The sequence below is a fragment of the Papio anubis genome, chromosome 14 (assembly GCF_008728515.1).
Source record: "Papio anubis isolate 15944 chromosome 14, Panubis1.0, whole genome shotgun sequence".
NCBI lineage: Eukaryota > Metazoa > Chordata > Mammalia > Primates > Cercopithecidae > Papio > Papio anubis.
In genome coordinates this window covers 82,538,599-82,610,687 of record NC_044989.1, presented here as the reverse complement: position 1 = coordinate 82,610,687, position 72,089 = coordinate 82,538,599, and the positions used below count along the sequence as shown (strand labels likewise).

The window sequence follows — 72,089 nt, the reverse complement described above, 5'->3', positions numbered from 1 at the left end:
CCCACGTTTAGAAGGGTAATTTGTGACTATAACTACATTAAAATCTCACATGTTTGCTTATCACAGAATGGCAACATTCAAGACACCAGCTTTCCTCCCCTCTCATTATTATTTTATTGAACAATGTATTTTTAATTTAGAATAATCATTTCACAAACAATATTTGCTTATTTTAACTAATAGTTACAATTGTTAAAGTAGCTTTGTTTTCTCCTTGTGTTACTCAGCAAGAAATGAAATTGTTAACAATTACCTTTAATTAAAAAATTCATGCCCTCATAAGCCACAGTTTTAGAATGAATAAATGATAAAAAAGGATGAGTAATATATTGTATCAAACAATCAGTAATTTAGAAAATATTTGGTGGGGCACGGTGGTTCACACTTGTAATCCCAGCACTTTGGGAGGCCGAGGTGGGCAAATCACCTGAGGTCGGAAGCTCAAGACCAGCCTGACTAACATGGAGAAACTCCATCTCTACTAAAGATACAAAATTAACCGGGCATGGTGGTGCATGCCTGTAATCCCAGCTACTTGGGAGGCTGAGGCAGGAGAATCACTTGCACCTGGGAGACGGAGGTGGCAGTGAGCTGAGATCTTGCCATTGTACTCCAGCCTGGGCAACAAGAGTGAAACTCTGTCTCAAAAAAAAAAAAAAAAAAAAAAAAAAATCTTTAAAACTCTTAGGATAAAATGATAAGTAAGGTATCTCTTTAGGAACACAACAGATCCAATTAGAAAGAAGTCTGACTTTTTATTTTTTATTTTATAACGCAAGTTAATGTGTTTTCTGCTCTGACACTTTGAGCCCACAGGAATTAGCTTAAAGGTATCTCTCAAGCTACTCATAAGACAATCTCAAGGTACATCAGAAAAATTTTCATTCTTCTCTCTTCTACTTTTCTCTATAAGTTTTTGTGATATTCTGTTTAGACTTTGTAGTCACTTTGTGCTATTTTACATGAATGCAACTCTGATAATGCTTTCTCATTGTCAGAATTATGCTAACTCATTTCTATATTGGTACAGGAGATACGTCCATTGTGTCTGGTGATTCATTTCTCTAAGAGAACAATGTTGCTTCAAGGAGATAATCATATGGGACTACTAAACATGTAATCTTTTGATGCAAAAAAAAAATTCTACCATCTGAAAATAAAAATGCAGATAATAGATTGTAAAAAATATTGCAAGGGATGTGGAAAATAACGAGTAAATAACTATAATTCTAGCAAATCTGAAAAACTAATTAGAAAAAAAGGACAGAAAAGCACACAATAGAAAACTGGAGGAAAAACATATAAATAGGCAATTACAGAAGTGGAGAGAAAATAGCTAGTAAAAGCTCTTCAACTTCTCTAGAAGGCAAGGAAATGAAAATAGAATTTAAAATGAGATACCATTTTTCATCATCTGATTGAGTAGGAAAGAGAAAGGAGGACAAGACTACTAGGAAGAAAGAAGCTTGAACTTTGGATAGGGAGAATGATGGGGATAGGATAAGGAAGGTCACAAGATGGAAGAGAGGAAACAGGGATAGAGGCACTATGAAATTCACACTAATAGATAAAATGGTTCTAAAAATAGAAACATCATGCACAATATAATCCTATTGGTATAAAGATATATATTTAGCTATATATCTATGCTCATACATAGGCATTAAGGAGTGGTTTTTAAAGAAATGATATCCATACTTATCCTTGAATGCCAGAATTTCCAGTGGACTTTGACTTTCTTCCTTAATTTTCTCTGTTGCCTTGAGCTTTTGCAGTGATTAACTTGTATCATTTATATAATCAAGAATAAATAGCTATTTTAATTTTATAAAAATAATGTTTCAAAAACATTTTTTTAACAGTTTTTAACAACTCTGTATGTGATTTGCTTGTGCCTAATGTGTTCAGTATCATATGTGCAAACAGGATTATGTAGATGTGGAAAGCATCTCTCAAAATCTGATGGCCACTCATGATTGTGTTTTTGTGTGTACATGCATGTGTGTGAAGCAGGAGAGGATGTATCCTTCAGAATAAAGAACAAGTCACTTCCATTTAACCTCTCTTCCCTTAAAGAACTACCTCAGGTGTAGTTTTTATGTTCTAATGTCCTTAACAATGTGCACAACTATGTAGCTTTTTGTAACTTATGAAAGTTTACATACAATTTTCTCTGGATATTAATTAAGATAAAAACTGGGGAATTTGGTAAAATTCCAAGTAGATTCGATTCATTCACATTCGAAAATTAATTCTCTCCTTGGCTTGAATGTAAGTTTCTGAGAAGGGTAAATAGATCTTATACAGCACCACAGAGAAAACCTTTTCAAACCACACAAAGAGCAGTCAAGGTAGCCAGTTCCTATTTCCAGAAAGATCCTGTGGGACCAAAGAAGAGATTCACTGGAAAGAAAGTGAGTGAGCTACACGCAAGACAATAGTTTTAGTCCCTCTAATTAAGTCTTTCAGAATTTTTTTTCCTACTGGTCTGAAATTATTTTCATCTAAGAATTATTTTTTTTATTCTCAGTGCTTAATACTGGGCCAGGTATTTAGTAGACATTAAATACACACATATCAAATGGAACTATTTAGCTGAATTCATCTTTTGTTTTTGTAGAGTTTGCATTTTTAAGTAAACGTGTGTGTGCTTGCAATTACTTCATGTAAATTCACCATTTTGTCATCCTTGAATTTAGATCAGGATAGGTATAAATACAACAAATGTGTGAGGAGGAAAATGCATATTGAAATTTGCATGAAACAAATAGAAGTCATGGCATTGTCCTCTTTTCTATCATCAAATAAAATATATTTGGAATGTGGGGGAACCCTAACTTAGAATCATTTTAATATGTTTGGGGAATTCAAACAAATGAAAATGTGTATATCAAATGTAAATTTTCATAACTTGCTCTTAAAGCCAGCTACTTAGTTCTGAATTATACCTTATAAAAGAGGTGTATCAATATACTTATTCTTTTAAAAATAAATGGGCTTATTTTAGGTCAATATAAATTTTGTGTTATTTAGTTAGTTTTGTGCAGAACAACCAAGTACAATTTCCAGTGTCAATCAATTCTCTTTTCTAAGGCTTTAATGAAGATGTTAAATAGCACCTGAATTCATAGAAACCCTGGCAGCACTGATTCTGTCTCACATTCTTTGACATTTTATCACACTGATTGGTTTATTCATTGCCCTCTAGTCTTTTTCTGTAGCCTGGCAAGCCTTTTTTCTCTCTTTTACGACATGATCCAAAGTAAGTCCTTTCAAATTAACTTGTGGAAATCAAATTTCAAGGAACATGTTTACTAAAGGTCACATTTATGAAATGTTCTATAATTCTCTTACTATTTGGATTTGTATTGAGGAAAACTGAGTTAGGATAATTACTATATTAAACAGATGAGACATGCTTGTTGCTCACAATTATTCATTTCACTGGGCTCTTTTTAAAACTGTATTTCAAGTATTAGAACATCAGGTACATAAAATGCTAATTTCCAGACAGGTCATATCATCAGAGTTTTATAAAAATCTGCCTCATATATACTTCCTTACCTGTCATATCCATAAAATATGTTTTTTAAAACGATTTTTAAATGTACCTAACATTATTTTTAACGAAAAAGAGATCAAAAAAAGTTTGTCATATTTAATGAACATGTCATTGCAGTTTGAGAGCATTGTTTACTGTTTGTTTTGGATTCACTTGCTCTAAAAACCTCACAGAGATGTAACTGTTAGCTGCCCAGAGAGTCTCACAGTGATGTTGTTACAGGAAAGGGGTCCTGATCCAGACCACAAGAGAGAATTTTTGGATCTCACACAGGAAATAATTCAGGGCAAGTCCACAGTGCAAAGCAAAAGCAAGTTTATTAGGAAAGTAAAGCAATAAAAGAATGGCTGTTCCATAGACAGAGAGACTCAAGGGCTGCTGGTTGCCCATTTTTATGGTTATTTCTTGATCATATGATAAACGAGGGATGAATTATCCATGCCTCCCATTTTTAGACCCTTAAAGTAACTTTCTGATGTTGCCATGACATTTGTTAACTGTCATGGAACTGGTGGAAGCGTAGTAGTGAGGATGACCAGAGATCACTTTCATTGCCATCTTTGTTTTCGTGGGTTTGGGCTGGCTTCCTTACTGCAAACTGTTTTATCAGCAAGGTCTCTATGACCTGTATCTTGTGACAACCTCCTATCTCATCCTGTGACTTAGAATGCCTTAATCATCTGGAAATGCAACCTAATAGTTCTCAGCCTCATTTTACCTAGCTCCTATTCAAGATGGAGTTGATCTTGTTTACATACCTCTGACACATCCCCCCTCTGCAATCTAAGGGTTGCAGAGAGATGAAGATTTATCTTCTGTAAGTTCTTCAGGCTGAACAGGGGTAATGCTATTCCTGCCTAACTATGAGCGTCTCTTGTGTTCAGGGTAGAGAAGAGCTCAGTTTGAAAGCATTAGTATGGAGAGAGCCATTCATGACTCGTGACTTCTGACAAGAGGTGACATCTGGAAGATTAGTAAGTGTTCAGTTTAAGAAAACATTTAATAAGCTTGTCCTGCATTCCTCCATAAAGAATACAACAGCAATATATTTCACAACGGTAAAACAAAATAAGTAAAATTGTCCCAAGTAAACTAAGTAAGAAGACTTTCCATGAACTGGGCAACTATTGGAACCAAGTTGATATGGGGTTGCTAGCCAATCCCAGTGTGCCCAGAATTAGAATACTGATGCAGATTTTTATATCATCCATCCCTCTTGTTTCTTCTGAGTGGCAGCCAGAGATCACTGGTTCATAGGAATAATCAGGGTTAGCCTAAATTGCAGAAACAAGCTAAAACAACTCTTGAGACTAGAATTTAATAAAAAGTGTACCATAGTTCTTGAAACATAATATTTCTCTCTCCAGTTTCCCATTTTTTGATTATTTTTATAAAGTGCAGCAAGAATAATTATTTCACATAAGTTCTTTTTAAGTTAGCTTTGATGAAACTCTGATCCATAGAAGGAATCTCAGATAAGGACTTTTTTAAAACCAAGACCAGCCATGGGTTTGTACCCTTAAGTGCCTATTAGTTGAGTAAATTCCTCTCCTTTTGGGGTTCCAAGGTAACTTAGGGCTCCAGGACCTGTTAGAAAGTGACATTCTTTACTTACCATAGGTCAGAAACCCCGTACAGGGACTGTACAGGCAAGGTATGAGGCCAGTTCCCAAGGGGCTTTATTGGCTTTACAAGTCAAATTTGATTCCTTAAAGATAGGCATGCCATTACAGTTAAAGCCTTGGTAAAATAAGCAGTTTCTCCAATTGTGTCCTGTTTCAAAAGAGATTCTTATTGCACTTATGCACATAACTATATTGCCATTAGTTAAGAATGCTCACAAATAGTTTCCAAATTCTGGAGAAATCAGATAGAGAGAAACAAAAGCTCCAATTTTTTTTTTTCACAGGAGTATAACTTACTTAATTGCTACAAGCTGTAAAGAGCTCAAAAGAAAAGTTTCCTTAACTCTAAAAAACAAAACACAAGATTAGCAGCGTTGCAGTTAGACTTCTATTAGTTTACTCTGTGCAATTAACTCGTTTGATATTCATCAACATTTCAACTCTCTATGAGAGTCTTGAAACTTTTCCCTCTATTCTGATGTTACAATCTCCAAAATTATCAGAAAATCTGCATTTAGGTACATCTGTTAAGAGTTCTACAGCTAATTAAAAACCAGCCTTCTAAAGAGGACCAAAACAAGACAAGTGTCTGTGGACAATGAAAAGTCTTAGGACAGCCACTGTTAAAGACACAATTGAAAAGAAAATTTGGTTTCTTCTGTGGCATATAACAATTTTATGTACAATTATAACTATTAATAATATACACTAAGTCATATCAGAATTATAGGAGTTTCCCATTATTTTGGAACATATACCAATAACACACTTATACAAATATAGCACAAAGAAAGCCAAACACTATTTCATATTTGATAATGTTTCCTGTTTGATTTTTTTAACCCCCTAAATTTTATATGCTCTTAGACCCTCCTAAGTTGGGCCTCTAACCTAAGGCCGGTCAGGTGTCCTTCCATTTTATTAAGAGGGGCTTCTAACCCACTCTGTCTTAGGAGAGACTCTGACTCCTGTAAGTTGGGCCTATAACCCAATCCCATTCCTTACTCAGTACCCCCCAACTTATCCAAAGTTGGCCGATCAGTGCTGCAGTCTATTTCCTTTGGTTTTGGAGAAGTGTCTCCTCAGTATCATCTCTTCTGTGGTTCACAGAAAGATGTTACTGGACCTCACCACTTACCCAAAGTTAGCCATTGGATAGGGAGTTTCCCATTGGATAGAGAGTTCTTCCGTGGTGGCCAGATAGATGCTACAGGAAAGGGGCCCCAATCCAGACCCCAAGAAAGAGTTCTTGGATCTCACACAAGAAAGAATTCAGGTTGAGTTCACAGTGCAAAGCAAAAGCAAGTTTATTAGGAAAGTAAAGAAATAAAGGAATGACTACTCCATAGACAGAGCAGCCCTGAGGGCTGCTGGTTGCCAATTTTTATGGTTATTTCTTGATGATATGCTAAACAAGGGGTGGATTATTCATGCTTCACCTTTTTAGACCATATAGGGTAACTTCCTGATGTTGCCATGGCATTTGTAAACTGTCATGGTGCTGGTGGGAGTGTAGCAGTGAGGATGACCAGAGGTCACTCTCATCACCATGTTGGTTTTGGTGGGTTTGGGCAGGCTTCTTTACTGCAACCAGCTTTATTAACAAGGTCTTTATGACCTGTATCTTGTGCCAACTTCCTATCTCATGCAGTGACTTAGAATGCCTTAAATGTCTGGGAGTGCAGCCCAGTAGGTCTCACCATCATTTTACCTAGCTCCTATTCAAGATGGAGTTGCTCTGGTTTACAAACCTCAGACAATAGAAGATATTATTTGCTGGATGATCTATTATATAGTTTCTAGGACTTGAAGACTAAGATCTACCTCATTATATGTGTTCTTAACACGTTGGAGTTTTTTTAAAGATATCTGAAGGCCAATGTTAAATAAATACATATTATATGGGAAAGAAAGATCATGGAGGGATTTCAGCACCCTCTGCTTAATTTATGATCCATCTCATTAATAAAGAATTTATTTGGGGCTAATACTCTGTTTAATGAACAGACCATCAGTTGGATAGGAGGTGGTTTGCTTTGAGGAGCAGGTTGTCCTGATGAGGAAAGTCAAGAGACTGGCAATTTTAAAGAAAGGTAGACGTGGTTAAGGAATTATTCGGGGAGACCAAGACAGTTAGATAACAGTTGGACTGCATCACAAAAGGGACACATGCCTTATGGTAGGGGGAAAAGTGGTTTCTGTGTCATATTTTCTAAGATGTATCAGATCTTGTTCTATGTTAAATAAAGCAAAGAGAGTTCAAGTAGATACCCAAGTAGAGAGAGTAATATGTGTGCAAAAAAACTTTAGTTTTACTATCAGAGTATCTGGGTGTTCACAAAAAGAGCTAAACTCTGTACAATATTTAAAGAGACTTATTCTGAAACAAATATGAGTGACCACAGCCTAAGGCACAATCTCAAAGGGTCTTGAGAACATATGCCCAAGATGATTTGGTTATTGCTTGATTTTATATGTTTTTGGGAGATGTAAGACATCAATCAATACATGTGAGGTATACATTGGTATTGTCAAGAAAGGTGGGACAACTAGAAGTAGGATGAGGTACTCACGGGTCATAGGTTGATTCAAAGATTTTCTGACTGGCAATTGGTTGAAAGAGTTATGTAAAAACCTGGAACCAATAGAAAGGAGTGTAGGATTAAGCTAAGGGTTTGTGGAGACCAAAGTTTTTATTATACAGATAAAGTCTCATAGTTGGTTGCTCTTAGAGACAATAGAATGGCAAATGTTTGCTATGCAAATTTTTAAAAGTTGCTAGACTCTCAGTTCATCTCTGTAGGATTGGGAAGGTCTGGAAGGGAAAATAACTAGTTATGTTAATAGAGATTCTTTATGGATGCAAATTTCCCTCAACAAAAGATTTCTTTGCAGGTCCATTTCAAAATATGGCAGAGAAACATATTTTAGGGTAAAGTGTTTTGACTTCCTTATTTATCTGTCATGTGATATTATGCCAGAGTCAGGTTGGAAAGTAAGTCAAATTATATAGGGTTAAATAAAACCTGCCTGATAAGATATTATGATTTGTAGGATGTGACTTCCCAGGTCCCTTAGATAGGAATTTGGGCAAGAGAGAAAAAAGGTCAGAATTTAGTTCTCATGGGTCTAATTACCAAATTTATCATTTATGTTTGTCATGATATTTAGCCATTCTAAACTTCATTTCAGAAGTTCAGAAAAATGAAGATAGTCAAATCTAACTCACAGGTGAGAAAATAAGTTAAATGGAACAGCACATATGGAAAATCCTTAACAAATGCTAGTTTTCTAATAAAAAATGCAAATGATAACTGTAATTGTAGTTGCCTGAATAATATAGCAGAAGAGAAGTCATCATTCTTTTTAAACAGTATTTGGAGCTAACTTCTTCTTGAATAACCCAAGATAGATACACAGATATTAAAAAAGAATATATAGATAGATTAAAAACACACACACACATATATATATTTATATATATATATATTTTTTTATATATACACACACACACACATTGTTTCCCTCTATTCAAATGTAAACTGGGTGGCAGCTTAAAGACTAGCTCTAAGACATACATGTAATTTCCTTTAGTTGCCCTTCCATATCTACTGGGAAACCCAAAGCCATTCCCTAGATTTCTGCAAATTCCCAGAGGCTTATAGTCTCTGTATTTATTTAGCTCTTCTTGCTCACCTCTCATTTTCACTTGAGTTTCATCTCTAGTGTCTGGGCCAAGATTTGTACCATAATCCCTCAAAAGCACACTAACAACAAGGTATGTGTGTGTAGTGTGCTTGAATGAAGTTGATGAGACTTTAATGAGATGTGAGTATAAGTACCCTTTAATTAACTTTGTTACCCCAAATATTTATTAATCTCGTGATCTATGTACAAGACTGGTAATACTAGTTTTAATCTTTGTCCTTTACATCTCAAAATTTGTTACCTATTTGAAAAATAAAATATTCATTTTTTTTCCATACCCTATTTTCTTGCTCTGAGTATTCTCAATATTCAAAAAGTCACCTACAAGTATAAAGATTTGTGTGTTTCGTAGAGCTAGTCAAAAGAACTGGTTTTACTCATTTCATAAAATCACTTGAAAGGCTCTTTAAGGATGTAAAATCAAGTTCAGAATTTTTAGATGACAATAGATTTGAATCATCTTACTACAAATATTTGTTTGTTTTTCTCTTGTCTGTTTGTTGTTATAAGTTAACTTATAATTTTATAATGTCTCAATCATAAATGACTTTTCTTCATAAAATTATTGAACTAGTATTGATATGGACAGGAGAGAGTGAAATACTGGGTAGAAGACAGTGGGTGCCTGGCGGGGGTTCCACCCTCAATGTTGGACCTGGGGCTCAAAATGAGAACTTCACATCTCTGTTTTTACACCTGAATGTTGCCATTTTCAAAACCACCCTGGCTCACCCCGCCCCCCGCCCTGAACCCATAAAAATCCCAAGCTCCACTGGCAGAAGAGCGGAGCAGAGGGGCAGAGGAGAGAAGAAAAGAAGCAGCTGAACATCGGAGAGAAGTAGCTTGACTTCAGTGGGATGGCTTGATGGTGAGACTTCAAAGAAGAGTTTGACAGGGGATGGCCGAACTCCAGGGGAAGATAATTTTCCCACTTCATCCCTTTTCCTGCTTAGAGCTGCTTCCACCACTCAGTAAAATCCTCCACATACACCACCCTTCGATTTATTCCTGTAATCTGATTCTTCCTGGATGCCAGACAAGAACTCGGATACCAAGAGGGCAGGGTGTAAGAGGCTGTCACCTAGACCTCTAGTGAGTTGGTTTAACACTTAGCCATCTGCGGACAGCAAATGCCAAATAAGCGCTGATTGTAACTTGTGCCCTCTTGGGATCTGGGGGTCCTAGATAACCTTTCTGGAACAGCAGAGCTAAAAGAATATTGCAACACGCTTGGACCCTGCTGCAGGGCCCGCAGAGCCTGCTCCCTCCAGGGAGGAGTAACAGGCCAGTTCCAGCAGTTGTTTGCCCTGCTTCCTGCACCCACTCACCTAAGTGCTCCTCATCCCGTGAGGGGTTCAGAGCTGCAGGCTAAGTAAAGGAGCCACCCTTTCACGATTCCCGCGAAGGAGTCAAGGGAAATATTCTCTCTCAGCATCATGGTTAATTTTATGTGTTAACTTGATTGTGTTAGGAGATAAACAGATAGCTGGTAAAACATTATTTCTGGGTGTATCTATGAGGGTCTTTCTGGAAGATTAGTATAAGAATCAATGGAATGATTAAAAATATCTCCTCTCACCAACGTGGGCAGACATCCAAACCATTGAGGGCTCAGATAAAAAAAAAAAAAAAGCAGAGGAAGGGTGAATTTGGACTTTCCTTTTGAGCTGTATATAAGTCCCCCACCCCTCCCCCAACCTGGTTTTCAGGCATTGGGCCTCAGACTGAGAATTATACCATTAACTCCACTAGTTTTCTGGTCTTCAGACTCTGTGAATTACATCACCACCTCCCCTGACTCTCCAGCTTGTAGATGACGTATTGTGGAACTTCTCAACCTCTGTAATAATGTGAATCAATTCCCATCATTAATTTTTTGTATATATCTCCAAATACATCCTATTGGTTCTGTTTTGCTGGAAAACTCTAACATAACCAGTACAAATTTATTGCCCTGCAGATTGCCTTTCTTATACTAAAAAAATTAAATTACCATTGTTCTAGTTGTGTCCTTTAATGCTTTTCCTTTGTACATATTTATATGGTTGATATATGCAATGATTTTACTTTTTAGCATACTAGTTTCATTTCTTGATCTATCATCTCTATATCTTTGTCTATATATTTGTTATAAAATGGGTACAAACATGTTGAGTTCATATTGCAACCATTAACGTGTTGGCTTATTTATATTATTTTGAGTAATAATACTATGAGGGCTTAAAATACACTTTGTTCATATTCACGTGAAGTCCTATTCGTCTTTGCACCTGAGTGTAATTATTAAAAATGGTTTAGTAACCTTGGCTCGAATTCTGCTTTTAGTGTAACTTCTGACAATTTATCTAACCTACCAAACTCTGAAATTATCTCCTTTGGACACTTGATATTTTAGTGCAGTCAGTGCTTAAACAACTTAGTTCCTCTTACATTCTTTCTTACCCATCTTTTTTCTTTTCTCTTTTTTTTGTTCATCTCTTCTTTTCCTTTTCCTATAAATTCTTCAACTTTTATTTTTTATTTTTTGAGATAGAGCTTGTTTCTCACCCTCCTATGTAGCTGGATTACAGATTTGTGCCACCATGCCTGGCTAATTTTTATGTCTTTTTAGTAGAGAGATGGTTTCACCATGTTGGCCAGGCTCTTCTCAAACTCCTCGGCTCAAGTCATCTGCCCCGCCTGGGAGCAGTGCTGATATTATAGGGATTAGTCACGGCACCTGGCAATTCTTCAACTTTTGAGAATTTTGAGTCTCTTATCTTTCACAAAGTCTGTCTTGATAATCAAAGCTATCTATCATTTGAAAACTGTTTCCTAGAACTTACCCAATTCTTAATTATAAACTGAATTTAGTGTCTTCATTGTCCTATAAGTGTGAATTTTCTTCTCTCAGTAAGATTATAGTAAGGTAGTAAAATATCTTGCTATGGACTTGTCATAAATATCTTTATATAATTCTCCCTTTGTCAAGGGCAATATGTTGCATATTGAAATCACTCAGTAAATATTTGTTATTGTTTTTATTTGTAGTTACATTGAAAATATGTGATGAATTTCATTAATAGTGTTCACTGATAAAGTTGTATGAAAATCACTGGCCCAAAGCACTCAGGTCATTTCCTATATCTGAGATAGCTTTGCAAACGTGTCATTTTGATAACCAGTCTGATCTGAGAAAATTAAACCGTGTCATTCAAAACATGTCCTCCCCAAATTTAAGAAACATCAGGTCAATCTCCTGGTTAAATAACAGCTGTATGTTATAGTAGATTTTGAAATATTATGTAATCATTTGAAATTATAAGCTTCTGGCCCACAACTTGACTGACAAATACCTGTTTCATTAATTTTAACTAGACTTTCTTGGACTATATATCTCCATAGACAAAAGAAAGATAAAAGTTGAAATAATCAATCCAACAGTTATCCTACACAAAAGTATGACAAAATTACTGTTGCAGAAATTGAACTCATCAAGCCTGAACTTTTGACTTTGAACAATTACATGGAAGAGTGTCACCATGCTGAACTGTCAGACCTGTACAGTATCATAGTCAACTCTATACACAAACAAGGTGGGCTGTATTCTGACCATTACTGGAATAAATTATCCTGATTACCTAATGTCTCTTCACGCCCACTAAATTATGTATTATTATTATATTTTTACACTGCCATCAAATTAAATTTGCTAAAACACAGCTTTGATCATGTTCATAACTTCTATAGTGTGCCTAAACAATGACTAATCCTCAGAATTAATTACCTACTAATTTGTTTTTGACATATTTATAAACTTGATTTCTTATCATAACTCACGCCGAACCATCCTGCTCTGAATACTCACAACTTTCTACGACCTTTGATTTTCTGCCTTTTATAAACCAGAGTGCCATTAGTTAGGTCTGAATGAGTAATTTCCTCTGTAAGCAGCAGGACCCTCAGAGATTATTTCCTCACACACCGCAAGTCTAACTGTGGCTCAGGCTTTCCCCTAACTGGTGTGCTAGCAACAGATTTCATGTTTTTCTAGGCTCACAAGGAGCTAGAATTTGCTTCTATGAGTTTGTTATAAAATTTGTCATTGTTTGTTACTTGAGAGGTAGAATAATTAAAGTAAAATATTCTTATATTCAATGGAGGGAGTGGAATTGTCTTGAGCATGAAAGGAGATGGAAAGCACCTCGTGAGTTCAGACAACCAATTGTTCATAAGCACAAGAACTTTATAAATTCCCAGAAGTGAAATTCCCTGACAGTTTGCTGGGAGTTGAGCTCCAGTCTCTTAGGTAGAAAGACAATCCAGTGAAACCATGATGAACTCTGCCTCTGTATCTGTAGGAAGACGTGTTCTGTGGGAACCTGGGGTGTAATTATTGTTCTAAAATTACAATTTTCCCAAATTGTACCTCTGCTATAAGCAGCTGTTCTCTCACATTATTCTACAAAAGGCATATATTTCTATACTTTTATTAATCTTTTACCTTTTCTTGAAATCTCATGTCTGCCCCTTCCTACAATCAAACCTTCAAGGCTCAACTGCAGACTAAACTTTATACAAAGTTTTTCCTTATAATATTTTTAATCTTATGATAGTCCTTATTTGTTATTGTTTCCACATAATTCTATTTAATTGCATCTGTCTTTGTTCATTTCAAATAGGTTGGAGGTTTTTCCTCAGTTAGATCTTCAACTGATTTAGAGAATGACCTTGTCTATTACAGGACTCAAGCAGCAAGTCAAGCCTCCACAATGCTTTAGATGGAGGGCAAGCCCTACAATTAGAGTGTCCCAGTTGAACCTTATAGCTATCAATTGTCAGCTGGCTATGTGAAACTGGGCAAGGTATTATTCTCTGTTCTTCATCTGCACAGTGAATATAATGAAACCTCCCCCACAGGATTTTAAAAAGATTACATAAGTTATTCCAGATAAACATTTAAATAGTGCTTGGCATGTAAGATAGGAAGTCTAAATGTCAGCTCTCCTTATTAAATATTGATTTTTGTCAATATTACTTTACCTTTAAATGAGGTAATCACTGTCATTGAACACAGAGAAAAAATATATATGTATATGTATATATATGTGTGTGTATATATGTGTGTGTGTGTGTGTGTATATATATATATGCTCTGCAAGTATCTACATAAATAAAAGAGCAACCAACCCTGAGAATCAAGAATTCTGGGAAGGAGGTTATATAAACCTTGCATTTGTGCCTTTACTTTTATAGCAATTACCAGTACAAAGTAGTTAGTGTAAAAGCACAAATCAGGCAGAATGGGTTCAAATATCAGCTCTGATAGTGGTGTTTACCCAAGGAAATAATTTGTGGAGAATTTCTTTTTTTTCTTTCTTTTTTTTTTTTTTTTTTTTGAGACAGAGTTTCACTCTTGTTGCCCAGGCTGGAGTGCAATGGCGCAATCTCAGCTCACCGTAACCTCCGCCTCCCGGGTTCAAGCAATTCTCCTGCTTCGGCCTCCCGAGTAGCTGGGATTACAGGCATGTGCCACCACCCTGGCTAATTTTGTATTTTTTAGTAGAGACGGGGTTTCTCCATGTTGGTCAGGCTAGTCTTGAACTCCCGACCTCAGGTGATCCACCTGCCTCGGCCTCCCAAAGTGCTGGGATTACAGGCGTGAGCCACTGTGCCCGGCAGAGAATTTCAAATGTATACAGAAGTAGAAGGAACAGTATACTCTCATCTACCAATTTAAGCTTCATGTTTAATTTTTGCAATGATTCTGTAGCAAATGACACCCTCCAAGGAGAAGGGAAGAAACGTGTTAGCTAACAATGCATTAAAATTCAGAGAACTATATAGATTCAGAGTAAATATTATTTTACTTATGGAGAAAAATCTTTTAAAATAGAATCCTCAAAATATCATATATCTCCATTCGGCAGAGTGCTTCGCCATCATTTGTTTCTTGGAGAAAAAATAAAAAGATAAAGAAACGAATCAAGTTCCAAGGTTTACTAAAGCAAACCAGAGTAAACAAGCACATAAAGGTATATGTAACCTTTTCTGATTTCAAGTTTTATTCTCTCCAATCTCCTATGTATCTTGCTTCTTCAGCTACTATCTTAAATGCGAATATATGAATGAATTTTGGTCTTGAAACTCCTGATACTTTGGATAAATCAAGGCAGAAAATAGAGCTCAGAAAATGTAAAATATTTCTGGCAGTAAGCAAATAAAAAACTACAGATTTTTTTCTTCATATCCTGTGATATCAAATAATTTTAACTATTTTTTTTAATATCCTGTGGTATCAAATTTTTTTTTCTTCATATCCTGTGGTATCGAATCATTTTAATTAGCCAGAATTCCCAATTCCTTGATCATTCTCACTCAGGAAATATCTACAGACATTCTAGCCATGAAACCTTGCTGTTCAATACAGTCACTACCATAAGGGCCAACTGAGTACTTGAAATGTGGCTGATGTGACTGGGGAACTCTTTTTAATATTGCTTAATTTTAATTAATTTAATTTTAAAATATAATAGACTGAATTTTTGGAAAAAAATTTAACCATCTTTGGAATGACTTGGGTATGGAATCTACACTTGTAATTGTAAATTTCATGATATTTGATTAGTATTTCCAGTTAAAATTTGGTATCTTGATTGAGATGTGTTCTAAGAGAATTACTTCATTAAAATTGCTATATTGATTACATGTTATACTGAGGGTATTTTGGATACATTGTGTTCAACAAAATGTTACTTCTAACAATCTCACCCGTTTCTCTTTGCCTTTTTTAACGTGGTTACTAGAAAATGTAAAAGTATGTGTGTTTTTTAATATTTCCTAGTACTTATTATGTAATTATTAAATATTTCTAGTTGACAATGCTGCCCTGAATAGTTTTCAATATAATTGCAAATAAAGTCTGCCAGTTTCTCACCCTCTTCCTTCTTGTTTTTTCCTCCTTGTTTTTTCTTTTTTCCCTACAGTTCAGATCATCTTTGGCTTTACAGAGCAAACATATTTTCCAATAAATGCTATGTCACCATACCCAGTGACTCGCAGAAATAACCAGACAATTTACATAAACCAATCAACAGCAGACACATTTAACATACTTTTAGTTAGTAAAAAATCTGTATGTTTTATGAGTGGACTTTTATTACTGTCCAGATTCAGTCTGAAGCAAATTGGTGTTATTAGTAGTTAAGTTCTGTTTGTTTCCTTCTACATTAATTTCCTCCCTTATGGAAATCCTACCTTCCTCCCTTTTGTGGTATCTAGTGTCCTAAGGATCGCTTCTTGGAAAGATCTGCTTAAAATATTATGTTTAAGCAATGGCTTAAAGATAATGGCTTAAAGATCACATACTTTGACTTAACCTACCCCTTATCTGCATTTGCCAATCTTACACACTGTTCTCTATGGTGCTAACAGAGTAATTTGGCTAAACTGCAAATTCATCCACATCACTCTTCCTGCCTGAAAGTACAGAGGAAAAAAACTCAAACATAGCATAGGAAATAGGCCAGTTCATGAGCCAGGCCTTACTTTCTTTTCACTCCTGGGGCCTCTGCTTTGCACTTTATGCCCTAATAACATTGAACAGAACAAACATTTCATGCCTCAGTGCTTTATCTCAAGCCATTTTCTTTGCCTACAACACCCTTTGACTTTTCAAATATGTGCAACTGTTGTAACATAATGATGCAGAATAAACTCTACCTTAGTCAGAAATAATTTATTTGCAAACAAACAAACAAAACAAACAAAAGCTCAATCAAGGTGATCTCAGATAAGGGTGACTTATTTCCAGGATGTAATAGTGTATTACAACCCTGAGGGAAAAAAAGTATAAATGAAATTCATCAGAGCTTATTTTTCACTCAGTTCTTCTTTTTCCCGTGCCTGCAGAATGACATTTTTTTTTTCCTGCTGCTTATTTTGGTTTCAAAAGGCCTACAATGGTGTCAACAACTCCTGAGTCTAAAATAACTTTGAGACCCAGTACCTATTCACTTGCTAGGGCTCTCACGGTTCCAATTCCAAGGATTCCCAAGGGATAATCTGCTTGGGTTAACTCCCTTTTTCTGTTGGCGAGAAGGTAAAAAACAACAACCAAAAAATCTCTACATACGGGATTTTGATTAAAGGAAAAATTGGCAACATGCCTAGTATATTGTGTTATCTTTGGAAAAGAGAGCAATGATTTAAACTACTTACTATGGAAATTATTCTCCACTTATCTTTAATATATGCACTACAAATTTGGAAAATATACAAAATTGATAGCCAGTGGTTCATACTTGTATTATTTAAAAAATATTATATTGAATAAATAGCATTATATTAATAAATTTACTATATCTAGAAATGGACAAGTAACCATTAAATATGTATTCAATCTGCAAAACAATATAGACGGGCAGTCAGAGCACATTTCAAGGCCTATGAAATTAGATTCAGAGAGGTTAAATACGTTGTTCAAGTCCTCACATTTAGTATGTAGCACAGCCAAAAGTCAAACATCAATCTGACCATAATTTCTATGCTTTCTTTGAATAGTGGAGTCATTCCCCAATCAAAGAGGCATGTGATCTTGGATCTATGTTGGTAGTAATGTTCTATAGTGATGCATCCCCGAAGATTTAGAAAAAATAAAATAAATTCATAATAATAGTAATAGAAAAACAGCAAACACTTAACAGTGCTCACCATTAACAGACACTCTTTTAAGCATTTTTACATACATTAACTCATTTAATCCTCACAATAAGGCAATAGGGCAGCTTCCATTACTTCCCCTGAGAAGGAAACTAAAACAACTCAGAGTGGATCACAGCTAAGAAATGGAACATAATGTTAAATATCCAAGGAACCCATGAGCCAGATACTCTTAACTGTAAAATGTGAATATATTAGGAAATACGAAATTGTATTAATCAGCAGAAAAGTTATGAGTGATGTCCATAACCTAAACGTGAAGACAGAGAATCAGATGAGTTAGAGAGATTAATCAGAATTGCCTCTTCTAAATGTATTATTTTTCCCAAAAGAATGTTCTACTGACACGAAAATCCACTTGTCTGAATATAAGGAAAATGTTAAAGATTTGTCACTACATTTTAGCCTCATGCCATTAATCATTCAAATCATATAATTAACCCCCTTGCTTTGATTCTGTGTTCACCTAGCAAGTTTTAATTATCCTGTATTTTCCTACATGAATTTCTCAGCCATAAGAGACTGTGATATTTAGAGAGATTAAATGTATCCTCTCTAAAATTCTGTTTGTAATTTCAGATTAACAAATTCTCATTAATGTTACACAACAGTAATTCAGTTGGTAATGCACTTCTCTATGTGTACTGTCAAACAGAACTTTAATATTCCAATGAAAGAGGCTGACCACGATGATTTATGAGAGGTACTTCACCAAGAGCCCAGCTTAACTCTGTGAGAAATTTCAGTGGATGCCGTAGCAATGTGCAATAACATGTTTAGTTTCTTTTCCCTACTGCTAGAACCAATTGCTAAGCTTTGTCTATCATTGCTTAAAAATCGCGCCTGAAAGAATCCCTTGTTCCTTCCAGTCTCCCATTGCCATTTTAGTGGCTGAGATCCTCAATAAACAATACCGTGGACACCACAAGAGGGTCTTCTCTGCTTCACCGGAAAGCAGAGAAGACTTCCTTGCTCTGGCACAGCACTTTGAAATTAAACTTTTAAAATCTTGATTGACCCCTTATTCTTTAACAACTCTCCATACTCAGTGTGATAAAATGTCAAATCATACAAATTGATATCTAACCATTATTCTTGAAAAACTCATAGTTTCCAGATAGCAGCTTGTATTTCAGAATCTATATATATTTTTGTAAAATGTAATGTCTTGATTATTTTCTCAGTTAAGTATACTCAGAAAATGAGAGAAAACATAAAGGATTTAAATGTTTTCTGTGATTCTACCAGTCAGGCAAAGACTTGTCTTTTTGAAAGATATTTAACTTTTTATCTTATTAATGATTTGTACACCTCCCTTAGTAGTTCTATCTTCAGACCCTTCCTCCATTTTATCTTGGGCTTTGAATATTAATTCATTTCTAAAATCATCTTTTCTATTAATTGTATTAGAGTTTTCCCATATATGTGACGTTATTTTATCAGTGTGACATTCTCTTTTTTAATGTTTAAGCTGTTCTTACTGCAATAACGACATACACAATTTAAGAGTATGAGGTCTGGTGACAAAATTCCTGAGTTTAAAACCTGGCATCTTTGTTTACTAACTGAATGTCCTTTGTCGATATACTCCAGTTTTCTCAACTACAAAATGAGAATATTAATATTGATTTGTGGAAAACTTAAATAAGTTAATATACGTTAAATTCTTAGAAGAATGCCTGGTACAATGCAAAGATTTAGTCAATTCCATCATTACCATGATAATAGTAATTATAAGTATAGTAACTAATGAGAATGGTATTGATATTGTTGGTAATTATGATAGTTATAACATCGACGGTTACAATGATACTCTAAATTCCAATATCTTTTTTTCCTGTAATTAAACTTTTTCTAAAAAGTCTGAACTCAATAGATGTTTCTTCAATGTGATGTTTCAACTACTTGGGTGCAGGGACTATCATTCTCATGTCACTGAAAATGCCTCAAATACTATTTTTCCATATAGCAGGTAACTGACAATATAAAAGGGAATATGTATTGAAGTCTTACACCCCAGTTGTTACTTTAAATGTTTTTTTACATATTAGGCTATTTCATCCTCAAAAGAATCCAACAAATTAAGTATAATTATTATCACAGTTTTAGAGATTAAAAAAAAATTAAGACACAGAATTGTTAAGTAACTTGGCCAAACTTCCTAGCTAGTTGGTGACATTGCTCTAGAGTCTAAGCCATTAACCACAGTGATGCTATTTTTTGGTAGTAGATATTTAAGAATTGTTTAAGAAATGTTTAGGTGATAGTCTGGCTTTTGTAGTATAGCATTGTACTCTGTTGTAATGGATGATTGTTAGTATATAGCAATATACACACAAAAAGTACATATTGTTTAATATTTTAACACTTCCAACATGTTTAATAAATTATCTTTCTGTTCTCCAAGTTGTAGCTTTTAAAAACAGTAAAACAAGATTCAATACTACAAAATCTTTTTTTGCTTCCATCAAACAAATACAATTCTAAAACTTTTAAAGAGAAAATACAAAAAAAGATCATAGCTAATAGAGCAATCTCCTGATTACTTAAAAGCTTCAGAGATCCAAATATATAGAAATCAATCTAGCTTTCCATTTTGTTTTGTTTTGCTTTCTGTCTAAAGGAACGTAATTTAACCTGCCAACGACGTAGCTTGTCTATAATCTTAACTTTTCTGATTCCACCTGACAGATATTGAAGAGATGAGTGCCGCAAATGTTTCATTGCAAAGAAAGAAACTAATTGTTCTATCAATTTACAGTGACATTTTCACAACAAATACTATTTCGAAGATTTTTCTGCCTGAGCTGTCCAAAGTGCCCTGCTTCTGTTCTCAACGTATCTAAATCCTACTCATGCTTTCATAGCTCCTCAATCTTCCATGAAGCGTTTCATGATGCCTAGTAACTTTAGAGTACTTTTCTGTGAACTCTGCTGTAACATTTCTCCACTGAACTCTTTATGTTTTACTAGGAATTTAGATAAAGTTTTGAAGTTCATTATTAATGTGGCATTTAATCGCTTTAACAAATAATTAGCAATTTATGGTTGAGCAATTTTTTTTTCCAAATTTGAATCATTTGCGTTCTCAACTAGATTCTGTTTCTTTAGCAAAAGTCTGGTTCATGTAAAGCTGTTTCAGAGAATAACAGACTGACTGTGAATTATATGTATATATGAGATACACAAGGATAGTAACATTCTCTGGATTAATTCCCAAACAGGTTCATTACACAATACCAATTTAGTGTAAGTCTGCTTCTGAAGCTAGGAGTTTCCATCCTAAGCATGGGCTGAGCTATCCTCTAACTCTAGTCAATGCCACATAGCCCATTCATTTTCTACATCTTGAACCACCTTGCTTTTTACCTTCCATTGTGGTCAGTTTTTATCACCATCACGGGAGATGCCATATGGAGGAAGGTTTCCATACCTAAAAACCTAATGAGATGTCCACGTACAGATCTTTTCAGACAAAGTATTTAGCCAGGAGATGGTGTGGTGGGCAGCAGGGAAAATAATTCAGGTTAGTTATAGCACTTTTCCCCTTTGGCCTATTCTAGCATCATTTCTTCTTCCCTAGTGATAGAAAGAAAAAATAATGAACGCTTGCTATTCTCATGCCTTGGCTTGGGCACTACTGTTTGTTTCCCATCTGGATATTGCAGAGTTCATGTAAAATTATGAGTACTTCCCACTCAACCTTTTCCGTCATTCTGTATCTTCACAATGCTTTTTTCCCTAGTTCTCAGGTATGGTTGGTTCTCAGTTAACACTGCATTAATTGATTAATAGTAAAGCTCAAAATGATAAGCAAAATATGGGTAAAATTGAATGATTGACAGTTTATTAAAATGAGTAACAGATATCATTTTTATCAACAGTGTTCTTAAGACTTTCAAAGAAAGAAGAGCAGATGAGACTATGCCAGGGCCTGTCCTGAAGCTCCAGTGATTTCTAAAATATTCACCCGGGGCAAACCTGGTCTGCGGCTTATGTGGATTAAATAAAATATTCACATAGACATCTTTGAAAAAAATCAATTTCTGTGTTCTCTTGAAGTGAATAGGAGGCAAATTATTGAGTTCATTTTAGATATAATTCCCTTCTCCTATATGTGTACACAGTTGCAGTGCAATCTGAATATATTACAGTTAACTTGACAACTGCCTTCTCCAGCATAAGCTTTCCTGTACAGTCCCAAAGGACTGAACATGACCCACTCTGAGTGTTCCTTTCCTTCCCATCCCTTCATGACATCACCGTGCCTGGAAATGAGGTGTGTATTGCCTAGCAGCCCTGCCAAATAGTTTCAATTGAGGCTGTACTGCATTGTGCTGAGAATGCACAGCTAAAGAAATGGAGTTAATAGACATAGAATAATATTTCAATTACTTGGATAATGAGACAGGAAGAATTAGAATAGGATAATAACACATTTAGAATCCAGGACTGAGAAGTTAATTCATTTGTTTGTGTTTCTTGCAAGCTGAGAAAGACTTGAGCATTTTTGACGTGTCCAAGAAGGAATGGCAGTAGCAAATCACTGTCCAGGGTATGGCAACCATTAGCTTCTTTTCTGCCTAAAACCTGAGTTAGCTAGAGGAACACAGGCAAGGAAAAGCATAATTTTCTTATTTTCCCTAATCTATACCAATTGCATACTCCACTTAAACAGTTTTAACCAAATTCTTCTTTTTATTAAGCATGGAGGAGAGAAGAAGGAGGTACTGGTATGTAGAACCTATTGCTCCTCAGCTCATGTATTTGGTCCCACAAATAGATGCTACTTTGACATCTACCATTGTGAACAATGACATTGCTAATGTATAAAATGCCTTTGTGAAATTAGGAAAAATATGCCCATTACTCAGAGAAGCACGTCCACTCCAGGGAAGACATATTAATTAGCAGAATGTAAGACGGATTTTAGCCCCCATTTAGCTCTTTAGTCAGAGCACGGTCTCCAGAACACCAGCTGTACAACCATATGGAAGACTAGCTAGGAAAGTATGATGGTTTCAATAATTTCTCAAAGGTGAAAATGAAGAAAGTGAGGTGAGTGCCAGCCAAGAAAATAGATTCTGCACTAATATCATCAAATACAACACTCAACTCTTTTAACAACATTTTACACCACTTCTCTGTACAAAAGGTGGATTCTATTTTTCATCTAGTTAAATTCCCAATGTTACTCCCTATTGGTGTTTCCACTCTGAAGCTCACATAATTATAGTGAACATGAATTCTTTCTTATTGGAAGAATTTAACTCTTTTGTTATGTGAAACAAAGCTTAGTAAGAGAAAAAATAAGGCAGCATATCCTAGCAGATATATCAAGCGTAAACTCCCCAAAAGAGTACCGGGGGGAGAAAAGCACTATTAATCAAGCAAAGCTAATAGTGTTAGATTTTCTGCAGAAAACGAGAATACCATCTTAACAAACTCTTAGTAGTGTCTCAAAAGTGAAAAAAAAATTAGTGGAAGATTTTAATAGGCAGAACTGACAATAGTTTTTAGGGCTCAGATAACATTTATTTAAAAACTGTTAAAATATGATTAAGAATTTCAAAATGGTGACAGCAGAACATTAAGTCACACATGGCTGTACAGGTTACATGCACTGTGAAGCTAGTCTATTAACAGAGTTTTAGGGCCTGAGCTGAGAACTGTTAATGTAGTTTGTGAAAGTAGAAAACTGGCTGGGATTAAGCACAATTTATATCTTCATATTTCTGGATTAGTGGACAGAGTAAACTGAGCATCTTGAAGTGAGCTTTGATGAACAATCTATTAATGTTGAAAAGGAAGGTGTTTTAGTTGGTTCCCAGCCTTAACTTCCTGGATCAAAATTGCTACATTAAGTACATTAAGTACCTATGTTATTTTTGCTTGCTTCCAGTATTATTTAGCATAGAAACAGGAAAGTATTCATGGCCACAGAATTATTAATACTGTTACTGAAACATATTTTGATTTGGAAAGGGGAGAGTTCCCTGACCCTGTTGTGGGACTTGCAGCAGGAATGTGGCTTGTTTTTACTCAACAACCACACACTCAAACCCCTTACAGGAGGGGGAACATGCAGATGGGCAGGTGCAGGAGCTGGGGTGAGGGCTTTTGGGCTCTGGCCCCATGGTAGCATCTAGGACAACTCAGTGTTAAACCAGCTCACTGGAAAGTCATGGTGACAGCTTTTACACCCTGCACTCTTGGTACCTGGGTTCTTGTCTGGGGTCCAGGAAGAATTGGGTCACATGGACTTGAAGGATGGTGAGTGCAGGGATTTTACTGAGTGATGAAGATGGCTCTCAGTGGGATGGATGGGGAGCTGGAAAGGGGATGGAGTGGGAAGATGATTGTCCCTGGAGTTTGGCCATCCCATGGCCGATCTCCTCTCTGACTGTCCCCAGCTGAATGCCTCTCGATGTTCATATGCTCCTTCTCTGCTGTGCCACTCTGCCACTCTTCTGCTCTGCTGCTCTTCTGTTCCTTTGTTCATGGAGCTTGGGGTTTAAATAGGCACAGGATAGGGGCGTGGTGGGCCAAAGTGATCTTGGAAAAGGTAACATTTGGGTACAAATCAGGAATTCCTGTTCCCATTTAGGCCTGCAGTTTTCCAGGCTTGAGAGTGGGGCCTTTGCCCAGAGACTTCCCTCTTCTTCCCAGTATTTCCTTGCCTCCTGTCCATGTCAATTTTAGCTCTTATATATGTCAGTCTTTCTTCCTTCACCCAAAACTATGCATCACAATGAGTTTCAGTCCTAAAACGGTTTAACCCAGGACAGACAAGTTTGGTCCCAGTATCTTTTATCTCAGTAAGAAACAATCATGTTCACTTTAGTTCTCAAGTCTCCTCTTCACATTTTTGGTCTACTTTAAGCTGATAATGATAGATGATTATTGCCTGGGGTCATAATCAATACAAATGTTACCACTGTTTTCTGTGTTATGGTTGTAAGTAGAGTTTCTAATGATTACTGTTCTAATATCTGAAAGTGTCAGATTTCTTATTGATTGGTTGGTTGAGCATTTGTTGGGAGGGTACATAAATTAAGCCTTAGAAATTACACATTTGAGGAATGCAACACAAATACTATAAAAAGGATAATAGTCATAATTTATAGGCTACTTCTAAGCCAGAAGCCAAGAGTATCTCCATTAAATAAAGACACAAAAATATCTAAAGTCAGTAGCTTTGAAAAGGACTCCCAAATAAACCTGCCTCCTGATGTTCACATCTCTGAGTAATCTTCTCCCCTTGAGTAATTTCCTTCTATTTATCATCCCTGAGGGGATGACACTTCAGGACAAGATTACAAGAGATTGTAAGTTTCCTTTTGCCAGAAAACTCTCTCTTTTGCTGGCTTTGAGGAAGCAGTCTGCCATATTTTAAGCTAATGCATGTGTATTGTTTTATATTATGAAGTTTGTGGTAACTTGTAAAAAAGGAAGAATAACTTATACAATAACCTATTGCAAATCCAAAGAGCTCACAGATGAGATATGTTGGTATTAGTCTAATTATTGAATCTTTTAAAACATTTTTCATAATAGAAAACGATCCAAGAGAAGTAGATCTGTAGGGATATACATACAGCATTCTTTGCCTAGTGTATTCTACTTCAAGAAGACTCTATTATGTCAAAATTGTATCTATTTGGGACCACAATCTGCACAATTTTTAAAAAACTTCTCATGCAAAAAATTCTATGGCCTTAATTACCCTATCCAGTTTTCATAATATTCTCTGCATCATAATGTGTATGTTATTCCCACTTTTCAAGTCAATTATGCCACATTAAAAAAAGAGGCTTGGGGCAGACGAAAGTAATTCAAAAACTGCTCCCTGGTTGCTAAAATTTTTAGAAAAATAATCAAATTCATATTGAGGCTTTTTTTTTTTTAAATTAAATTTCTTAATATATTCTGAGAAGAGAAATTGTTGAGCCTGAAACTGACCTTTATTGATAATATCAGAGCATTTCTTGAATGTTGGCATCAGTTTATCAAGATATTAGGTCCTTACACAATTTATGAGGAGTAGTCAATAGGATTGTGGGCTACAAAACTAATACTAGTTATTAGAATCATTTAAACATAGGTTTTTGATAAAAGTACCCATATGGGTTTGCTGAATAGCAATGAAATACTTTGGCACTCTTTCCAAGATTGGTCTGACAGCAGGAAATAAAATTTTTGGTATAGAGATCATCAGGGAGACTTAAATAAGGGAGCTTTTTTGTGCCTAAGCAATGTATCTTCCTTGTAAGATCTATAAAATCTGATGGGCTCTTAATACATGCCATCTGGATTTAAATGGTTTAAATATTTTTCAAGTTTATTTCTGTGAATGTTTAGGTAAAATAGATGACTTCCAAGACAGATTTTCAAATGTTATTCCTGTGGTGACAAAAAGCACTCTTTAGGAAGGTTGTGATAGAGGTTGTGATAGTTTTCTGGATGCCTGGCTTGTTGTATTTATTTCTATCTAAAACCTCAGTTGATAAATGAATCTGTTTTCCAAGATCAACTGATTTAATACAGAAGTGAGTATCAAAAACAAAACTGAATTACACACAACAGAAGGTGAATACAAACCCAAAAGTTTGATTGTATCAAATTCTAGCTAAGTATTGGGAAACATAATAAGAACTGAGAAAGAACAACAAATACAAATATTAAGGATAGAGACTACATTGACAGCATTGTTAAGAATTAAAAGTGCCTGATAATAATCCAGTACCTTAAACTATTGAAGAGGAAAGAAAACAGATGGTATGATAGAGAGATACAGAACATACAGAACATACAATGTATGGCCTGGTTAGCTGGCTCTTGTTTCAAGTATATTTGAAGGATGATGTCTACTTCATGCTGTCATCTGGAGGTCCTGGATAAAAGCCATCTTGTCATTTTGCATGATTTGGCTCTTTGTCCCCATGCAAATCTCATCTCATATTCTAATCCCCATGTATCAGGGGAGGGACACGGTATGAGGAGATCAGATTATGGGGACAGTTTCCTCCCTGCTGTTCTGTGATAGTGAGTAAGTTCTCACAAGAACTGATGAATTTAAAAGTGTTTGGCAGTTCTCCCTTCATCCTCCCTCTCTCCTGCCACTATGTAAGACATGCCTTGCTTCCCCTTCACCTTCTGCCATGAGTATAAGTTCCCTGAGGCCTCCCCAGCCATGTGAAACTGTGAGTCATTAAACCTCTTTATAAATTACCCAGTCTCAGGTAGTATCATTATAGAAGTCTGAAAATGGACCAAACATCACTCTAGAAGAGCTCTAAGAATCTCAGCTTTCAGCCAGGCATGGTGGCTCACGCCAGTAATTCTAACACTTTGGGAGGCCAAGGCGAGGGTATCACTTGAGGTCAGGAGTTCCAGACCAGTCTGGCCAACATGGTAAAACTCTGTCTCTACTAAAAATATATATATAAAAAATTAGCCAGGTGTGGTGGCATGCACCTGTAATCTCAGCTACTTAGGAGGCTGAGGCAGGAGAATCACTTGAACCCAGGAGGCAGAGGTTGCAGTGAGCCAAGATCATGCCATTGCACTCTAGCCTGAGAGACAGAGTGAGACTCTGTCTCAATAAAAAAAAGAATCTCAGCTCTAAACCTTCAATTTCCATAATAGTTGTTAACAGTGCCTTATTATGTCTTTTTCTATGAGATTTCATAGCCATCAACAGAATCTGTTGTCTTTTGGAAAAATCTGGGTCTCCAGGTTTTAGATCATGCAAGTAAGAGTTTTGTTTAGAAAGATGTTGAGTCACATTTTTTGTACTGATGAGATGCCTGTATTACATGAGTCCTTTGCAGCATTGAGCTTTGTCTATTTGCAGTAAGGCAGTTACTAAAATCAGGTGTCAAATCTGATTTGGCCAGTTTGTTAGTAAATCATAAGGGGAGAGTTGGCAAATCCCAGTAGAAATTGATCTTGTAAGTAAAACCAATAGCAAAACTTTAGACCATGAAAGTTTGAAGATCTGAGAGCTTTGCTAAGTTTAGTATTAGAGTTTTATATACATATATATGAGTATCCTATATATATGTTTATATAATATGTATATATTATAATGAATATTCATTGTGTATAATACTCATTATAATATTCATTACATATAATATTATATATACTACTCATTATAATATGGAAAAATGTTTCTGAGTAAACAGCAAGATTTTACAAAGCTCTTTGATGTAGTTTCAGTAACAGGGCTCCTCCTGTCCTTGAAGAGACTGGTTAGCAAATATCTGGTTGAGAATAAAGGGGTAAATGTAAATTTGCTATTCTCAGAGCTGTATTTCTCTGGAAATGAAATGCTTCAAGTTATCCCCCAAATAAACAATGATACAAAATATTCAGAACCTACTGTAGGAGACGATTTTTTTTTAAATGTAATTAGAGGTGTTCAAATGAACTCTGAGGGGTGGACTTTAGTCCATGCTACTTACAGTGTTTCCAGGACAAAACTGATGATGGGTAAAACAAACACAGAAAACCCCCATTAATTTTAGTCAATTTTTTCACTCTCTATCTCGACTCAGTAAAGTGGCTCTTCTTTTCTTTTTGTGGTGGGTGATTTCATGTAACATCCTTTCAAGGTCCCGTTTGATTTTCTTTGAAACTAAAATGCAATCACCATGAAAACACGAAAGATAATTCTCATGTAATTTTCGACCCAACTCTCTCTCTTCTCTGATTATGAATCTAATGGCTAATATTATATAGTAACCTCTTTAAATCTCATCAAGTATTTGGACATTTGAGTTTATCATAGGACTACTATTTTACAGACTGTCTTATGTAATCATCAATCAGAACATGTTCTTAAGTATCCATGTTATCTATCGTACTTCAGTATTTATAATAGTCAGTTTGTAGAAAGTAATTGAGTACTTAAAAGTCTTTTAAGTTTAAAAAAGACTTTTTTAGGAAAATGTGGCACATATTCTTACTCATATTCTCACTCATAGGAGGGAATTGAACAGTGAGATCACTTGGAAACAGGAAGGGTATGGAGGAGGGAGGGCAGGGGGAAACGGGAGGGAAAGCATCACGGGGGGGGGTGTGTGGGGGGGGGGGGGGAGGGAGGGTATACCTAATGTAAATGACTAGTTAATGGGTGCAGCACACCAACATGGCACATGTATACATATGTAACAAACCTGCAAGTTGCACACATGTACCCTAGAACATAAAGAATAATTTAAAAAAAAAATTTAAAAAAGGACTTTTATTATTTATTTATTTATTTATTTATTTATTTATTTCATACTTTAAGTTCCAGGGTACATGTGCACAACGTGCAGGTTTGTTACATATGTATACATGTGCCATGTTGGTGTGCTGCACCCATCAACTCATCAGCACCCATCAACTCGTCATTTGCATCAGTTATAACTCCCAATGCCATCCCTTCCCCTTCCCCCCTCCCCATAATAGGCCCCATGTGTGATGTTCCCCTTCCCATGTCCAAGTGATCTCACTGTTCAATTCCCATATATGAGTGGGAACATGCGGTGTTTGGTTTTCTGCTCTTGCGAAAGTTTGCTGAGAATGATGGTTTCCAGCTGCATCCATGTCCCTACAAAGGACACAAACTCATCTTTTTTTATGGCTGTATAGTATTCCATGGTGTATATGTGCCACATTTTCTTAATCCAGTCTGTCAGTGATGGACATTTGGGTTGATTCCAAGTCTTTGCTATTGTGAATAGTGCCACAATAAACATACATGTGCATGTGTCTTTATAGCAGCCTGATTTATAATCTTTTGGGTATATACCCAGTAGTGTGATGGCTGGGTCAAATGGTATTTCTAGTTCTAGATCCTTGAGGAAACACCATACTGTTTTCCACAATGATTGAACTAGTTTACAATCCCACCAACAGCGCAAAAGAGTTCCTATTTCTCCACATCCTCTCCAGCACCTGTTGTTTCCTGACTTTTTAATGACCACCATTCTAACTGGTATGAGACGGTATCTCATTGTGGTTTTGATTCGCATTTCTCTGATGGTCAGTGATGACGAGCATTTTTCATGTGTCTGTTGGCTGTATGAATGTCTTCTTTTGAGAAATGTCTGTTCATATCCTTTGCCCACTTTTCGATGGGGTTGTTTGTTTTTTTCTTGTAAATTTGTTTGAGTTCTTTGTAGGTTCTGGATATTAGCCCTTTGTCATATGAGTAGATTGCAAAAATTTTCTCCCATTCTACAGGTTGCCTGTTCACTCTGATGGTAGTTTCTCTTACTGTGCAGAAGCTCTTTAGTTTAATAAGATCCCATTTGTCAATTTTGGCTTTTGTTGCCGTTGCTTTTGGTGTTTTAGACATGAAGTTCTTACCCATGCCTGTGTCCTAAATGGTATTACATAGGTTTTCTTCTAGGGTTTTTATGGTATTAGGTCTAAAATTTAAGTCTCTAATCCATCTTGAATTAACTTTTGTAGAAGGAGTAAGGAAAGGATCCAGCTTCACCTTTCTGCTTATGCCTAGCCAATTTTCCCAGCACCATTTATTAAATAGGAAATCCTTTCCCCATTTCTTGTTTTTCTCAGGTTTGTCAAAGATCAGATGGCTGTAGATGTGTGGTATTATTTCTGAGGGCTCTGTTCTGTTCCATTGGTCTATATCTCTGTTTTGGTACCAGTACCATGCTGTTTTGGTTACTGTAGCCTTGTAGTATAGTTTGAAGTCAGGTAGCGTGATGCTTCCAGCTTTGTTCTTTTGGCTTAGGATTGTCTTGGCAATGCAGGCTCTTTTTTGGTTCCATATGAACTTTAAAAAAGTTTTTTTCAATTCTTTGAAGAAAGCCATTGTTAACTTGATGGGGATGGCATTAAATCTATAAATTACCTTGGGCAGTATGGCCATTTTCACAATATTGATTCTTCTTATCCATGAGCATGGCATGTTCTTCCAATTGTTTGTGTCCTCTTTTATTTCACTGAGCAGTGGTTTGTAGTTCTCCTTGAAGAGGTCCTTTACATCCCTTGTAAGTTGGATTCCTAGGTATTTTATTCTCATTGAAGCAATTGTGAATGGAAGTTCATTCATGATTTGGCTCTCTGTTTGTCTATTACTGGTGTATAAGAATGCTTGTGATTTTTGCACATTAATTTTGTATCCTGAGATGTTGCTGAAGTTACTTATCAGCTTAAGGAGATTTTGGGCTGAGATGATGGGGTTTTCTAAATATACAATCATGTCCTCTGCAAACAGGGACAATTTGACTTCTTCTTTTCCTAACTGAATACCTTTTATTTCTTTCTCTTGCCTGCTTGCACTAGTTAGAACTTCCAACACTATCTTGAATAGGAGTAGTGAGAGAGGGCATCCCTGTCTTGTGCCAGTTTTCAAAGGCAATGCTTCCAGTTTTTGCCCATTCAGTATGATATTGGCTGTGGGTTTGTCATAAATAGCTCTTATTATTTTCAGATACATTCCATCAATACCGAATTTATTGAGACTTTTTAGCATGAAGTATTGTTGAATTTTGTCAAAGGCCTTTTCTGCATCTATTGAGATAATCATGTGGTTTTTGTCTTTGATTCTGTTTATATACTGGATTACGTTTATTGATTTGTGTATGTTGAACCAGCCTTGCATCCCAGGGATGAAGCCCACTTGATCATGTTGGATAAGCTTTTTGATGTGTTGCTGGATTCAGTTTGCCAGTATTTTATTGAGGATTTTTGCATCAATGTTCATCAGGGATATTGGTCTAAAATTCTCTTTTTTTGTTGTGTCTCTGCCCGGCTTTGGTGTCAGGATGATGTTGGCCTCATAAAATGAGTTAGGTAGGATTCCCTCTTTTTCTATTGATTGGAACAGTTTCAGAAGGAATGGCACCAAGTCCTTCAGTCATTGGTACTCTTTCTTCCAGTTGATTGAGTCGGTTACTGAAGCTTGTGTATTTGTCACGTATTTCTCGTGGCATGATTTTTATCTCTGTCAGTTCTTTTATGGCCTTCTCTGCATTGATTATTCTAGTTATCCATTCTTCCATTCTTTTTTCAAGATTTTTAGTTTCTTTGTGCTGGTTATGTAGTTCCTACTTCAGCTCTGAGAAGTTTGATGGACTGAAGCCTTCTTCTCTCAACTCGTCAAAGTCATTCTCCTTCCAGCTTTGATCCATTGCTGGCGATGAGCTGCGTTCCTTTGGAGGGGGAGATGCACTCTGATTTTTTGAATTTCCAGCTTTTCTGCCTGCTTTTTTCCCATCTTTGTGGTTTTATCTGCCTTTGATCTTTGATGATGGTGACAAATTGATGGGGTTTTGGTGTGGGTGTCCTTTCTGTTTGCTGGTTTTCCTTCTAACAGTCCAGACCCTCAGCTGTAGGTCTGTTGGAGATTGCTTGAGGTCCACTCCAGACTCTGTTTGCCTGGGTATCAACAGTGGAGGCTGCAGAAGATGCAATATTGCCAAACAGCAAGTGTTGCTGTCTGATTCTTGCTCTGGAAGCTTCGTCTCGGGGGTGTTCCCTGCTGTGTGAGGTGTGAGCTGTCGATCTGCACCTCGTGAGGGATGTCTCCCAGTTAGGCTACTCAGGGGTCAGGGACCCACTTGAGCAGGCAGTCTGTCTGTTCTCAGATCTCAACCTCCGTGCTGGGAGATCCACTGCTGTCTTCAAAGCTGTCAGACAGGGTCATTTACCTCTGCCAAGGTTTCTGCTGCTTTTTATTTAGCTATGCCCTGTCCCCAGAGATGGAGCCTACAGAGACAGGCAGGCCCCCTTGAGCTGGGGTGAACTCCACCCAGTTTGAGCTTCCTGGCAGCTTTGTTTACCTACTTAAGCCTCAGAAATCATGGGTGCCCCTCTCCCAGCCTCGCTGCTGCTTTTCATTTAGATCTCAGACTGCTGTGCTAGCAATGAGGGAGGCTCCATGGGCATGGGACCCTCCTGTCCAGGTGTGGGATATAATCTCCTGGTGTGCCGTTTGCTAAGACCTTTGGTAAAGCGCAGTAATTAGGGTGGGAGTTACCCGATTTTCCAGGTGTTGTGTGTCTCAGTTTCCCTTGGCTAGGAAAAGGGATTCCTTTCCCCCTTGTGCTTTCCAGGTAAGGCGATGGCTCGCCCTGCTTCAGTTCTCACTGGTCAGGCTGCACCAGCTGACCAGCACTGATTGTCCGGCACCCCCAGTAAGATGAACCTGGTACCTCAGTTGAAAATGCGGAAATCACCTGTCCTCTGTGTCACTCGTTCTGGGAGCTGGAGGCTGGAGCTGCTCCTCTTCGGCCATCTTGCTCTGGGATAAAAAAAGACTTTTAAGTACTCAATTGCTTAATAATCATTCAGATCTTGTCCTGCTGAGGAAAAAAAAAAAAAAAAAAAAAGATGAACTACTTTAGAGGGGATTGGCTAGTAGTATATGTGTGTGTGTGTGTGTGTGTGTGTGTGTGTGTTTGTATACCCCCCAAGTAATCACAAGTTCAGCTAAATGCAATGAGTTCTTGCATTCAGGCTGATTTATGTCTGTGGCTGGTGTCCACATAGAGGCATATTTGATATCCCTTATATAATATTATTCCTGATATTTTCTTGTTTCATAAACATCAACAAAGAAGGTTAAATGTAAATTTTCTAGTGAAGTTCTATTAAAAGATGTTCAGGGCATAAATAGTTCTCAAGGAAAAAAGACTAGGCAATTATGAGTTGTCCCTTCTGTTAATAGAAAAGTAGCAATATTTAGAATAATCCACCAATAAATCTAAGTGTATGTATTAACAGAACTGCATGGGACAAACGTTTACTTGCCAAAGAATATTATGTCTTCTCATTGAGCAACAAAACTTGAACAGCATGGGGGACCATTAAATTTAAGAGATACCATAAAACCAAGTTGACTAAGGTATCTAAAGAGAGACCTAAGAAAGGTGACCTATTGCCTTAAGAAAAGGTGAATTTTGAATTCAGATCAAAAGAAAAGTGATGATAAACTACTGGTCTCTGATGGTTTCTATGCAGGTGAATAGGAACAGCTAGGACTTGCATAGATTTCTTGAGTATGAATAGATAGAAAGGCCTTGGATTATCCATAATCTTTAAGAAGTGAGAAATTTGCCTTCTTGAGATAAATTATTCTCTAGGTCATGAAATTTATCTTAACAAATATAACATTTTTAAAGAAACTTAATTCCTTTACTGAGCTGAAGAGAAAATAGTTAAACTTACTTAATAGTGTTAGAGGATATCTCATTTACTTAATAGTATTAGAGTACATCTCATTTTTGGAACATAGCAATAATTAATCCATGTATTAGACCAGAGTAGAATCACAGGAAAATTTAACTTCCTAAGGGCCAGGTTAAGGACTTACTAAAAAAAGATGAATATTCAAGTAAACCCAAGATAAATAATTGTCCGGATATATGTATGTAATTTGAATAGGAAGGGAAATTGGTATTAATGATCTTTTTCTAGAAAAAGGCAAATAAGTCCAAACACAGACTACCACTGTAAACTATGTAGCCTCATGTAATACTAAAGATAAATATTACTCAGGTTTAGTTTTCCAAAATAGAAGAGCTTGACTATTTCATTTATGGCCCTCAAGTCATAAAATGTCTATATTCTCTCCCACTGGATTTCTTGAGTGAAAGTATAAAAACATTACAAGGACTAGTACAAAGTGACAATATGAGTACTGACTCTATTAGGATTCAGCTTCCAGTTTTTGATGTTATTGTGCAAACTTGGCTAAGTTCTTAATTTTGTCAATCTGATTCTTAAGAATTTCAAGCTCAATAACTCTGTACATATCAATAACATTTTTTACCTAATATGAGACTGACACAGCATGTTGAACTTCAGATTTGAGCTAGGTTTAAAATCAAAGAAAAAGTCACTATCTAAATGAATTATGTCTTGATTGTAAATAGTGGGTACTTCATAAATTTTCAGGAAAAGGATATCAGGAGAGCATTTAATTGGATAATTCCACTGGCACTGTAAATTTTTCTCAATTAGGTTAGTGAGAGAACATCACAAAGCAGGAAAGAATGCCCCTTAATTAAAGTTTGATTAACAATTGTATACTGAGACCTGGAGAGATCAAGATTTTTAGAGATGACGATGATGGAGTTGTCTGTTGACTTTGCAGAAGAGGTTATGCAATAATGAAGGAATTTATAGGTTGATATTATAAAGCATGGATTAAATATTTGTAAAGTTGTCTCATAATATTTAAAGACATTTTCTTCATGTGAGTTTAAGGATACATGAAAATAGAATGCTATATTTTATCTGAGAACACCTCCGTTGAATACTTGTTCCATTTTTCCTTTAGTTCTTTAGCTAATACTGGACAATTGTGTTTACAAAACCCTTTCAGCTTGTGGTAAATTAAATAATACCTAATATAAATCCAAAAAAGTACCAAAAAATTAATACCTTGCAGATGTAATTAAAAATCTGAAGATGAAATTATCCGTGATTTGGAATGGGCCCTAATACAATGGCTAGTGTCTGCATAAGAGAAATGAGGAGATTTGGATGAATATGGAAGGACATGTTAAGCTGAAAGCAGAGCTTAGACTTTATGTTTCTACAAGCCAAGTGTTGCCACAAAACATCAGAAGCTAAGAGAGGCATTTTTTTCTTTTTTTTTTTTTTTTTTTGTCTCCTAGTAGTACTAACAGCACTACTGTTTATTTATCTCTCTTTCCTGGTTCTTTTTGTTGTAAGTACAGTATGTAAGATAAATTTCTTAATAAAGGGAGTAAACACAGGTCTGATCAGTCCATAAAAGCTGGCCCTGTGGACAGATAAGGTCAGAAGTTTTCATCAGATTGGTGTCATTATCGGACAATTTAGTCTTGAGTCACCTTTCCTGAGAACTTTCCTCAGTCTTGTCTCATTTTGTTCACAAGAGTCTTTTTCAGACAGATCCCTCCAAACTTTCCCACTAATGTGAACTGTTTGTTTTATGTGCATGCAGTTGGATTTTGGCTGTTAATTTAGAGGCTCATACATAACTTTTCAAAGGCTACTGTCCACGCTCTTAGTTTTATCTTGGTCTACATGTATGCTCAAATTGGGTCAGAACTCTGTGACTTACATGCTTTCGTACTAAAATTATAATTAATATGCTTATCTCTCTTTATGCCATGATTTCACAAAGGATAATTAGAATTGCAGTAGCTATTGAGGAAATTTTGATATTTGCTAACTTGTTCATTTAAGGAGCTCATTAGAATGAAAAGGGAGTAAAAATTCAAGTTTCCAAATCTCCAATAGCCTGCTCTTTTTTTTTGGATAAGAAAACTTCTAAAGTAAATTCAGAACTCAAAAGTTCTTAAGAAGTCCTTACCCAAGCCAAATAATCAGTTTCTAGGAGACAAAATTATCTTATCATTTGGCAGCCTGAAGTGAAATTGGAGCTCTGATCCAACGCAGAACCTGCCTCACTCTTATGTTTGGATAGAACTTTCTGAGGGAGGCTCTAGAACACAGCCATGAATTCTTATAAATCAAGAATCTTTACTGTAGCAGCAAGATTGTCTTAAAAGGATGTTGATACAACCTTGAGTATCAAAATTTTCAAGCATCTACTTGCCTAAATTTCATCAGAAAATCTTTTTTTTTTTTTCTTAAGCACAGCTAAATTTATTAGATCTTGACAGCATCTTAGGAGATTTCAGAAGGGGAAAGTCAGAGAACTTCTTACAGTATTTTTAGACACAGGGCTGGGTAAGTTTAAGGCAGATATTGCATGGTGGGAAACTGGCTGGAATTGGGCCAATTTTATGGGGTAATAAATTTGAGTTGGTGGGCATAGAGAGGTGAGGGTTTCAAGGGCAGTCTTGATAAGCAAACTTTTATTCATGATAATTGGCCTATTTATTTGGTTTACAGTCTTATCTTCCATTAGCAAGTATCCCCTGGAGCAAGTGAATGCATTATTTTTGACTTTGCTCTAAATTATGTATTGCAAGAATGGAATAATATGCATCATACCAGAATTTTTAATTTTGGAAATAGAAAGGCATATTGGTTTCAGAAGTCTGGGAATCTCTACTTCCTTTACTAAATAGTATATATTTTAAATCTGAACATTTTTAAATGCTCTCCTGAGCATTTGAAATAAGAAAAAATTCCTATTTCACACTATAGAAAATAAATATGTCTCAAGAGAGCATTTAAAATATTCTCTAATGCTCTCTAAAATCTAATCCACAGATTTTTTTTGTTTTGTTTTTCTTTATCTGGTTTCCTAGTACAATAGTATAGCCTATGTATGGAAAATCCTAGCAAGATATTTGGCGATGACAATAAATTTCCTTTGTTTTATCTATTCTCACCTGATTTAGTAGGTTTTAAATTAGCTAGACACTGTTATGTTCAAAGTCATTACCTAAGCATGTAATCTGGCAATAGCCTGTTGACATGTCTATAGTATATTTTTGTTGTGGTGGTGTGGTTGTACTGGAATTGTTGTTTCTTTTGGTTTTGTTTTGTTTTATAGGAGTGTGCAGAATCCTGACAAGTAGGATGTGATATATGCAATGTGATGTAATTCTCCAGTTTTCTATTGGTATCTTCTAAGTTGCCAGAGAGTAGCCAGTAAACTTCGTGTTTGTGCATGGCAAGGGAATTCTGCTCGGAGAAACAGAACATATTATCTACATTCACAAGCATGCCAGGCTCAGAAATCAAACAGTTCGATTAAATACTGATGTGGCAAAAATATAATTTATCTTGTTTAACCCTTATAAATTCTTAGTTGAAACACTCTCCTGAAAACAAAAGCTAGGTTGATAAGGGCAAAACCGGTAGAATTTTATCGACCCATGCTGTACCTGTCACTGGGAAGAGACCTCAGCTCAAAAGTCTGTTTCTCTTAAGACAGTGGCTTGGAGCCTTCCTTGAAAGTATTTTAAGAGGCCAGGTGTGATGGCTCATGCCTGTAATCCCAGCACTCTGGGAGGCCAAGGCGGGCAGATCACACGAGGTCAGGAATTCGAGACCAGGCTGACCAATATGGTGAAACCCTGTCTCTACTAAAAATACAAAAAATAAGCTGGGCGTGGTGATGGGTGCCTATAATCTCAGTTACTCAGGAGTCTGAGGCAGGAGAATTTCTTGAACCCAGGAGGCAGAGGTTGTAATGAGCCGAGATAGTGCCATTGCACTCCAGCCTAGGTAACAAAAGCAAAACTCTGTCTCAAAAAAAAAAAAAAAAAAGAAAAGAAAAAGAAAAAGTATTTTAACAAAGAGCAATAAATGCTAACATAGTGACAAGACATAGGTGAGAGTAGTTCCAGTCTTTTAAAACGGAGGAAAACATGGGAAGGTAATGAAATCTGTTCCCACATTCTGCTGGTACATTCTTTGGGCTGATAAGCAAGTGTTGTCTTCAGTAAAGGATGGATGTCCTGACATCAGGCAATTAGAGTGTTCCCCTGCGTTTTCATAGTCTTTAATGTAGCAATTCTCAATATTTTTGAGAGAAATATTTTGGTTTTCTTTAATACCAATAGAGTATACTTTTATATTTGTGTCATCTTCTGTCTACACATATTATTTTCTTCCTATAAAGTCAGCATTTACTTTTTTGAGCATTTTTACCTTAGAACTCATTTTCTTTCATTTCCATGCTTCTAAGAGATCTGTTTGATTCACGTATTTATTCAGAAAACACTTTCTTGGTCCATGCTTTAATGGCATTGCATGTTGCTTATTTAGTGAGAACAAACACTTTGCATATAACGAGATTCAACAAATTATTCTTAACAGCTTCATCAAATATGGCGAAGATAAGAGAAGAAATTTCTGGAATTGAGTTACAATTATTCTTCATTTCCTCAGCTACTTGACTACTTTAACTGCTTTGCATAAGTGACAAATGATTTGTAAAGAAGAATTAGAGTAGTGGTAAAAATTTCTTGCCCTGAAATTTATAGTGAAATAAACCTGCAAATGTCTTTAGGTAGCTTTGTTCTTTCTTATTTATGAAATTATTAATGTAGGATAATATTTCAAATATATCCATATCTACATGCTTCTTAAACACTTAAAGGCATAAGTATTTTAATTTTTGTTTATTAGGTTCAAAAATTAGAGGCATGGTAGGTTAAGGCATAGGATACCAAGTTTCTTGGAATTGTTTGCAAAACCTAAATAAAAAATAATTTTCATTTGTTTTCTTCTTTTGAATGTTTATACCCCTGCATATTGAGTGAGGGATTTATTTTTTCTCATCATGATTCATTTACACATAAGACTTTGTGAATGGTTCTATCTAAAAGATAGCAGAATGTTTAAAATGAGAAAAATATCACCTCCCAAATGAAATGTATTCAACAAGAAAGCCATCAACCACAGCATAATTTTTAATATAGTTTCAAAATCTTAGAAGAAAAGCATGCAAAAAGAAATGTCAAAATTTTATAATTTTACAAACATGATTTTAGGCTATACTTACATATTTCTAATCAAAATGAGGTGGGGCTATCACTTTTGTCATCTTAATTGTTTCTCTCTGAATAAACATTAGAGCATATTATAGTTGAGCCAATATAACCAGTATATAGCCTTTATATACTGAAGGATTATTTTATCTTTGGGCAAAATTATGATGTTTCTAATTTGTGTCTATGATCTCTGAATAATCAGAATGATAGAAGAAAATGGTAAGCAGAGAAGTGTAGGGCAAGTAGAATTGCCCAAGAATTAAGTATTTCTAAAAAATGATTTTCTAACTTTCTCTATTATGGAAAAGCTAAGCATAAATTGGAATGATTAACTTTTAGGTAAATGTAAATTCTTCCTTTAAACTTAATAACAGGGATTGAAAACTCAGTGAAACAGTTTGATTTATGGACTTTCAAAGACACTGAAAGAAGGGATTTGGGTAAGTGAGATGTAGTAACAATGCAATACAGCTTTCTGGCTTTCTTTAATACCTCTGTGAGATTCTTGACAAAATATGTGCCATTAGTACAAGTTAAATTACTAGCTAAGCCTTTCACTCGAATGCTAAGCTAGCTAAGGCTTTGAACTCTAGATCAAGTAAACTGCAAAAAAAAAAAAATGTGTAGGGATGAGCAGTACACAGAATCTTAGGCCTTTTTTTTTTTTTTTTTTTTTTTTCCAGGCTTCACTCTTATACTATTAGATTTTCAAAATAGTTGACAGGTTGGGGAAAAGAAATCACACAAGAAACTCAACAATCAGAGGCTCCTCCTAGATATCTAATAAAGTTGAGAGCAAAGAGGCAAAAAACAAAGTAACCTAGAGAATAAAGAATGTGAGAGAGAGAACAAGAGAAAGATATTAAAAGGAGTCCTTTCCTCAGGGTGAAGCAGTTGCTCACTCTCACCACCTGAGTAGACCACGTGGACAAAAGCAGGTACAAAGACACGATCTTCTCTGTGGGCTCCAAAATGAAATCACTTTGCTGTACAGGGAAAAAAACCATGGAGATTGATAGTCTCGTCCCACATCAGAAACTGATTTATAGACTCATAGAATCATGGTTGTGATCTAATATACTTTTTTAAAGAGATGGGATCTTACTATGTGACCCAGGAGACTGAAATTCAGTGGCACAATCATGGTTCACCACAGACTGAAACTCCTGGGCTCAGGAGATCCTCCTACCTCAGCCCATGTAATAGCTGGGACTACAGGTGCACACACTACCACACCTGGTCTAAAATGTATAATTTGTAGAGATAGGGTCTTGCTATGTTGCCCAGGCTGGTCTAAAAACACCTGGCCTCAAGTAATCCTCCCACCTCAGCCTCCCAAAGTGTTGGGATAATAGGCATAAGCCACTGTGCCTGACCTTAGGTTTAATTTCTTATTATTGCATTCTCATTCAATGTTCTCTTTTCTCTGTTGGCCATTTATCTAGTTCTTTTGAACCCTCAGTTATAGATTTGAAAATTTATTCTTTTTATGTAATAACTCACAGATAAATAATATTATTCATATCCAAGATTATCAAACTTTGTTAGCACAGGAGCAATAGCAACAGCATATTTTATTACATCTGTTCTTTTGTTTGCAAAGAAACATCTTGTGAACTCCTGCCCTGACTGTACTTAGGCTCATGTAAAAGAAAAATAAACGTGAGTTGCTTTCTACTTTTGTTTAGCTGGCATTCTTAGAATAGAACTTATATGAAATTTGTAATGAAAGAATCTTATTCACTTCTGCTTAGCATTCTCTCATTGTTCACGCAATTTTCTATAAAATACAACCTAAATACATATTGTTTGAAACGGGCTTTCTGCATACAGAGAATGTGCTTTTCTTTAAGTGGTTTGTGAAAGCAGCATCAGTTGTGCACGAGTTCATTAGACAAACCAAACATCAGTGCTGTATTATACATTATTCACAAAGGGAGATAAATCAAATGACTAATTCCTGAAAACAGGGCTTCAAACATCTTCGGAGGGCACCAGGGCAAGCTAAATACTGTAGGAGTCACTTATTGACAGGGATTTATTCTGAGAAGCGTGTCCTTAAGTGATTTCATCTTTGTTTGAAGTTAGAGCATCACAGAGTGTACTTACACAAACCTCGATGGTATAATCTACTCCATATTTAGACCACGGGGTCAAGCCTGTTTCTCCTAGGCTACAAATGTGTACAGCACATTACTTAGTATTATGGGAAACTCTAACACAGTGTTAAGTATTTGTGTATATAAACATATCTGAACATAGAAAAGGTAAAGTAAAACTGAGGTATTATAATCTTACGGGTCCGTCACTGTATATGTGGTCCATTGTTGCTTTTAATCTTGTCCTTAAGTGGTCTGTGACTTTGTCAGGAAACTAGTTCACACCCAAAAGGGCAGACTCTGGAGACTTGGAACAATATTTAAATACATTAAAAAGGAAGTGCTCCAGGTAGAATCTTCTTCGGTCTGTCAATATGTAAATTTGCTAATTAGATCAATGAAAATAGAACTCTGCCTTCTGTTACAAGGAGATCGTAACACTGAGTTAAACTGTCAATATGCAAATATACCAATTAGAATCACCACATAGTATTAGATACATTCTGTATGGTAGAGTTGAGATTAAGGAGGAAAGAAAGGTTTTATTTATTGATTTATTTGCTGAGTGTATATTTAACGCAGAATGTTTTGACCCTTTATAATTGGTAAAGCCTGTGGTGTTTAAGGAATAGGAATTAACAGTCCCCAAGTCAGATGTTTAGCTTCCTTCCCAGTAGACCTTCCCAAATGATTTGGAAAGAGACCGATACAAAGCTATTTGTCTCCTGTGTCCTTAGGGAATCTTGTATGGGTTTTGCCAAGTTTGGAAATGGGATAACAAATGAAAGCGAAGAGCTTCACCCAGCTTTCTCTTTCCTGGAATACAAATGTATGAACTGCCACTGCATGTGGAGTGTTGTGGGAAGAAGAACTGCTGCCAGTCGCCATCTCCATGGCAATAGCAAGAGAGAAAAAGCGTCTCTAAGGTAACCAGAAAATAAACAAAAATAAGATTTCTAGGTTAACATCCCATTAATCAGAAGTGACTTCAGAAAAAAATAACTTCTAGAGACTGTAGGTGGATTATGATAATTAAATTAACATTTATATCGTTAAACTCCTACTCTCTTTAACAAGCTTTTTTTTTTCCTTTGCTCTCTTAAAATATTTCTAGTTCTCTTACTATCCTAACCTGTAAAAAACTTGAAATTCCCATCATCAAAGATGTATCCATTTTTTAAATATTTGGAGACTTTGAAAATCCACATACATTATTGCCTTCCTTTTAAATGTTAGCATTAATTATATTGTCAGATAAATTATCAGTAACAAATTGGCGCATTGAGATGAATCTAATTGAATCAATATAAATTGAAATCAAGGAGCAGACTCCCAACATGACAGTTTACCAGAGGGATACTTGTTACTCAGCAAAAGAAGGTAGCAAATAGGTGCAGGGCATGGCGCATTACCAAAAAAAGGGCTGCCTGGGAGATGCCAAGAATTGTCTGTGTGGCAGATTGAGCTCTGGGGTACCTACATGATGCTGGTCTAGGGAGATGCGGAATTTTTGCATGTGTAGTTTAAAGGAAAGCTTTATATCAAACCATTGTATGGTAAAGGAAGAGTTAAACTTGAATCATCTACCACATAGATTTACTAATTGGCTTATACTGACATGTAATTTATTTTCCTAAAAGTATATAGCAAATGCACCTGTATCTTTTGTGAACATAAAAGCTACATTTCATTCTGCCTCCTGAGTCTGATCCCGATAAATGTTGCACTGATTCCTTAAGTCTCTAAAACAAAATGAATTATATACTATCTAGATTACTCTAGAGCAGAATTTTATAGCTTCAATTTTCTTAGAAGGGAAAGCAATTGGAAGGTAAGATTTTTTACATGTCCTATGCCAAATTCGTTGTGAAGGACTTTGTTGTATAGTTATATTTTCAATAAGGAGAAGGGAAAGATTAAAGAAAATTTAAAAATGATTAGTTAGTATTAGTTTATTAAGAGTATAGCATAAGTTAGATATACCTCAGTGCATGAAATACAAATATATTTTGGGGGTAATCACTCAGACGTATTTGTCATGTACCCAAAATTCCAAATAATACATCTAAAAAATGTAATATAAGATAAAAAATATATTCTGTCTTAGATATTCAGAATTTGGAAACTGGAGTATACCATGCCATCTGAACATATGTGGCAGTATACTGAAGAGATGTGTTTATCAGAAGCATTCTTTTCAAGCGTTCAAGCATTCTTGAATATGTTCTATTCTAGGACATATTCAAAGATATATTTTCTAACTCTGTGTTTTTTTTTTCCAAGATCACTCCTTAAATAATGGCTGGAAGTTAGACCTGTGCTTATAATTTGCTAAATAAATTTCTGTTTTTGTTTCTTTGAAGTCAATACATTTTTAAACAGAGAAAAAAAATACTGTCCAGCAAATAGGTTGGGCCATTGGAAAGTTAGGCTGTGAGAGCTTATTAAATGGCTGTTTTAGTCAGGGAGTCTTTGCTTCTGTGTACAGAAGAATGTTACATGCTTAATGAAGACTCCAAATATTCATTAACACCTCCCCCTATAATTATAATCTGCCATACTGGACCTACCTACATGCATAGATTACTTCCTTTCTGGCTCTCGCTGGTGAGCCAGCATGTCAGTGTCTGATTAGAGACTGTATGTGTGGGTCAGGCATCAAGATGCCACTGTCCCAACATTAAGGCTATGTAAACTCTATCGGGGTGCATGAACATGGAATATACAGGTGAGGGCTTTAAAGGAAATTATAGCGGCAAGAAGTGAACCATATAGAAAGAGCTGTTTCTGTGAGATGAGTTCTACTTGGATGTATGTAAAGCAGAAATTAGCAATATAGTATTTATTACATGATTGAGACAATTCACAACTTTAAAACTTTTTATATACACTTCAGGTTGTATCACTAAAAAGAATACTTCAATGCCGTGGGGCATGGTATCTAGTGTTGTACATTGTGCATTTGGTTTTTCATTCATTAGCAGGTGTACATATATCATTTCAAAAATCCAAAGAAAACCTTACTAATTTAGTTTAAAATGTATTTATTTACCAGATCTTTTACTTATTTCACAGTTATTTTGAGGTTATCTCTATGTATCATGAACCTTACTGGATACTGAAATACAAAATTAATAATATACTTTTTGCTCACTGTGAGAAACACAAAATCTTGTGTAAGAGATACATACGTATATATATATTCCTTGCATAGATATGTGTGTATACATATGTAACTATATATGTGAAATATAAATATGTATGTGTACATATCTTTCAAACACATACATGCATATAAGTAAATAAATATGTAAATATATATGCACATATATGGTGTAGTACTAAATGATGTATGATATTATTAAAGTTTTCATAAAATCACTGAAATAATTTTCCAAACTGTCTATGTAAAGCCCTGTCCAATAGGACTTTCTATATTTATGGAAATGTTCTATAATATTCTGTAATTGCCAATATATAATAGGACAGTCAGTGGTCTCATGTAGCTGTGGAATACTTGAAATGGTACTAGAGTAACTGAGGAACTGAATATTCTATGAAATTTAATCTGTATTAATTTAAACGCATATAGTCATGTATGCTTTGTGGCTACTGTGTTGGACAGCTCAGGGAAGACAATGCCTTGGAGGAGCCAGGGATTCATGATTTTCAGCCTTTACGAATGAGTGAAGTCTTTCCTAAGCAGATCATAATTTAGCAAGGTGAGATACACTCCAGAAAGAGAACAGTAGGCTTTTATTTATTTATTTATTTATTTATTTATTTATTTATTTATTTTGAGACAAAGCTCACTTTGTTGCCCAAGCTGGAGTGCAGAGGCATGATCTCAGCTCACTGCAACCTCCACGTCCTGGGTTGAAGCCATCCCCCTGCCTCACCCTCCCAAGTAGCTGGGATTACAAGTATGCACCACCATGAGCGGCTAACTTTTGTATTTTTAGTCAAGACGGGCTTTCACTATGTTGGCCAGGCTGGTCTTGAACTCCTAATGTAGTGATCCGCCCACCACGGCCTTCCAAAGTGCTGGGATTACCAGCGTGAGTCACTGTGCCTGGCACTTTCATTTTTTTTTTTTTTTTATTCATTCATTCCTTTAAAAGGAACTGTAATAACACCAAACTTTGTTAAAATTTTATAATGTACTAATTTTCCCTTTACAAGTACCCTGTGAAACAAACATTAATATTAACCAATTTGCAATGAGGAAACTGAGGTATAAAATAATTAATTCAAAACCCAGCTAGCAGCAGCAGAGTCAGATTTTAAACTTAGGAAGTCTGGCTCTAAAGCCCATATCTTAACTTTTGTGCCACATGCTATACCAGCCACGGAGGCTGCCAAGTACTTTCACTTGAAGATGTTATACTACCGTCTGTTACAAACCAGGAAATTCAGTTAGTCTGCTCAATCAATGCATATTTTCTATTTTCTAAGTTCAGACCCTATTTCACGACCTTGAAAGAAAAAGGCAAATAAAACACAAACTTACTGCTCAAGGGCTTAGAGTCTTATTGAGGTAAAATTTATCGAACTACTAAGAGAAAAATTTTGCTGTGTCTGGGGATATTGTGAAGTACTCAGAAAAAGGAATCAGTGAGCAAAACTGCAGCAGCACACTATATAGAGAACTACGAAAGGAGAAACTCTTCACAAACTAGATGAATGAACCATCTGAAAAAGGCAAAGATGGATACAATTATTGAAAAAAAAAAATGGGATTGGAAAGCCATGAGCACGATCAATGAACTCCTCTATATAAATACCAAAGCTTGTCACTGGGAGAAGCTTGGGATATGAGACCAGTTGAGAAAGTCATGGCAAGATCATAAGAGGATGCTGTATTAAATATTAAAATTTTTAAGCAGAAGGGATATTTAAAGAAACATACTTTGGAATTCTAGAAGTAATCTCAAAAAAGAATGCAATGTTTTCACTCTATGGTAAAGAATAAACAAAACCACAATGACCTAAGAAACTATTGTGGCCTGTAGGGGCTGGGCGCCAAATCCCTACTTCTCTGCCCATGGCATTTTGTTGCAGGGAAGCAGAGTCCTAATTTTCTGCCCATATATATTCCCTGAAGTGATGAGACAATAGGTCATCCTCTCCCTCAGGAACTCATAGAGCTCAATATGAGAGGAAATTCCAGTGAATTGTTAAATATTACACAATCTTAGGAGACATATATCTTTGTTAATAAAGAAAACTGTATAAACTCAGAAATATACCAGATTTGGGTTATTTCTAAATATGTACCCTTAGCAGCTTCAGTGCCGAACTGAAAGTACATCATTATTCATTGTCTAAGACAATAAAATCAACAACAGTTTCAGTGTTGAGCTATTCATTTTCTACACAGTAAAGTGGTAAGAAGGAGCCCATTTTATCAGGAATGAAGTAACGTTTCCAGTCATGCATCCCATAACGTCAGGGATATCGTGAAGTACTTAGAAATGCATTTTCAGGCAATCTTCTTGTTGTACAACAGCATAGAGTGTACTTACACAAACCTAGATTGTATATATAGCCTCCTACATCTGTACTTCGTATGACACAGCCTATCGCTCCTAGACCACAACTGTGTACATCATGTTACTGTACTGATTAGGGTAGGCAATTGTAACACAATGGGAAGTATTTGTGTATCTAAACATAGAAAGAACACAAGAAAAGTATGGTATTATAATTTTATGGGACCATCATAATATATGCAGTCTCTCATTGATCACAATGTCCTTATGTGACACAAGACTATATTTTGGTTTAGAAACTCACTTATTTGTTATGGCACCTGGAAAAGATAACTTAACTCTTGGGTCTGTCTTTCAACATATCAAATGGGGTCAATGACTTGACTGACTTACCTTGTGCAATAACTTTATATATGAAATATTTAGCAGATAATGAATGAAATGTACAAACATAAATGTGATATTACCAAATATCCACATATTAGACTATTCTTACACATAACCACAACCAACACAATTAGGGAGAGGTTCCTCTTGTTTTCCTCGTGATTAGTTTAATTTTTTTTTTCTTTTTTGGATATCTGATTAATTTCAAATTACTTTTTACCAGGGAGCACAATTGTTGGACAACATCTTGAGGACATCATAGGTCTGTTCATTTTAACTCCTCATCTTTTTCACAAAGGTTAGTAAAAATATTTCCCCATTGGGAACCTAGTGGGAGATTTTTTCAGATCAGTAATTTTACCTACTGGTCATGGAGCTAGGAAATAATTCAATGTGCTTGAAGTAGTCTTACAAACAGAACTAGGTACTCTTCCTTTAGTAGAAACTAACATTTTATGGCATTAGCCTTTATGCTGTATGTCAAGTCAAATTTTTTATAGCCTGTACATGGCTTATGTCTGTACAGTCATGCATCCCTCAAGAAAATGATACATTCTGAGAAATGTACTGTTAGGTGATTTTGTCTTCTGCAAATATTACAGAGTGTACTGATACAAACACAAATAGGGTAGCCCATTGTTTCTAGGCTACAAACCTGTACTGCGTGTTACCATACTGAATACTATAGACAGTTGTAACACAGTGGTATTTATGTATCTAAACATATTGAAACATAGAAAAAGTAAAGATACAATTTCATGATCTTAGTTATGTAAGATTATATCTATATAATCTATATCTTGTATGCATGGTTTATGGTTGGCTGAAATGTTGTTATGCAGCCTATGACTTGTGACTTGCAAACAACAAAAATTTGTTTCTCACACCTCTGGAGGCAGATCAGTCTAATATCAAGGTGCCAGCAGGTCTGATGTCTGGTGAGGCTTGTTTCCCAGTTGAAAGATGGCACCTTCTCACTCTTTGCTCATGCAGTGGAAAGGGCAAGGCAATATCTGGGGCCTCTTTTTTAAGGCTACTAATACCATTCATGAGGGCTCTGCCCTCCCAAGGGTTTCACCTCTGAATGCAATCACATTTGTTATTAGGTTTCAATATATGAATTTTAGTAGGGGGGGCACAAATAATCACACCATAGTAATGGTGACTCTAATCCATAGGAAGAAATGAATGAACAGGATTATTTCTTGAATAGCAATGAATAACAGCTAGAAATATAACTATACCATAAATACTATACTATGTTATTTTAGTTTATATACCATAAATATCTACTATGCCATAAATACTACACTATTATATTAAAACTTATAAATTGTTTCATAACCCTTGTAGAATACTCTCACAATTGTATGATGAGCAGCTGCCAAATTGCCACAGACAATTTCCCACTGGAAATAATTTCCCTGGTCACTGGAATAATTTCCCACTGATCACAACAAATAGCCAGTTTCCCCTTAGCATCAATGTTCCTTGACTTACCATGAGGCTATGTCCTGATAAACCCATTGTAAGTTGAAAATATTGTAAATGAAAAGTGTGTTTTTCACTTAGCAATATTGTCAATGTAAAATGGGTGTATATAGACATAGCCCTATCATAAGTAGAGTAGCTTACTGAATGCCTATCACTTTTGTACAATTATAAAGTCAAAAACTCCTTAAGTTGAATCATCTGTATTTCAAAGGTCTGTATTACAGATTAGTTTCCTCCCAAAACAACATTTATTCAAGTGCCTCCTATTAAAATGTCAACAAGTATGGAATAAGGAACTCTATTAACTCTTTAGCAGCCACTAATACCCCCCAAAAGCTTGCATCTGGGCAATCAAATTTTATGCCTCTCAGAAATGGGTGGACTCAGGATGGTTTTATCATCAGTTGTTTGTTTTGTTGTTTTGTTTTGCTGTCTTCTAGTAAGTAGAGGTAGAAGAGAAAGGACTGAAGTGCACTTCCCCATAGTAGTGCTATTCAAAGCAGTTTTACACCTTTAAGAACCCACAGGACAAATTCCAACCTGGAAAGCAAAAGGAAACCTTCCCTAGAAACCTCTTTCCCCAGATATTCAAAAAGGGGCAGACATTATTTCAGCTGCCTAGGGAAGGATTACCTGATAACCTAGATTTAATACTTCAGGAAAATTCTCTAGAATCTGACTCTTTCTAGTCCTGTCAAGGCCTATGAAATATATAAGCTGTCGAGATCAGAAGCCCTGGATATTCCAAAGACTGTATAAGGACAATAGTGAGCTGATAGGCAGACATCATGGCTTGGCAATGCGAGAAGAAAGGAAAGTAAAAGGAAGCAGATAGAAAACTGTGAGATATATCTTCTATTTAATATACTTTGCTATTGTGGATACATAGTTCTTTGGGAATGGTGACTATGTAAGCAGGGTGTGTAATCTTCCCTTACCACAGCATGTTTTCCTTTAGTCAGCTGGTAGGTCTTCTGCCTTTCATGAAGGATGTTGACTATTTTAGGGTTACAGGGACCAAACAGAATTACTTGGAATAGGGTTTCTTAAAACCATTTCTGCAGAACATTAGTAAAGTTTAGATAAGGATCAGGCTACCAGGAATACAGTTAGGGAACATGTGGATTAATATTTCTTTAGTACAGGACTTCCAAAAGGCTATAATATTTGAATACATTAGGCTCATTATGAATCTCAAAAGGAGCATGTAGTAAGGCATATGTAATATATTTAGGCATAGAAACAGTTTTTCCAGAGACCCTTCGTAAACAATGGCCCACAGCTTCTCCATACCAACAACCTTCAATTGGGGCATATCTGAAATCTTTCCTTTTTTGTACTACATAGCTCCCACTCTGTCAAACTTTAGGTTTCTGCAAAAAATGCAGATGATGGTGGCTGATCTGTTGTTATAGCAACCTCTAAATTAATATCCTTTGCTTGTTATCATTTGGTTGCTCTTCATGTGTTTCCACAGTCATTATGGAGATCCCACTGAGACCCAGTCTGCACTGCCCATCATGGGTCTTGGTCTTTGACCAGATGCAGTACTCACAGAGGTGCCTCGTGCCTTGCTACTCACAGCTTATGGAACCCAGGATTACATGATAATTTTTTGTTTGGCATGCAGAGGACTTCAGACAAAATCCTGAATCAAAATTTCTTCACTAGAAGTTTATTTTGTCAAATAAATGAGCAACTTGATAAAATTAAACAAGAACAAACTAGATTCATTCACCTAGAAAATTCTTCCTCTCCTTGCCTCCAAGTGTTTCCCTATATTGAGCCCCTCCCTCTTCTCTTGTGTTCTTCTGATCTCTCTCCTTCCATAACTCTATCTGTCCCTTTCTCCTCTTTCCCTTGTCCAGACCAACTGCTGTTTTTCGAAAAACTATCTTAAAACCCCAAATTGACAGTTTCCTCTATAAATGTATCCCTGCCATGAGCCATGTATATAGGCAACTATAGAATGTAAGCTGTAGACCTGAGCTAAATTAAAAGCCGTAATGAAAGATTTATCTTAACCCAAATAAGTCCAGCAAATATTCATAGAATAATTTAGAATTATTTTGAGAATTCTGAATATATGAACCTATATCAACTTGTACAAATGTTGGTTAGAACATCAGATGCTAAATTCTCAATGGCAAACTCTGATTGGACTGACCTAGAAAACAGACTACAATATTTTGCTTTCTACAGTGAATTTTAGGGTAAAAATTAAAAGGACACAAAAATAGATCAAAGTTTCCTAAAAACTATACCTGAAACATTTCCAATAAAAATTAAGCTGATCATAATTCAATAACACAAACAAAAATATGAAACTGTAGATTTTTTGAATAGAATAATTTCTGAAAACAGTTGGAAGTTAAAGAAGGTGTTAAAGTATCAGCAGTCATTTTATCTCCTACTAAAAATGGAGTTAAGCCTAAAATTGGGACCTAATTATAAAACAAATTACAATCAGGAATAGCCCCGTTAGCTGAACTGCAACCCTGTCAGAGCATTTTGAATGGACTTTATAATATCAAAATATCACACGTACTCCCAAAATATGTATAACACTTAGGAAACTGAAAAAGGAAAAAGAAAAGGAGACAGAAGCCAAAGTAAAGCTGTGCCTCTGCTGATCACCCAGCTGAGTGGGCTACTTCCCAACCAACTACCTACCAAAAAAGACACTCGTCGATATTTTAAATAAAAGGCATACGGACAAAATTTATTCCATGTTATGAAATAAAAACAAATATATAAAAATGTCTTAATTCAACTCAATGAGTATTTTCCAAGGATGGAAAAGACATCCAATATTCTGCCATACCCTTAAATAATCAAGGTGAATTAATGTTAAATATGGATGTTTACCCTTATCAGTTCGTGGCAGATATAGGTGCTATTCTTTCTATATTGAATCTTGCCAACTTTGCTCAACTTCTTTCTTGTTGTAAATTTACCACAGTTTGTCTGTATTTAATATAATACATGGATTTTTTCTCTGTCTTCCATTTCTTAGACATAGCCCTTTCATTCCTTACCGAAACACATTGTTTTCACCTCTGCAATACCACTTCTTCAAATTCAACAGAGAGACACTCACTTGGAAAATGGATTTGTAATTTTAAATGTACACTTGAGGGACTACTTTCTGAGGTTCCAGAAAACTACTCTGTTCATAATTAAGTTGTGTCTGCTCAGGATTTGACTTTGCCCTCTCCACCATATTAGATGCAAACCCCAGATAAGGATCTTGGTATTGTACATGATGCTCTAGGGACTAAAACTCCACTGACCTAGGTAAAATGTTTGGAGCAAAATCTGTCAATACCTCCTTCCAAACTTTTAACCAAAATGTTCAATAGTCTTTGAAACCTGAAGAAAAGGAGACATTCAAACCTATAGGTGAAGAACTTATATTCAAGGGTCATCTTATAGCCTTCACTAATATTCATAGCATTCCAATCCTGCCAATAAAGAAATAAAATAGATTTGTTTAAGACCTAAGGGCCATCAACAAATTCACTTCCTGGTAGTAACGAACCCAAACACCACCCTGTCATCAATTCCTCCTGAAGCCACTGGCTTCACCCTCATGGGTCTCTGCTTTGTCTTTTTCAGTATGTGTCTAGACCACAGAAGCAATATCTTTTACTATCACTTGGGAGGGACAACAGTACACCCAAATAATCATGCCACAGAGGTTCACTGAAGCCTCCTCTATATTTCCTAGACCCTCAATCAATTCTTAAAGTTCTAAATTTCTATTGTTGGGATAATAATATTGGAGTGTGATAAAAGACAATAAATATATTTCTATTGTGATTTAGTTCTGCTACAATATGTATATTATCTCCTCCTTTACTTAGAGAACAAGGAAGCCTGCAAAATGATTCCATTTACTGGCCCTCAGCAGTAGCAGAAAAAAAAGACAAATAATTTCAAAGATAAATTGCAACTGCGAGAACATATTATTTGGCATATGATGTATATAAGAGGGAAAATGACCTCTTCTGATAGATTAAAGCCTATCCAAACTTATTTTACACCCCATATGAAATGGTAATTAAGAAGACTCCTAGATTTAAATGGATACTGCAGACCATGGCAACCAATTTTTTTCTGATTACAGCACTTCTTTATGAATTGAGCAAGTCCTCAGAAAGATACCCTCTGCTCTGTGATACCAAACATGAACATGCCTCTGTAATCTAAAGTAGGAGTTCAATAGCCTCCCTTCCTTAAGCATCTGTTTTAGTTAGGATTCTCCAGAAAAATAGAACTAATAGTATATATGGCCTATATATGGAAGAGAGGGAGAGAGACTAATTTATTATAAAGAATTAACTTACATGATTATGGAGGAGGTCTGGCAAGCCTAACATCTATAGAACTGATATCCAATTTTGAGTCCAAAGACTGAAACTGTTGCAGAATACGGAAGAGCCAATATCCCACTTTGAAGGCTATCAGGCAGGAAGAGATGATGTTCCAGTTTGAAGAATGTCTTACAGGATAATTCTATCTTACCTGGGGGAGGGTCACTCTTTTGCTTTGTTCAGGACTTCAAGTGATTGGATGAAGCTTACCCACATTATGGAGAATAATCTGCTTTACTCACTCTACTAATTTAAATGTCAGTCATATCCAAAAGCACCCTGATATGGTTTGTCTGTGTCCTTCCCCAAATCTTACCTTGAATTATAATAATCCTCATGTGTCAAAGGCAGGACCAGGTGGAGATAATCGAATCATGGAGGCAGTTCCCCCCAGATTGTTCTCTTTCTTAGAAACATGAGAACAGACTAATACAATACATTTGTACTGAGTTGTGGGATGCTGCTGTAAAGACACCTGAAAATATGGAAGCGACTTTGGAACTGGGTAACAAGCAGAGGTTTGAAGTTTGGAGGGCTCAGAAGAAGACAGGAAAATGTGGGAAGGTTTGGGACTTCCTAGAGACTTGTTGAATGGCTTTGACCAAAATACCAAAATATGGACAATGAGGTCCAAGCTGAGGTGGTCTCAGATAGAGATGAGGAACTTGTTGGGAACTGGAATAAAGGTCACTCTTGCTATGTAAAGAGACTGGAAACATATTGCCCCTTCCCTAGAGATCTGTGGAACTTTGAACTTGAGAGAGATGATTTAGGGTATCTGGGAGAAAAAATTCCTAAGTGGCGAAGTGTAGTGTTCAAGAAGAAGCAGAGCATTAAAGTTTGGAAAATCTGTAATCTGACAGTGTGATAGAAGAGAAAACCACATTTTCTGGGAAGAAATTCACACTGACTGTAGAATTTTACATAAGTAATGAGGAGCCAAATGTTAATCACAAAGACAATGGTGAAAATATCTCTGTGGCATGTCAGAGACCTTCACAACAGCCCCTCCAATCACAGGCCTCAAAGCCTAGAAGGGAAAAAATGGTTTCATGGGCCAGACCCAGGGCCTTGCTGCTTTGTGCAATCTTGGGACTTGGTGCACTGAATTATAGTTATGGCTAAAAGGGGCTAATGTACAGTTCAGGCTGTTGCTTCAGAGGGTGCATGCCCCAACCTTGGTGGCTTATATGTAGTGTCGGGCCTGTGTGTGTACAGAAGTCAAGAATCGACGTTTGGTAACCTCCACCTAGATTTCAGAGGATGTATGAAAATGCCTGGATGTTCAGGCATAGGTGTGCTGCAGGGTGGAGCCCTCATGGAGAATTTCTGCTAAGGCAGTACAGAAGAGAAATGCGTGGTGGGAGGCCCCACAAGGAATCCCTACTGGGGCACTGCCTGGTGTAGCTGTGAGAAGAGGGCCACTGTCCTCCAGACCCCAGAACGGTGTATCTACCAACAGCTTGTACCATGCACCTGGAAAAGCTGCACTCAGTGTAAGCCCATGAAAGCAGCCAGAAGAGAGGCTTTACCCTGCAAAGCCACAGGGGTAAAGCTGCCTAAGACCATGGGAACTCACCTCTAGCGTCAAAATGACCTCATGTGAGACAGAGTCAAAGGAGATCATTTCAGAGCTTTAAAATTTGACTGCCCCGTTGGACCTTGGACTTGCATGAAGCCTGTGGCCCCGTTTTTTGGCCACTCTTTCCCATTTGGAACAGGTGTATTCACCCAATGCCTGTACCCCCATTGTATCTAGGAAGTAATTAACTTTCTTTTGATTTTACAGACTTTTAGGAGGAAGGGGCTTGCCTTGTCAAAGATGAGACTTTGGACTGTGGACTTTTGAGTTAATGCTGAAATAAGACTGACGGACTATGGGGAAGGCATGATTGGTTTTTAAATGGGAGGACATGAGATTTGGGAGGAGCAATGGGTGAAATGATATGGTTTGGCTGTGTTCCCACCCACATCTCACCTTAAATTGTAATAATCCCCAAGTGTCAAGGGCGGGGTCAGTTGGAAACAATTGAATCATGGGGGGTGGTTTTCCCCATATTGTTCTCATGGTATTGAATAAGTCTCATGAGAACTGGTGGTTTTATCAATGGGATTCCCCCTACAGAAGCTGCCTGCCTATCACCATGTAAGATATGTCTTTTCTCCTCTTTCGTCTCCTGCCATTATTGTGAGGCCTCCCTAGCAATGTGGAATTGTGGGTCAATTAAACCTTTTTTCTTTATAAATTACCCAGTCTTGGGTATGTCTTTATTAGCAGCATGAGAACAGACTAATGCACACCCTCACAGAAATACCCAGAACAATATTTGGTCAAATACCTGGGTACTTCATGGCACATACGTTTTTAATCTGACACATGAAATTAACCATCACAGCATCCCTAACTACAAAGAGCTCCTCTGTCTATTAGTGCATAAGTGACCTACACAAGCCCTTGAGATTTTCACTCAGCTTTATGGGAATCATCAAAAATCCATCACTTAATATAGCCTTCCTCTGATCCAGTTGCAAAGGATTAGTCCTCTTGTCTTAGGGCAACAGCTGCCTCTGTAAAATTTATTAATAATCCTGATGACCTATTTCTAGGCTTCCCATTTGACCTCATGGTTTCTCATGCAGTTCAGACATTACCATTGATTTAGAAAACACAAATATTTTCAGCCAGCCAATTAATCTCTTATGAGATTCTATTACTCACTTCCTCTCACATTACTATTCACCATTACAAAATCCTGAAACCTGCCACTCTCCTGCCCATGCCAGAATAAGGAAAGTCTCATGATTGTCTTAGTTGGGGAACTCTGTGCCTTACTCTCCCTTCTTAAAGGTTCCTAATGAAACCCTGATCTAATATTGTTGATAGATCATATTTTAAACCTGAAACTGGAGACAATCAAGCAGGTTATGCTATGACAAACCTGAGCTCTCTTTTACAATAATCTACCTACAGTAAAATTATTCCAAGTGGCAGAGGTTGTTACATTCACTAGAGCTTGTCAACTAGCCAGAAACTGGAAAGTAAACATACACACACATAGCAGTTGTGGTTTTTGGGTAGTACATAACTTAGGGATGATTTTTTTTTTTTTTTTTTGGGAAGCAGAGGGGATTTTTCATTTCTGTTGAAACCCGCATTAAAATGGAGAAGATAATGAACATTTTAATGCACTGCTGCTTTTAGGGAGGCAGCTATTATAAAGGTTGAGGTTCATGTGAAAAGAAACAGCATGGAAACTAAAGGACATTCTACAACATATCATTATGCCAAAAAGTCACTTTAACCAAAATTGTAATCCAATATAAGCCCTCAAGGATAAATCTCTGGAGGGACTCAAAGAGGCCATTCTTAAACATCAATATTTAGTTTTGAAGACGCTGAACCCTTCGCTCAAAATATCTGCTTGGTGGCACAATATGATTGCAAGTCAATATGAGTTAGGTTTCTCCATGAAATTACACATTGTGGAATAGACAACTTGATTAGCATCTTAAATCATATCTGATAGGGAAATTTAAAAAATGATAGCTAAGGTTATTTTGGGGCCATGTGTCACCTGTCTAGAACATAATTTTGAAAAAACTGAAAGTGGGACAGGGCCAGGAACTGGGGCTCAAGAACCCTTTGAAATCCATCATATTAATTTTATTAAACACTCACTGTGTTAGTCAGGGTTCACCAGAGAAAACAGAATCAACAGGATATTTATTGATATACAGTAGGACATTTTTAATGTGAATTGGCTCACACAATTATCAGGATAGGACCATGTGAGTATTCTCCAAAATAACTTTTTCTTACCTATATGATTAGAATGAAAGGAATCAATGTTACAGTCAGTGTAGGATACAGAATAGTTGCTCACTATTTCGTTTTTGACCTTGTTTTTCTCTTTTAATATTTTTTGAGAATTGATAAACCAGGAGTAATGTGTGCTCAATATGTGTCCCAGTTCCCTTTATTTCTGACTTTTTGACAAGTCTCCAGGACCTTTCATATCCAGTAGTAAACATTTAATGATTACTTAATGCATGCTACACACTAAGCACTTTAAAAAATTCTTTAGAACAAAGCTGAAATATCTGTGATATTATTACCTTCAATTATGCAGACCAAAATGTCCCATGATATGTGGTCTGCAAGCTGCAGAACCAGGGAAGTCACTTGCATAATTCAGCCCATGTCTGAAGACCTGAGAACCAAGGCAGCTGATGCTGTAATTTCCAGGCCAAAGGGCTGAGAATCAGGAGGTCTGCTGGTGAAAGTTCTGAAGTTCAAAGGCCCAAGAACCAGAAGCCCTGTTGTCCAAAGGCAGGAGGAGATGGATGTCCCATCTCAAGAAGAGAAAGCAAGTGTATATTCTTCTCTGCCTCTTCGTTGTCTTTGGTCACATCCTTAACAAATTGGATGATGCCCACCCACGTTGTCAGGGCAGATCTTCTTTCTTCAGTCTATTGATTTAAATGTTAATATTTTCTAAAAACACCATCATAGATACACCTAAAATGATTTACTGCCTATCTGGGCACCTCTTATCCCAACCATGTTTACACGTAAAATTAACCATTATATCCACCCTCCATTGGATTTGAATATTTTTTAGTTATTGTATGTCTATTTTCAGGATGGGTCAAAATACTGTATTGGAAAAAAGCCACAACACATATAGACACTAAAAAGCTGTCTGGCTTTGTGTTTGCAACCTAGGACACCTCAACTTTTACAGTAAGTGTTTGAGTTTCGCTCTTTAAAATGACCATTATAAAAGAATTCTGTCAGGTGTTATCCCTTAATCAAAAACTACTCTTTCCTTATACTCTAATCCTTGAAAGTTTCAAAGGACTATCCCGGCCCGCGGGATCGTCGAAGCAGGCCCTGGAGGAGGGAGTGGGAATTTGGGGGACAAGAGACACGAGAAATGGAGACAAGACAGTGCTCTGATCAAGTCTCGTTTAATGGCAGTAATGCAGTGCCTTATATACACTTGGAGGGGAAGGGGTTGGGCCAGAGGTGGAGATGATCTCATCGCAGAGGGCGTGACCAAGTAGGTATTGGTTTCTCTGGTCGAAGGTCATGTTGCACCTGCGCTGTCAGTTGGTAATTTTCCCGGGCACGGGATGGTGCCTGCGCTACAAAGTAACAATTTTCACGGCTGCGGGGGGGAAAAACAAGTGGAGAAGAAGCAGGAAGAGCGCCATCTTTTATGAGGTATTGATACAAAAGAGAAACAACAAATCTAGGGAGGAGGTAGAAGGTGGAAAGGAATAGAGCTCGGGCGTTTAATCATTATTATTTGCTATGGCCGGGGCGCGCAGCTCCGGACAAAGGACCGATTGAATTCTTAAATTAAAATTAGCAAAATTTTCAGGAAGCCTTGATCTCACTTGGCCAAAGCTCCCCTCACTGGTCCTATAGGCATTTGGTTTATTCTCTTGAAGACAAACTAGTCATTCCTCTGTGAAGTGGTAATATGAAGATTCACGTGTCTAGAAATTTAAACTCTGGCCCTAAACTGTGCCTTACTTCATGCAGAGATAGCAAAATTTTGCCAGGTTAAAATCACCTTCTTACAACATATTTCTAAACAGTCTCTTTGTGATATTCAACTTTGTCTCTTGGAAGAGACATTACAGAAAAACTGCTCTTGAACTGCATTGGAAGGAACTTTACCAGGTATTATTAATAACACATACAACACTGAAACTCTAAAGAGTCAACCCTTAGATTCATGTTTTACAACTTAATGAAACAATTTAGAATTCCACACAATTGGAAGGCTATTCAAGTAGAGAACTTCACACTGAAGATTCTCAGGGATCTCCCAGAAGCATCTGATCTGAGCTTCCACCCAATATGTCAGACCAAGACCCCTATCTAATTCCTGGTTATTTATTTTATTTTTCACCTGTTTGCTTGTAATAATTATTCTTCTCACTTTCTGTAGATCCCTTGCTATTGCCCACCCATAATGGCATTCTTTCCCTCCTTATTAAACCTGTTAGGTCGGAATATACTCATTCTGATGCCTCTTTACATTGTCCTAAACAATTGTCACTTTTTTCAGTCTATGGACTGCTAGACATACCATCTATCACTGGAACGCTATAATAAAAACCCTTGAACAATTCCAGTCTTATCAATTGAAACCACAGAGAATCATAGTTGATGGCATTTCCATTTGTACGTATGTGGGCATCTGTCCTTAAATAAACCAGCCTAGAACTTTAATAGTGTCCTTCTCCTCTAGGAAAAGAATAAATTATTACAATCTGTTGATGAGACTCTATGTTTCTAAGCTCCAATTCATCAACCTTCATATTGTGTTGGGCCAAATAACACCTAGAAGAGACTAATAGAGGTCCAAGTATGTAATCAAAATAATGTAAAGCTAAGATGCTGACCCCGTGGTATAAACAACTTATTTTTTTTTCTGGATCTCCATGTGCCCCAACTGAACACTGTTTTCTTTATGACCGGGGTGCCTGATCCTGCTTGCATCAGACTAATAGCTAATATATTTTAGGAATACATAAGAGTATCCTGAGATATTTCTGTATACAGAGACTCTAATTTTAATTCCGTAAATTAATAGTAATCCAAAATGCTGCTATTTTTGATTATTCAAACACACTACCTGGTGGACCTAATGACTCATTATTTATGCAAACAGTCGGAGTAGTATTCTAATTGATGGGAATCACAAAAGACTGTAAGAAACATAAAACTAATTCTGGCAAAAGTTATTAGTAACACCACCTCTGCCCTAGATGGAATATAGATTAGTCTCAACTCATTGGCACAAATAGGGATGGATAAGTGCATTGCTCTAAAATTCTTGTTGGCTTATCATCATGGCATTTGTTCCATTGCCTTACTTCTTGTTGTACTGAGATCAATGAAATATGCAAGATGAAATAGGGTAAATACTCCTTAAGGAAAAAAAAAGCCATTTTGCTTTTAAAGTTTGATACAATGATCCATGGCATTTGTTTGTTTGGCCTGTGTTGGGCAAATAGAGTTCAAAACACCTTACAAGGACTATTAATTGTTTTTGGTTCTGATATAGTGTTTGTGATGCTGGTCCTTAGAATTCTATCCATAGAATTAAATGCTTATACACAACCACTGTTTCATGAGATACTCACCGTCATGATGTAACAAGAAAAAGGTCAAACAATCTTACAATGCAATTGACTATGAAGATTACTAAACAATCTCTGAGTGGTGAAGATATGGATCTTCAGCATTCTCAGAAATGGTCAACCTCTCACAAGGGAGAGATTGATTTAAAAAGTGGGCTAAGAGACTAAATATACAGATGGTCAATTGTATATACGAAATGGAAATCTGACTCATGGCCTATAGCAATCAACCCAAGAAACCAAACTATTGTTTGGAGCAACCATACCAGAAAGTCAGAAAACTATCTGTAGCAACCAGTTCATGAAGCCAAAACAAAACAAAACAAAACAAAACAAACAACAACAACAACAACAAAAAACCCATACAGCAATTAGCCCCAAATGGCCAGTATTTGATTAATAACTGACAATTTCTCCAATTTCTCCAATAATTGCCCCACTTCCAAGTTAGGACCAATTGGAGAAAGGGAAATATGCATGCCTAAGTAATAACATAGTATGTCCTTACTTCTAGTTAGTCTGTCTACAGATTCCGCATGTCAATAGCAGCCAAACACACCTAAAAACCTCTTAATTTTTTCACTCTAAAGCTTTCTCACTCCTCCTTTGCCTGTCTTTGAGTCTCTACCAAAATGCAAGTGATGAAGGCTGACTTCCTTGGTATAGCAAGCTCTGAATAAATAGCTTTTGCTTCTTTCCATTTGAGTAGTCTTCCCGTCTGTTTACATGTCACTCAATATATGATTTTTTGAGTTTATTTATCCACTGGGTGCTATAGGTTAGCAGTTGTATGTGCTCTATTGTTTTTGGATAATTTTCTGAAGGCATAACATATCGAGGCAGTATCATACAGAAAAAGTAAGGAATGGAAGTTGGAAGACCTGAATTCCAGTCCTATTTCTCTCAGTGGCATGCCTTCAATTTTTCTCTTTAGACTTTTACCTTTGCGGTCTTGGTTTTAAGTGCAATGCACATCTTAGAATGAGCAATCTTAAAGGATAATTTTATAATGTCTCTGGAGTGGTGCCAGCTGCAAGTGTAACTCTTTTGATTTCTTGATTTAAGGCTCATATCCTTGACATCCTCCTACCCCACAATGCACACACTTTTCTAGTTCTACGATTCCTATTTTGGCTACAAATGGATTAAATAATTAACTAACTTTAAAATCTGCAGTTACTGCCAAATGGCATTTTGAAAATGCCTCATAGTGGGTAGTTTTCATTAATTTATTTGGCCTCACATGTTCCTTCCAGCCGTACCTCTCAGATAACTTGAGAAAGAATATTGGATTTGAATAAGTGTGGTTTGAATACAGGATTCTAAGTATTTAAATAAAACGATTGAATAATGTGGAACATTATCAAAAGGGATTTTGCATGATGAGAGTGTTTGTTTAACTTGTTTATTCTCTTTTCTCTGAGAAACTTGAGGCTGTTCAAGTTTCCCTAATCTCCTGACAAAGGCTTTGATTTATTCAAATGCCAAAATCCCAGCTGATGAACTCAGGCTGGTTCAATCATCATATTTTTCAGTTCTTTCTATTTCTCAACTGTAAAAATCTAAGCCAGAGTAATGTGGGTAGAAACTGAGGGTAGCATAGGCAAGTGTTTCTCAAAGGATTATAGGGCTGATATCCAGGAGCACGAATGTTGTAGAAAAAGAGCACGAGGCCAGAGGCTAAAACTCTTGAGCTGAAGTTCTGTCTCTGCTGCTTCTTGGCTGGCTGACTTTGAGCATATCAATTTACATCTCTGGGTTGTAGTGTTTTACCAATGAAATTAGACAAAGAATGGCTAACAATAACTCCCCCTCTTGCTTCATGGCATTTTTTGAAACTAAAATAAAAGATAATATGGTACGTAGAAGATACTGTAGTTTGCAATATGTGATATGAATGTTAAGTGGTAGTTTTATTATTATTTTAATACAAGAAAGGAGATTAAATTATATCCACCTTTCTAATGGTAGAGTCACATTACTTTATGAAATAATTCAGTTGATGATGCAAAATTAGACATTTAAGAGAGCCACAAGATCTGATCCAACAAAAACAAAGATACAGAATAAAACCCCAAACCAAACAGGTTGCAAGGCTTTTTTAATCCATCAGAGACTTCAAAGCCTTAAAAATAATAATGGCCAGCACAGTCGTAGCCCACTATGTTGTAGGCCTGAGGCTCATTATGACGTCCCAAGTGTAAAACCTAAGAAGGAAAAAAAAAAAAAAACAAGAAAACACTAAAACCTCAAAAATATCTAACCAAGAAAGGGTGAGTGAAATATAAAAGCAATGCAAAGCCTGGCGCGGTGGCTCATGACTATAATCCCAACACTTTGGGAGGCTGAGGCAGGTGGATTACCTGAAGTTAGGAGTTCAAGACCAGCCTGACCAACATGATAAAACACCATCTCTACTAAAAATACAAAAATTAGCTAGGCTTGGTGGCGGACACCTATACTCCCAGCTACTCAGGAGGCTGAGGCAGGAGAATCGCTTGAACCTAGGAGGCGGAGGTTGCAGTGAGTGGAGCTCGATCGTGCCATTGCACTCCAGCCTGGGTGATAGAGTGAAACTCTGTCTCCCTAAATAAATAAAAAAATGCAATGCAATGCAATGCAAAATAATGGTGATCGATATCCAGGGGTTACAGAATTTTTGTGTCAATAATAGGGCTACTGAAGACTTAAAGGGAAGAGAACCATTATAACAGAACAGAAGCAGTTAGGAAAGTCTAAGAATGAATTTAATTTCAAGAACACTACTTAAAGATAGATAAAGAATCTCAATATCCGATAAATATATGAATTTCATAATTAGAGTCAGTGTGGGTACCACATTTGTATCTATTTTCTTAGCAGCCAATGTGCAATCAAACTAAGTATAATTTAACTAAAATTTGGAGTTGGGGAACTTGGATAAGCAGTGTATAATATCTAAATTACAAAGCTGAATGATTGCATAGTAACAAAATGAGAGTAGGAAAAAATTAGAACAAAATAAAAGGGGCTATATTTGATATTAAATCATTCTTCCGCTTTACTTCTTTTGTTGTAAATAAAACCTGTTTTCTTCTAGTATGATATTTTGATATGTTTATTTATTTTAATTTTCACTGCTATTCAACCTTTGTTGCTCCTTTGGCTATATCAATTGTGATGGTCAGAGATAGCAGCTACATAGTTTAACTAACATTTGTTTTGGTATATTGACCCTTTTTAAATCGGTTCTTTACCCACTACTATAGTTTGGCTTGTTTGACCCTTCCAAATCTCCTGTTGAAGTTTGATACTCAGTGTTAGGGGTGGAACCTAAAGGGACATGTCTGGGTCTTGGGGCAGTTCTCTCATGAATAGCTTGGTGACATCCTCATGGTAATGAGTTCTTAATCTCTTCATTCCCCAGAGACCTGGTTGTTAAAAAGAGCCTGGTATCTTTCTTTCTGTCTCTTGGCATGTGATTTCTGCACATGCCAGCTCCCTTTCACTTTCTGCCAGGAGTGGAAGCAGCCTGAAGCCCTCACCAGAAGCAGATGTTGGTACCATGCTTCTTGTACAACCTCCAGAACCATGAGTCAAAAAAACCTCTTTTCTTTGTTAATTATCCAGACTTTGCTATTCTTTTATAGTAATTCTAAATGGACTAAGATATTTTCATTTGATCATATCATCATTTACTCTTATTTTATCCTGTGATGTTTTGGAAACATGTGATTTACATGGAAACATTTTGTGATGCAATGTCACAAAATCTGAAGATCATTTAGAACCCTATAGCTTGACCTTGAAACAAATTCTCCCATCCTGGGGGTCCCCAACCCCAGGCCACAGACCAGTACTGCACAGCAGGAGGTGAGCAGCAGGTGAGTGAGCATTATCACCTGAGCTCTGCCTCCTGTCAGATCAGGCATGGCATTATATTCTCATAGGAGTGTGAAACATATTGTAAACTGCACACATGTGATCTAAGTTGCAAACTCCTTATGAGAATCTAATGCCTTATGATCTGAGATGGAATAGTTTCATCCCAAAACCATTCCCCACCCCACCCCACCCCACCACATAGTCCGTGGAAAAATTGTCTCCCATGAAACCAGTCTCTGGTGCCAAAAAGGTTGGGGACCGCTGTCCTATATCACATGACATTTGAAAAAAAGAAATGCAAAATTTCTTGTAACACTTCAAATTCCACTATGTGAAACGAAAGCATAATAATTTGTCTCAAAAAGGTAAAATTACAAGGAATTTCTTATACTGGCTCTTTAAGAGATGTGGAAAAATAAGAGAAGCAAATCAGATCCTCAAAAAACAGTTTTCTAATTTTTTTTTTTTTTTTGCTGTCTACTTTTTTTAAGTGTAACTCACTAAACTCTTGGTGACTTGGACAATAAATTTTTAGAAGGCTTAACAATTTACCCCACATTTTGTTAGGAGCAGTTCTGTTTTCTACTCATACCGTAAACATACATCGTAGCTGCAGAAAAGAAATACGTAAATGCATCAAAGAAAATAGCCTCCTCTACACTATGGGTATTCAACTTCTCTGGAACTCAGTGATGCTGATGCTTTTGTTTTCTTTTTAATTACTTCACCAAAGCAGAACTCAAATTGGTTTAGGATATTTTCTGAAACTGGTTAAAATCAGGAAAGCATCTTTGGTTTTGTTGGTTTTTGTGGTTGTAATTAAATATAAATATAAAATAAATTTCCCACAGTTTATCTCACACGCAAAATGTATGATTCAAATCCCGCAACTGAACTCCTAAAAAAGTAGAGGAATCCAGTTTTTCTGCATCCTAGAAGACTCAGGATTACAATGTCATTGTGAACAGACTAAAGAGGCGGTCTTCATCAATGGGCAGGATGCTTCTGTGAATTAGTGACTTTGTCGTTCATTCCTATGAATATTTACTTTTTAAAAAATGATATAAAATTTACACCAGTTTCCACACCAGCCCATGTTTCTCGGTGTCAAAAGAAATCTCTTCTTTTTTGTAGCCACTGAATAGGTAGAAGATTAACAATCATCTGAACTGACCATGTCTAAATATAGAAATGTCTGGTGCATGCAAACTGCTTTTGGGTTTGCCATCTCTCATGAATATTCTTATGAGAGTCCCAGCGTAACTTTCTCCTTTGTTGTTATGCGTATTCAGGTCTTCCCCTTGTCAGGGCCTTGTCACTAGAAGATAAATCCTGCTTCATCCTCCAGTCACCTGATTGATTGAACCTGCACTTCCATTTAGATATTATCAGTTTCTAAATCTCAAGGACATTTTGCTCTCATTTATTCTCCCTTAAAGTCAGTGATAGAAGTGCATTCTTCTCCTGGATTTCTTAGACTACACAGAAATAAATTAAATAAGCTGTATTTCTCTTAAGACTTGGTTTTAGATATCTGACTCCTGGCCAGTCACGGTGGCTCATGCATGTAATCCCAGTACTTTGGGATCCTCCTGTTAAAGGCAGGAGCTTCAGGAGTGGGCCACCAGCCTGGGCCATATAGCGAAACCTCATTTCTACAAAAGTAAACATAAAAATTAGCCAAGCATGGTGATGCAGACCTGCAGTCCCAGCTATGTGGGAGGCTAAGGCATAAAGTTAATATTGTTTGACCAAAGGAGTTTGAGGCTGCAGTAAGCTGTGAATACACCACTGTACTTTAGCCTGGGAAAGGGACCCTGTCTCAAAACGAAAACAGAAAATTGACTCTCAAGAGTCTACTTCCATTCTAACCTACATTCCACTATCATGCCTATGACTGTTTTTGAGATATAAGAAACTCTAAATGAGTTGGGGGAAAGGGGGTTGTTTTTGGTTTTTTATGTTTGTTTCTTAATAAATTTCCCTAAAATGTAGGGGGGGCGGGGGGTAGCTGGGAAGGGGGCATTACTTTTATCTGGGAAGAAGGCAGCTACTAACACTTTAGATTTTGGAAATCACAAAATTATTTCTCATCTAATACTATATATATGTATTGTTTTCTGCATTTCATATTCTACAAATTGGATAGAGAGTAACTAGAATAGGAAACTTATTAAGTGTGATAAGAATATTATGTTAATAATTGTGAAATATAAACAGCATGTATACCATAGTGATTAAATGCATGGAATCTAGCAAAAAGCTGGCTTGCTTTAAATTCTGTTTTTTTTTAACCGATCTCATTATTATGGTCAGTTATTTAACCTCTCTGTCCATGAGTTCATACTAATTGAACTCAGAAGAGAAGAGGAGAGAAGACAGAAGGGAAAGAGAGGAGGAGAGGAAAAGGAGTGGAGGGGAAGGAAGGTAAGAGGGGACAGGGGAGGAGATAGATCCTACACCTATAAGCCCTCCTTAAGCAATCTACTGTTAGATGATGAGCTTCATCTACCGAAGTAACAACTGGGAAAACTTTTAGTAAATGGACTGAGAGAGAGCTATTTAAAATTCAAAATACACACCTAAGACTAAAACTAAAATGGAAAAAGTGGAAGACGAATGGAGCAATGAAACACTGATATTTAAATATTATATGTTGTAACAAAGTAGGAATACAGACCTGATGGTATCAGTGGTATATAAATTGTTCCGGAGCATTGAAAGGAAAAAATAAACAGGAATGACAAAGCAGATATGAATGAAATTCATTATCTACAGGAAATGGATGAGGAAAAGGTAGAATAAAAGGGGGAATGGAAACGGTATCATAGGGACCAGGGGGAAGTGACATTTCTCTGAATCAGTATTTTTTATATGGCTCTAGCTATTAGACCATAGTAATTCTTTATACCCTCAAAAAATAAATGAACCGTTATAATGAACCAGGATGTGTGGAAACAAACTAAAATTTAAACAATAACAAATGAACCTAATTACTGTGTATGACTAGTAAAACCACACTGAAGTGAATGGGAGATCAAGGAACTAACTTAGGTAACTTGGAAAATACAATTTGACTCAATGTTATAAAGCTAGACAAAATAAACTGTAACAAACTCTGTTCTCTATGTAGTAAATGTTTTTCTCCCAGTGTAGCAATTCCGAAATTGATTTATATGTTCAGTAATACTAGAAAAATAAGTAAATACAATGTAATAAGACCCAATTTTCTCAGATTTGGACAGAAGACAGTAATGACAAGAAAAGAGAAAATGTTGGAATCAAACCTGTGGTTTTGTATTTAAATTAGAGGTAGCAGTATGAACTCATGGTTTTAATATATACATTAAAATATAGATATATGCATGTGTGACTTTGTGTGTGTATATATGTACATACGTATTATGAATGCGTGTATGTCTGTGTGTGTATATATTTTCTATCTCTGTTAATGGAACTGTGTGTGTGTGTGTGTGTGTGTGTATTTTACCTCTGTCCATGGAAAGGCATAAAAAGGCATGTCACTCCAGAAACAATGAGCACACCTGGAGCCCAGATCCTGATTTCTCTGTACTATTCTTCAAATAAAGGGAACAGGACTCCTCAGAGAATTGAGGTAAGAAAAATATATATGAATCAAAAATACCTTTCTAGGCCAGAAAGTAAAGAGGTATTGGAGAATGGATTATGATGAGTTAAGGAACACAGATGAAAACCTGAAAGAGTTCTAAAAAGCCAAAGCTGGAATAATTGGAGAATTAAATAGTTAATGAACTATGGGGCTGTAGCCCCTAGAATAAAATAAATACCTAAAAGTTAATATTTATATAAATAAATCACAAAATTATTTCTCATCTAATACATCTAATTGAATAAAAACTGAATAAAGGGCAGTGATTCAATAATACAAATAGAAAGAATTAGGAAAACTGGGTGTGGTGACTCATGCCTGTCATCCCAGCATTTGGGGAGGTTGAGGCAGGCAGATAACTTGAGCTCAAGATTTTGATACCAGCCTGAGCAACAAGATGAAACCTTGTCTCTACCAAAAATACAAAATTAGCCAGACTTGGTGTCAAACACCTGTGGTCCCAGCTACTTGGGAGGCTGAGGTGGGAAAATCACTTGAGCCAGAGAGGTGGAGGTTGCAGTGAGCCAAGATCGGGGCACTGCACTCCAGCCTAGGTGGCAGAGTGAGACCTTGTCTCAAAAAAAAAAAAAAAGGGGGAGGGGGAAATATAAATAACAGTTTATTATTATGGTAGGCAACATTCATATTCACTAATAATTTTTCATGGATTAAAGTATGAGGAGAAACAAAATATTTACATAGTCTCTCAATGTATCAGCTCACAATATTGATAAATTAGAAAAAGTGAAAATACTATAATTTTACAGTGGAGGAAACTGGCATATACTCGCTTGAGTGGTGAAAATTAAGATTACCAGTAATAAGATATATCAATACCATCTACCCCTTGATATCTTTGCTAAGAGGACCACATAATTTCTGCAATATTGTGTCAAAAAAAATCATAACCTTCATCTAACTATAAGAAAACATCAACATCAAGCAAGTACAAATTGAGGAGCATTTTCCAAAATAAATGACATATTGAAACGTATCAGAGTCATAAAATACAAAGAGGGAATAAGAAGTTGTTACAAATAGGAAGAAACTGTGGTGAAATGATGACTTCCTACAAGTGGGATCTGAAATAAATATTGGATGGAAAATCTGGAATTTTGTTGATGGTATTGTACCCATGATAATTTCCTGGTTTTGATAATAGCACAATGGTGATATAAGAGGTGAATATTAGGGAAGCTGGGTGAAGAACAAAGAAAATTCTACTATTTTTGTAACTTTTCTCTAACTTTTAAATTATTTTAAAATAAAAAGTTAAAAGATAGCAAGAGAAAGTGACTTATAGATTAAAGTAAGACTTAAATCACAGATAGCTAGTTCACAATTGCTGAATTCTCAAAGAAACATTAAAAAATGAGTAATTGGCTATCTCTGAACAGATATTTGATTGAATAGCACAGATTGGATATTTGATTATATTTAAAAATAATTTTTATTACATAATGGATGTTTAAAGAAATAGGTCTTAGAGTTGTATTCTAAAATCTTCAAATAAAATTATATGATGCCTGGGATTTGATTGATCTTGATAAATAAAGGGAGAACTAAGTAAACTAATCAAGAAACAAGATTAGCCATGATTTAATATTATTTGTTGAAGAAGCTTGATAGACTCATGGGATTTTTAAGAATTATTTTTTATTTGTTGAATTTTCTATCATGAAACATTAAATACCCCAAAACATAATTATTTAAGAAATAGATTGAGTATAGCATTAAATGGCTCCTTTCTCTGCTTGATTGTGCTACATGGTGCTCCCCTACAATGGTAGTGTGGACGTCTTGCTGAGAGCTGAGATTCTTGGATGTATCCTGTGGAGTTGTGTCAACAGCCATTAACTAGCCAAATCATTAAGAGGTAGGTGAGATTTATTTCTAAATAAACCAACTAACAAAACCAATTAATAATTAACGCATATGGATATAATTGGTGTGTGTAGTTTTGTGTAGACACAAGTTTGCCTCTCTTTATTTTGATATTTCATATTAAAAGATTAATATAATTTGAAGAATGAAAGCTCTCCTAGTACTTAATTTACTTCTATTTTGTACCCATCCTCATACCATAAAGCTTCAAATGTTCTTGCTAAAAATTTCATAATAAAAACTTATGGGACAGAAATAATAGATAAGACTTAATATACCACTTACCAAATAACAAACAGTGGTATGAATATTTAATTTACTTAATTGCCTCCAAAATTCTAAAAGGTATTTATTATATACCGATTTCATGGCCAAGGGAGCTGAGACAGAGTTTAAGTAACTCAGATTTAGATTCAATAAATGACACAACCGGGATAAACTCAGAGAGAATTTTTAGTGTTTGTGCTCATATTCACTTCTGTATATTGGTTCCTAAATAAGATATAAATATTCTAAACTATTATAATATTAGAGTAAAACATCAAAATTTAGAAACAAAATCCAAAGAGACTACATGAATAAGAAAAAATTAGATAGTGTAGCATACTTTAAAATGTCAATGGTCTCCAAGCAAACAAGAACAATGCAAGAGTAGCAACAACAAAGCATAATTTTAAACCAAAATGTATAATATGGTTTAAATATGACTATTTTACACTGCTGAGAAAAGTGCAATTTATTAACATATAGCAGTTCTCCGCTTTTGTGTATGAAATGATATAATAAACAAACAAAAATATTCACTACAAGTATAATTTGACAGAACTGTAGTCCAGTGGGAAATCCTCTTAGAATATGACAGATCAAATACAAAACTTCAGTAACACAATTATTTGACTTTGTGAAACATATGTGAATTTGCTCCTTCCCCTCTCTCTCAACACCAACTGTTTAGGGTAGGTGACATTAACTCAATGGTCTTTTTCTTGAAGAGCATTTTTTCAGGGTTTTATTTGTGTTCAGATTTAAGAGGAGGTGTCAGACAAAGTGGAATGACAGTTAAGGGGATATTTCTTAAATAAAGGAGCCAGGTGAGGAGTGAAAATGAGGGGGACCGTTGGACGTGATGGTTGTGCCTGTAATCACAGCAACTTGGAGGCTAAGGAGGGAGGATAGATTGAGCTCAAGAGGTAGAGGTTGCAGTGAGTCAAAGTTGCACCACTGCACTCCAGCCTTGGTGACAGAGCCAGATCCTGTCTCAGAAAAAAAAAAACGGAGAGAAAGGAAAGAAGAAACATTAAGGTGGTATTTGAATATTTGAATAGGCAATTTAATTTTTAAAAAGGTCAAAGAGAAATATGAAGTTTTAATTTCTCGTACTTATCAGTATATTTTAAACATTCCTCCCTGTATTTCTCTACAAGATCTACAAAACCTTTGGTAAAATCTCCATCTCTCATTAATGTTTTTTATGTGAGTAGCTTCAGATAAAGCACAAGAGACTTTGCCTAAGTATTCCATAGGAGAATACACAAGACATAGTAGCTGACTTCTCGCTACTATCCCTGGAATTTCCCCTGGAAATTCTAGAAGTCTAGAGAAGAAACAGTGCTTCTTAAGCCCATGGAATTAAGATTTGGAGCAATCTAATGATTCTACAGGACAGAAAGATACCAGTTGGCCTCTTCTTTTCTCACATGGTTAAAACATTACATGTATGAATACACATTAACATTTACATATGTATATGATTGGTTTGTGTGTATTTATATGAATTAATAGAAATGAATGTGTGGTGGTATAGTATGAACATTGAAATTGACAGAATTCTAAACTGACAAATATCCATGAAATTTGTGGCAATAAATGAAGACCACCCAAATGAAAACAAGCAAAGGCTATTTATTCAGAGCTTGCTACAGCAAGGAAGTCAGCTACTATCTCTTGTGTATGGCAGAGACTCAAAAGCAAACAAAAGAGTGGGAAAGCTTTATAGTGGAAAAAAGAATACTTCAGTCAAATAGTTGTCTTGAATAGAGGTTGTTGGCATGGGGAAGCTGGAGTGGGCCAACTAGAAGTGGAACATTATTTGTGATAGTGATAGAACACAAAAGCATTTTTGACTTTGTCTGATTGGTCCTAGTTGGAAGTGGATATGGGGTGCAAAGATTGTGGAAATTCTCAGTTATTGATCAAATCCTGCCTACTTGGTACAATTGCTACATAAATTGTGCTACAGACTTTCTGGTCGGCTTGCTACAAATGTGTGTGAGAGTTCCATTTTTATGTGCGGTATGACCATGTCTGTTTGTATATTCAGTCTCTCAAATTGTTAAGAAATATCGTCAGGTACTAGGCACAATAAAACAAATGAAATATAAATCTTAGCTAATCTCTGGTCATGATGTATTAATACTAGAAATTATTCATGAATACAGATGCTCCTCAACTTATCCTAGATTTATGTTCTGATAAACCCATCCTAAAGTCAAAAAATTGTAAGTCAAACCATTTTGAGGGCCATGTGTATAGCAAAACAAACAAAAGAAACTGCACCCTCAAAAATATTAAAAGGATGAATATTTAATTATTATCAGATTATAATGAATATTTAAAAATTAGTAAATAATTACAATGGTATGCCAAAAGAAATCCCAATGAACATTACTTCT

General features: G+C 36.1%; 1 long non-coding RNA gene across 3 annotated transcripts; it reads left to right on the top strand.

Annotated features, from left to right (window-relative positions):
* The first annotated feature begins 40,336 nt into the window (after nt 1-40,336).
* On the top strand, nt 40,337-70,678 carry LOC103877096. 3 transcript variants are annotated; one of them, XR_004178322.1, is made up of 5 exons: nt 40,337-42,142; nt 47,231-47,305; nt 66,219-66,329; nt 67,409-67,518; nt 69,324-70,678. It is a non-coding gene; the product is annotated as an uncharacterized LOC103877096 (long non-coding RNA). The 3 variants fall into 3 exon arrangements; XR_004178321.1 differs by lacking the exon at nt 66,219-66,329; XR_004178323.1 differs by lacking the exons at nt 40,337-42,142; nt 66,219-66,329 and adding an exon at nt 44,435-44,850.
* Nucleotides 70,679-72,089: the final 1,411 nt, after the last annotated feature.